At 44.1% G+C, this 61952-nt stretch overlaps 1 protein-coding gene across 2 annotated transcripts; it reads left to right on the top strand.

The window, feature by feature from the left end:
- Nucleotides 1–19375: 19375 nt before the first annotated feature.
- On the top strand, nt 19376–52234 carry LOC131190859 (rho GTPase-activating protein SYDE1-like). 2 transcript variants are annotated; one of them, XM_058168323.1, is made up of 8 exons: nt 19376–19609; nt 37855–38547; nt 39349–40068; nt 40492–40709; nt 41597–41723; nt 44204–44358; nt 46630–46858; nt 50602–52234. In XM_058168323.1, exons 1-8 carry the CDS (start codon nt 19513–19515, stop codon nt 51045–51047), a joined length of 2685 nt encoding a protein of 894 aa, XP_058024306.1. In that variant the 5' UTR covers nt 19376–19512; the 3' UTR covers nt 51048–52234. The 2 variants fall into 2 exon arrangements, with proteins under 2 accessions (XP_058024306.1, XP_058024307.1); XM_058168324.1 differs by lacking the exon at nt 46630–46858 and having other exon boundaries at nt 50602–50882.
- The last annotated feature ends 9718 nt before the right edge of the window (nt 52235–61952 follow it).

Below are 61952 nucleotides of genomic sequence, written 5' to 3'. Positions count from 1 at the left end.
GAGCAGAAGCAACATTCCTCTCCTTTTCCCTGATAAAAACAGGGGCGTGCTGAAGTTGGAAGGAGTGGAATTCGGTGGGGTCATAAATCCAGGAAAATTCGCTCTTAAGAGCAAACCCCCTGTCAGACCTGCCACTCTTCCACAATTCTGATAATCTCTTTCACCCAGAGATTATGCTAAGCTCAGTGAACAGTGATTTATTTTCTGTTTCACTGACTTTTACAATCTTCTAACACGGAGTGCTCTGTTTGAGCACCAAGCATTGGCTGAATTTATTGAAGCGGACCCCCAAGAGGTAGCTTACCAAATTGATAAAATATATAGAGTTAATTCTTGGATTGCAAGACAGAGAAAGCTTCCTCGGGACATTGTGGTTTATTTTGTGAAAAGGACTATGAGAAATCAAATTCTGCAAGTTTCATATCAGACAACTTTAAAAATTGGAGAACAGGAGTTGAAGGTGTTGAAAGAGATTCCTTCAAAGATGTTAAGAGACAGGAAGCAATTTGCTTTTTTTACACAAGAACTTAAAAAACATCAGATTCAATTCAGATGGGAGGTGCCAGTTGGACTGACACTATTCTATCAAGGAAGGAGATATAGAATTGACACGGTTTTAAAGGCAAAGGATTTTCTTTCTACAGTTTTGAAAGTCGAAATAGAAGTGATAGAAAAACTTCAAGAGACTCAAGAAGGCGTGGTGACCCAAGAGCCTTTATTGCTGCCAGTATTAGAGGAACCACAAGAGCAAAGGGTGACAAGAGGAGCCCTTAAGCGTAAAGAAGAGCAACAGTCTCAAAGTAAAAGTCAGGATCCCATTATGGAAGCTGTGGGAGGAGCTAGACGGAAGATACCGGAGGAGGAGCTTCCGTTGTCTGCTTCAAAGCTTCAGGAGGCCAGTAATGGCAAATAGAATCTTGTCATGGAATGTTAATGGCTTGAATTCAGCTCAGAAAAGAAGGAAAATATTTCACTACTTGAAACAATTTAAAAATGATGTGATTTGTTTGCAAGAGACACATATAAAATTATCAGACCAAAAATATTTAATTAATTCAAAATTGGGTAACCATTTTGTTGCATCAGCTTTGGAAAAGAAGCATGGAATTGTTGTATATATCAGGAAGGATATACCAGCTAAGTTAATTGAGGCAGATATTCAAGGAAGATTTATTGCTATTGAACTGGTGATAGATGCAAAAAAGACTTTGTTGATAGGTATTTACGCACCTAATCAGCAACAAGAAAAGTTTTACAAAATGTTACATGAGAGGTTGACCCTCTGGGATTATAGTTCGTTTATTTTATTAGGAGACTGGAATGGAGTAATTGATACAAGAAGGATAAGAGAACTTCCTCCAAGAAGATACCTATACATGCAAAATTACCAAAATCTTTTTTTGAAATGATGGAAGACTTTGAGTTTAGAGATATATGGAGGTTACGGAATCCAGATGAGAGAGATTTTACTTTTTTTTCTGATAGGCATCAATCTTTTCACGCATTGATTTTATTTTAATTTCTAATGACTTGCTTTCTAGGGTGAAGAAAAGCGAAGATATTTTCGAGGTGTTTAACTGACCATAGCCCAGTATGGATGGAATTATTACAAGGGAAAAAAGGTGGTAGAACATGGAGGTTGAATGAAAATCTGTTTAGATATGAGGATAATGTAACTTATTGTAAGAAACAGTTAAAAGAATTTTTTGATTTTAATATGTACAAAGGGACACCTATAGGAACTGTGTGGGAAGCGAGCAAAGCGTTTATTAGAGGGATATTGATTTATTTGGACAATAGGCAAAGGAATAATAAACAAAGGCAGCGTAGATATTTGGAAGAAGAAATTCAAAGGAAGCAACAGTTATTAATTCAAAACCCACAAGATCATAAACTTAAAGAGGCTATAAAAATATTACAGAGTCAATTTAATATGTTAATGGCAGACCAGGTGGCAACGAATATACAATATGCTAAACATAATACCTTTTGTAATGCAAATAAACCTGGGAGATGGTTGGCATATAATTTAAGGAAAAAACAGAAAGCACGTGTCATACAAAAAATAGAATATAAAGGTAAAGAGATATATCAACAGGATAAAATTAAAAAGGCATTCTCAGAATTTTATACTGCACTATATGCAAAAGACAAAATATTGAATAGGGACATTTATGATTATTTGAAAGATTATAAGGTTAATATTCTAACATTAGAACAGAGGAGGAGCTGAACGGCCGATAGCTACTGGAGAAATAGTGGAGGCAATTAAACAATTAAAATGGGAAAACCCTGGTACAGATGGTCTTACAGCAACTTATTATAAAAAACACAGGATGAAATATTAGGCCCACTTAAAGAATTATTTAATCAGATACAATTAGGGTGGGAATACCCCGTCATGGAAAACATCTTTTATTTCACTGATACCAAAGAGGAGCAAGACTGCTCTAAACCTGGTAACTATAGGCCGATTTCACTTTTAAATAATGATTATAAGATTTTGTAAAAATAATAGCAAATAGATTAATGTTAGTTTTACAACAAAGAATTCATACTGATCAATCTGGTTTTATAAAAGGGAGGCAGATGAGGAATAATGTTAGACAGATTATTAATATATTGGAATATTTGGAAAGAAGAATACTTCAGCGGCACTTATTTTTTTGGATGCAGAGAAAGCCTTTGATCGATTGCATTGGGATTTTTTATTTAAATTAATAGAGAAAATGCAATTTGGAGACTGTTTTATTAGAATAATTAAAGCGATTTATGGAGAGCAAACAGCACAGATTATAGTAAATGGTAGTTTGACAGAAGTTATTAAGATTGCGAAAGGAACAAGACAGGGATGTCCCTTATCACCATTATTGTTTGTTTTGACTCTGGAACCATTATTAGATAAAATACGAGAATTAATGAAAATAGAGGAATTAAGATTAGACAATATGAGTACAAAGTTAGAGCTTTTGCAGATGATGTAGTGGTTACGTTAATGAATCCTATAAATTCAAGTAGATTTTTGTTGGAAGTAATTGATAAATATGGAAAGGTATCAGGATTTAAAATAAATCAGAATAAAACAAAAGTGATAATTAAAAATATGTCTATACAACAGAAACAAAAACTAGAGGAAATGACAGGATTTGAGGTAGTAAAAAAGGTAAAATATTTAGGGTCTATATTAGCTCATCGAACAAGAAACTTTATAAGAATAATTATGACTTGCTATGGCAAAAAGTTCAGAATGATATGAGTGGCTGGAAGAAATTGCAGTTATCCCTATTGGGAAGGATTGCGGCTATTAAAATGAATGTGTTACCTAGATTTTTGTTTCTGTTCCAGATGATACCTATAATTAAAAAGCATAAAAATTTGGAAGATTGGCAGATTGGGATTAATAAATTTATATGGCAGGGTAAAAGGCGAGGTTAAAATGAAAATAATACAGGATTCACGGGAAAGAGGTGGTTTAAGAATGCCTAACTTTAAACTATATTATGAAGCAGTAACCCTTTCAGTAATAAGTGACTGGTTTAACTTAACAGAGGAAAGAATTTTGAATATAGAAGGTTATGACTTGTTATATGGATGGCATGCGTACTTATTTTATGGAAAAAAAGTGGATAGGGCTTTTAAGAATCATGTGTTGAGAAGTGCTCTTTTGGTCTGGAATAAATATTCCTATAAATTAGATTATAAGATTCCTATATGGGCGAGCCCTAGACATGCAATAGAGAATATAAATATAGAACAGAAACAGGAAATGATTACATATAAAGAACTTTTGTATGCTGAAGGAGGTAGATTGCAATTAAAATCATTACAGGTATTAAATGAAGAAGGGAGGAATTATACTTGGTTTCAATATGGGCAAATAAGTGCTAGATGGAAAGAAGATCAAAAAATTGGTATAATGCAAAGGGAGGAAAATTTAATAAAGCAAATTAGAAATCAGACCCAGGAGCATATAAAGAGATTGTATAATGTGTTGCTTGAAATAGATTCGGAAAAGGATTTGGTAAAGGATTGTATGATAAAATGGGCACAGAATATTCAGGAACCAATAATGTTGGAAACATGGGAGAAAATTTGGGTTAGAAATGTTAAGTTTACACAAGCACAGAATTTAAGGAAAATTTTTATAAGATGTTTTATAGATGGCATTTAGATCCCAAAAAATTATCATGTATGTATCCTAATATCCAAGCGAAATGTTGGAGGTGTGATTGTGATGATGCTACATATTTTCATATTTGGTGGACTTGCAAGAAAATTAAGGTCTTTTGGATAAGAATTTGGTGGATTATTCAAAATGTACTGAAGAAGAAGATAAAGTTCCTGCCACAATTTTTCCTTTTGGGAATTATAATGGATTGTACAGGATTGAGACAAAACTGATTTTGAACTTAATAACAGCAGCAAGACTGTTGATTGGACAATACTGGAAGAAAGAAGAGATACCTACAATAGAAGAATGGATATTGAAAGTTATTAATTTGGCTGAGATGGCTAAAATCTCAGCGTTTTTAAAAGACAATACGCAGGAAAGATATTTAATTGAATGGAAAAATGGATTGATTATCTACAAAACAGATATCAGATTAAGAAATATCAGATTGCCTTTGAATAATTAGAAAGTTATTTTATGTAATGGGGAGGGGGTTGGGAGACGAAAAGCTTTGGATGTGGTTATTTGGATTGGACTTTACCTTGTGATTGACCCGGGAAGCCGGGGTGGGGAGGAGGGGATGTTTTGTTTTTTTTTTTTTTTGGGAGGGAGGGGGAAAAAAGGGGGAAAATGTTTTTGTTTTTTTTAAAACTCTTTCAATAAAAAAAAAAAAAAAAAAAAAAAGAGAGTCTATTTTATGTAATACAATTGTCTAGAAGAGAAGAAATCCCACCAAAAAAATTGCAAAAGATATTGGATGATATCAGAAAGGAAGAAACTGAATTGCAAAACACATCAATGGATTCTTAAAAAAATTACATCATATTAAACTGTTACATCAACAATTGTCTATGTTAACAGTTGAAGAAATAGAAACTAAATTGAATTATGTGAAACAAAAACAACTTAAGTTAGCAAGACAACTTAGGAAGACAACTGGCATATAAATTAAGAAAGGAAAAGAAATGATTGAGAAAATCCATGAATCTATTATTTAATGATAATGATCTTATTAAAAAGTCCTTTCACAATTTTTAATCTTTACAAGAAACAGGAACTTGATATGTTGATTATCAGATGATTATCTGCAAACGCAATATTTACCTTAACTTTCATAAGTTCAGAGAAAACTTATGAATGATCCAGTAGCTACTTTCAAATATCAGAATCTATTAAAAAATGAAAGCAATTCATGAAAGCTCCAGGTTCAGATGGTCTCACAAGTCAATATTATCAATGTTTTGAGGACCAACTCCTTCAGCTGCTAAAAGATATAATGAATGGATTATTACAGGGAGCAAAGGTGCCTCAAATTAGGAAAGGAGCCAAATATTGTGTTATTACGAAAGAAGGGTGTAGAGATGGCAAGAGTTAGGATGACATGTAGCAGAGAGAAAGCAGAACTGCTTAATTACTTCTTTGTATCTGTCTTTACACAAAAGGAAAAAATAGTCCAACTACCAAAAGCAACACCATAGGCAGAAAATGGTAAATGAACACTATACTTTAGACTAGTTAAAATAATTAGGACCAGATGGATTACATTCTAGAAATCTAAAGGAGCTGGCAACCATGATCTTGGAATCATTGAACATAATCTTTCAAAGATCCTGGAACACTGGGGAACTACCATAGGACTGGAAAAGAGCTGATGTGGTTCCAATCTACAAAAAAAAGGGGGGGGGAATGGATCCAGGAAACTATGGACCAATCAAACTTACATCAATACATGAGAAGATCCTGGAAAAGATAAGTACATTTGGGAGCACCTAAAAACGAACCAAACAACTAATAGAAGCCAGCATGGGTTTGTCAAAAACAGTTCATGTCAGACAACGTACTGCCTTCTTTGACAAAGTGACTAAATTAGTGGATAAGGGAAACATTGTGAACATAGTTTACTTAGTAAGGCATTTGACAAAATAGACCATAGCCTACTTCTTGATAAAGATAGAACAAAGTGGGATAAAAGAAGCACCACTAAATGAATTCATAACTGGCTGACAAATCGCATTTAGCAATTAGTGCTCTATGGAAGTACATCTACATGAAGGGAAGCATGCAGTGGGGTACCTCAAGTTTCTGTCTTAGGCCCAGTGGTCTTCAACAACTTCATAAATGATCTAGACGAGGGGATAGAGTTACAAGAAGTAATGGCTGGAAGATCATTTAAAGCAGAGGCCCCCAATCCGTGGGCTGCAGCGCACTACTAGGCCATGACCTGTTGGCCACCAGGCCACGTGAATGGCTGGCCAGTGTGCACACATGCTCACCCCAAACTTGCACTAGCATCTTGGTGTTGTGCAGGTGCTAGTGATGCCGTGAGTGTCCCTCAGGTGCTAGCATTGCCATGAGCATCGCACGGGTGCTGGCGTTACTGCAAGTGCACCACCCCCCTCGCACAAGCATTGCAGCGTCATGCAGGCAGTAGCAATGCTGCGAGTATCATGCAGGTGCTAGCTTCACCGCAAGCACAACCCCACTTCGCTAATGTTGTGTGGGTGCTAGCATCACATGGACGTTCATGGTCCCGTTTGCATCACACACAGAGACCTGTTTGTGTCTGTGCTTGCCCCTCCCCCCCAGCCACCTACTCAGAAAGGTTGGGAAACTCTGATTTTTAAAGAGAAATCCAACCTAGAATTAATGGTAAATTTTCTTACAGTGAGAACAATTAATGAGTGGACCAACTTGCTTCCAGAAGTTGTGGGTGCTCCATCACTGGAGGTTTTTACGAAGAGACTGGAGAAGGATGAATATAGGATCTCCTAGCATTGGGCAGGAGGTTGGACTAGAAGACCTCCAAGGTCCCTATCATTCTACATTCTATTTTACTATATAGTCTTTACATGTTAATCTTATTTCAAATTTTAGTAACAATTTGTACATTTAAGCTACTACATGATCATCATTTACATGTCACTATTTCTCAGTTCTTCTCAGTTCCAACTGTCCTTTTGTCCATATTCAATCTCTCTTTCAACTGATTGTAAGAAAACCTTTGAAAAGAATGTCCTTCCATTGCTAATTATTCCAGTGGTGAAATCTAAAAATTGTCACTACAGGTTCTGTGGGCGTGGCTTGGTAGGCATGGCCAACTTGACATCACGCATGTCACTCACTGTTAGAGACAGCAGCTGCACATTCTGAAGCACATTCTCTCCTTCTGAAGCCCCCAACGCTTTGAGTTTCCCTCCGCCACCTAGCTTGACTGCCCAAGTGAACCTTGGAGCCTTCTCTTGCCCCACTCTCCATTCTGGAGGGCTGCACATCTCCCCCCTCCACAAATCCTCCGTACAAACTGCCCACCCTGTTTCTGCAATGGCAGAGCCCCCCCCCTTGCAGGGCAATCCAAAGAAGGGAGGGGGATGCTGCAGAAAAGGCTGCCTTCCATGGATGAAATCCAGCAGATTCTGACAGGTTCTGGAGAACCGGTAGCAGAAATTTTAAGCAGTTCAGAGAACTGGCAATGGAAATTTTGAGTAGTTTGAGAACCAGCAAATACCACCTCCGGCTGACCCCAGATTGGGGTGGGAATGGAGATTTTGCAAAATCCTTCCCACAGGGGTGGGGAGGGAATGGAGATTTTGCAGTATCCTTACCCTGGAGTGGGGTGGGAATGGAGATTTTGCAGTATCCTTCCCATGCCATGCCCACCAAGCCACACCCACAGAACTGGCAGTAAAAAAATTTGGATTTCACCACTACCGCCTTCCACCTGTGCCTCCCGTGCTGGCTCCACGGGGCTTGAGGCTTCGAAACAGCCCACTGGATTCCCACCCGGCCACCTGCCTGCTCTCTTTGCAGATCTTTCCCTTCAGACTGGGCAGCGGTGCTTACCCAAGCGAGTCAGTGTGGGTAGCCCTTCATCTTGGTGCTCCCTTGCCCGCCACCTCCGTGCACTGTGCTTGGAAGGGGCCGCCGCACAAGGAAAAGCCTGGCATTACCCTTAGCTGCAAACACTGAGATTTTAGGTCTACACATCATGTTAAAGGGTGAGCTATCAATGGTTGCATAGAAGGGAAACGAACTGAGGATGGAGAGAGCAAGGGGAAAAGTCAGGCGGATTGAGGAGTAATAGGTGGGATGTGGGAAAGTGGACAGAAGCATTTGGGCAGAAGGGCTCATTTTTTAAGTGTGCTCAAGGCTGCCTAAAGAAAGATTGGGAAGTTCAGCCCTGGGCCCTTTCCTCCTCAGTGGCCAGTCCTATGCTAAATTTCCTGTAGTAGAACTCCTGAGGCCGAAGGGCTTTAAACAGGGCCCGGGAACCCAAAAGCTGGCTTTCTCAGTACTTGCACAGGACTCCTTGTCACCTGTCACATTAACTTAGGGAGAGGGTTTGATTCCTAGAGCACCTTTTAGTTCGTCGCCAATGCTTCAAGGTTGGGGTATGCGCTAGCTCCTCACCTGAATCCCCCCAAACCTCCATTGGCGCTGCATACGAGCCAAAGACGTCATAGGCAGGCCCAGGATGATGCAGTTGGCCACAAATCATGATGATGCAGTTGGCCACAAATCATGTTAAAGGGTGAGCTATTGATGGTTGCGTGGAAGGGAAACGAATTGAGCGTAGGACGGAGAGAGCACGGGGAAAAGTCAGGTGGATTGAGGAACAATAGGTGGGATGTGGGAAAGTGGACAGAAGCATCTGGGCAGAAGGGCTCATTTTTTAAATGTGCTCAAGGCTGCGTAAAGAAAGATTGGGAAGCTCAGCCCTGGGCCCTTTCCTCCTCAGCGGCCAGCCCTATGCTAAATTTCCTGTAGTAGAACTCCTGAGGCCGAAGGGCTTTAAACGGGGCCCGGGAACCCAAAAGCTGGCTTTCTCAGAACTTGCACAGGACTCCTTGTCACCTGTTACATTAACTTAGGGGGAGGATTCAATTCCCGGAGCGCCTTTTAGTTCGTTGCCAGCACCTCAAGGTTGGGGAATATGCTAGCTCCTCACCTGAACACCCCCGAAACTCCATCAGTGCGGCATACGAGCCAAAGACGTCATAGGCAGGCCCAGGATGATGCAGTTGGCCACAGCCAGGCCCAGCCCCGCGCTCTCTCCATCCCACGCTCAGTTTGTTTCCCTTCCATGCAACCATCAATAGCTTGCCCTTTAATACAATTTGTAGACTTCAAATCTCAGCATTTACAGCTGAGGGAAATGCCAGGCCCTTCCTGGAACAACCCACTATTCTCCCTCCCCTCCTGGCTGCAGACCTCCACCTGCCCTCTTGAAGCACCACTGCTGTTCGCTTTCATTTCGTGGTGGGAGAAGGAAGAAAGTGAATGGTGGTGTTGCTCTGGGAGGGCAGGTGGAGGTCTGCAGCCAGGATGGGAAGGAGGGCAGCGGGAGAGGTGGCAGTGGGCCCTTCCATGTGCAACACAGAGGAGGCAGGCAAGGTAGCCCCAGCATGCCTGTTGTTGGGGAGGCATGGTGATCCCTTGGCCAGTGCAGCCTCAGCAGAGGCTGCATCGGCCTCTCTGCCCACACCATGTCCCACTCCGGCTGGCCACACAACTAAAAGTGCGGTGCCCTGGTCCTTACACTGGCCTGCCCGAGTGAGGCCAGTGTAAGCCCAGGCTGAAGGGAAAGTGCCATGGGTTCCGCAGTGGCACGGCTGGGTGATGCCCACACAGTGATGCCATCCTTTCGTTCCTCTTCTTTGCTGGCGGGAAGCAACTCCATGCGCTGAGTTCCCAGAGTGGCACTGGCAGTCGGCCGGGCTGATCTGCAAAGAGAGCAGGTAGGTGGCTGGGTGGGAAGCCAGTGGGCTGCTTTAGGGCCCCAAGCCCTGAGGAGCCAGCATGGGAGGCTTGGGTGGAAGGCAGCCTTTTCTGCAGCATCCCCGTCCTCTCTTTGGATTGCCCTGCAGGGGGGCTGCTCTGCCTATGCAGAAACAGAGTGGGCACATATGCAGCAGCCCTGGGACGTCAGCTTGCCTTCCAGAGAACCACTGCAGTGGCGCCATTCACATTCTTCCTTCTCCTGCCACAAAATGAAAGCGAACGGTGGCAGCAGTGCTTTGGGAAGGCATCATATGTGCAGCACCATCAAGGACATCAGCTTGCTCTCCCAGAGCACTGCCGTGGCGTTGCCACCCCTCAACCCCCGAGCAGTGACTGCATCTCCAAGGGCCACCTGCCCACCCACTGGCCAGGGAGGGATACAACAATTGAACAAGTCTCTCTGAACAAAGGGGGAGAAATAGGCCACCACCTATCTCCTGTCTACAACACAGTCCTTTCAGCAATTCCAAGAGTCCACAACCCATTTGCAGTCTGATTCGGGTAACCGGAATCAGACTGGGACAGGAAGTTGGCAAATGGGCCATTTCCAGCCTCTGGAGAGCCTCCAGGGTGGGGGGTGGGGAAGGCTGTTTTTGCCCTCCCCAGACTCCTAGAGAGCCTCTGGAGAGAAAAAAATGGGCATACTGGGCCATCACGTGCCAGGAGCAAGGGGGAGCGGATGGCGAGTCATGCGCACATGTGCAGGGGTGGGGCGCATAGAATTATGGGTGTGGAGGCGTGCACACATGACCACCACCACCCCACTCCTGCCACAACCTAGACACTCCTGTCTAGGTTGAAAGAGATGGGTTTCCCTATGTACTTGCCCAAGCTTCCATCGAAGACATCCGCAAATTCCTTCATTAGGTCCTTAATGCTGTCATCTTGGACTATGTGGATGCCAGTCACTCCTAAACCCAGAGAGTTGAACCACTCCAGTCCCAGCAGGTTTGGCAGGTCATTGTCCACTATGGTCAGCTGCAGCTGTTCAATGAACTTTTTGAATTTGACTTGAAAGGATCCGCTCCCTATGATAGGGACGCAGTTCCCTTGATAGTCTTTTAAAATCATTTTCTGCAGCTTCAGTTGTTTCTTTTCTAGTCCCAGAATTGCCTTCTTTATGATCTTCCAGGACACAATGGTCAGGTATGGTCAGGTATGACCCTGTGTCCACCTCCATATCACATGGAGACCCCTCGATGTGGACCGTGATATGGATTTTTTTTTAGCTGTGCACACTGGAGTGTCCTATGGTTATTTGGTGCATTTTTTTTGTGTCCGCGACTCAGGTTTCCCTATGGTTGTTCTTTGGGATTGTGCTTTTCTGAATCCTGTTTGTCTTTCTGACTGCCTCACAGGCTGCTGTTGCTGGTACATGGCCGACTGGTTGGCTTGACAAGCTTTTGCAATGTGACCTTTTCTTTTGCATCTTTGGCAAATTGCATCCAGGAATTGGCAGCTCGCTCTGGGATGGTTTTCCCCGCAGCTGGCACAAAACGGCAATCTGTCTTACGTCTCTGAATTCCCTGTCTTCCCTTTGGATCGTAGGCAATGGATTTCATTGTCTTCATCTGTGGAGTCTTTGGGCTCCCAGCTCTCCTGCTGTTCTTTATGCCACATTTACCTTTCCTGTTTTTTTGATAGCTGCTGCTGTTTTATTGGTTGCTTTAGTTGCTCTGGCTTCCTGTAAGGCTGCTTTAAATGTGAGATTAGGCTTGGATAGCAGCCTTCTCTGTAATTGGAGGTCTCTCAGTCCAAAAACAAGTCTATCTAGCATTGCTTCTTCTATATTACTGAATTTGCAGCGAGCCGTGGTTTTTTGTAGAGCAGCGACGTACTGATTGATCGTCTCACCTTCCTCTTGCTTCCTGTGGTAAAATTCGTGTTTGTACACCATTGGTGACGGTATGGGTGCATAATGTGCTCTGCGTGATTTCCGGAGTGTCAGCCATGGCACCATCTGTAAATCAGCTGGTTCCGATACTGCTTCAGCCATATCGAAAACTTTGGATCCACAGTAACTCAGGAAAAGCACCCTTTTGCTATTAACCGATAGACCCAATAGATCATTGGCTTCCAGAAAGCAATGGAATTGGAGCATATATTTCTTCCAAGTCTCTTTAGCTGGACTGAATGGAGCGGATGGGGCGTACGTGATCATCTTGGATGTAGATGCCCAGTTGCTGCGATGATGGCCGATGCCATGTGGATGCCCAGTTCAGCTCAGCTCCATTGTCCTTTGTTCTCAGATCCCACCTTCATTGGCAGTGTTGAGTGGGGGTCGAATGAAGAGGCAGGACTTCAATTAGTGATTTCAGCTCTTTATTCTGAGGGTTGGAAAAACTTCTCAGCCAGCTGATCAACAGCACCCTTTTTTTTTTTGGAGAATTTTTTTTTATTTTTTACACACAAACAACATACAATGTATCTTTCCTGAATAAAATATTAGCCAGGTACATTTTTACATCCAGTTCAGTTTTTTCCAACACCTCTTATATGCTTTTATCAATATATTTTCCTCCCCTCCCCTTTTTTTTATTTCCCTATTTGCATTTCTCTTAAAAATTCTAATCTAACCCTCCATCCTCAGTTTTAATCTTTAGCCAAATCTATCCCTTTCCCCCCCTTTTTCTTTTCCCATTTATGTTAAAACCCTATATTCCCATTTACTAATTTCTTTTTTTTCCAATCTCCATAGCATCAGCATCATTCATCTCTTTACATTTCAATGACAATTTTAAACTTGTTATTCATAATCTTATAAAGAAAATAAGAAAAACAAGCAGGCATTTCCATCATTTCAAAGAGTCTAATATTTATATTTATATTTAAATATATTTATATTTAAATATTTATATATTTATATTTAAAATTAAAATTTAATAAATAAATAAAAATATATTCCCTTCTCATTAATATTTCAACCTTTAATTTATTTCAATTCCCTTCTTTTTTTCCCCTTAAAATTCCTTGCTCTCTTTGCTTGTCCTATATTTCTATTAATTCTCCTTTTTTCCTCTTCCCCCATTTTTTGTTTCTCTCTATTAGTCCCTATGTAGACCTTTGACTTTGTATATTCCCTTCCCTTCTTTCTTCCCTTGTTCCTTCCTTCCCACCTTGTTCTTCCCCCCCCCTTCTTATTTTCAGTATTTTTTCATTTACTTTCATCAGCTTCTTTGTGCTATTTCCCTTTTTATTTTCCCCCTTTCTGGTTCTTTCGCCTCTCCCTCTAAACTGTTTCAAAATTACATAATCACTTAATAGTTCATCATCAGTATTTTTTTCCCTCTTCCAACTCCCTTTCTTGCTTCATGGATTCTTTGTTTGCTGTCAGTTCTGGAGCAGGTCTTTTTTCTTCTGGATCCTGTTTTCCATATGGTCTTGTGATTATTTCTTTTATTTCGTGCTTAAAAGTTATATGCATCTTTTTCATCATTTCAATTGTTCCCTGTGCCGTTTTTTTGGAGTTGTAGTTCTTATTATCAAAGTTAAACAGTTTATTGACAAAATCCTCCCTTTTGGTTCTCATCAACCTTATCACTGCTGTATAAAAGTTTTCCACAATAAATGTTAGTCCATGTAATTTTCTCTTCCACCTGAGGGCGTCACTTTCCAGTCCACAGTTCTAATCCACAATTAGCAAAGGTATCCATTCTGTTTCCTTTACTTAGAGCTGTGCCTTGTTTTGCTTTAACTTTTTATTTTTCCAATTCCAATTCCAATTTTTCCAATACGTTTAAAATCTGTATCTCAATTTACTTAGTTCAAATTCATTGAGGAAAAAGAAAATCAGAGATATTCCACCATATTGCGGTTTTAAATCCTCCGTTTTTTCCGTTTTTTCCTTTTTGTAGTCTGTGTCCAATTTTAAAAGTTTCCAAATTTTTCAAATTTTCCGGCTTTGATTAGGGGTTCCCTCATTTTTCTTTTTTGTTTGAGGGGTCTCTACTTCAATTTTAAAAGTCATTTCTCTCCCTTCCATTGGGTACTGCTTCCATTTCTTTTGTTTTAGTATGTTTACCGTCCTTCTTAATTTAGCTGCTTTTCCACCACCAATTTTTTTTTTTTTGCAAATGTCAAGTTTAGAGTGCTTTTTTGTGAGTTGGTATTCACTCACCTGGCTTCGATATTTCATCCAATTCACCGCTCCTGCTCAATAACTTGGTCCGGTTGCCCCAGCTTAGTGATAGCTGTCATAGCCATCTCCCCCGCTGTTGAGTCGAAGAGATTTCCTCCGACCTCTGAGAAACTTGCCGGTTCCTCTTGGTTGTCTGAGGTGCCTCTTCTTCTTCACCATTCCTACAGGACAGTTCCGGTCCGAAGACCCATCAAACGGCGGTTCATCGGCCCGAGATTTTGCAAAGCTCGGCGGAGCTAGTTTTTCCCCATCCATCTTGCCGCGACGCTTCCGGTGTTTTTCCCCCTTTTAAAGGGACCTGTCAGGCAGCCCGACATTGCTTTATTTTCCCGCTGCTCAAATGAAAAAGAAAAAAAATGGATCCAGGAAACTACAGACCAATCAGCCTGACATCAATTCCTGTGAAGATCCTGGAAAAGATAATCAAGCAATGGATCTGCAAACACCTAGAAACAAGCAAAGCTATTATTAGAAGCCAACATGGGTTTGTCAAAAACAGATCATGCCAAATAAACTTATTGCATTATTTGACAAAATGACTAAATTAGTGGATCAGCAAAAGACTGTCCACATAGTTTACTTGGATTTTAGTAAGGAATTTGACAAAGTAGATCATAGCCTACTTCTTGGTAAGATAAAAAAATTAAAGTGTATAGTATCATCACCAGATGGATTTGTAACTGGCTGATCAACCACACTCAACATTTATTTTTATTTATTTTTATTTATTTTATTTTGTCACAACAATATACACAAGCATCAACATAAAATAACTACATATCATATAAGCATATATATAAGCAAAAGTATGCAATAACTATATTAATTTGATATAATGAAAGGAAACAATAGGACAGGAATGGTAGGCACTTTTGTGCTCTTATGCACGCCCCTTATAGTCCTCTTAGGAATGGGGTGAGGTCAATAGTAGACAGTTTTTGGTTCAAGTTTTTTGGATTTTGAGAAGAGACTACAGAATCAGGTGGTGAGTTCCAACTCTGTTATAGAAGTCATATTTTCTGCAATCAAGATTGAAGCAGTTAACATTAAGTTTGAATCTATTGTTTGCTCTTGTATTATTGCGATTGAAGCTGAAGTAGTCTTTTACAGGAAGAGATGATTCTATGTGTTAAACACAGGTCTTGTCGGGGTCGGCGGAGTTCTAAGTTTTCTAATCCCAGGATTTCAAGTCTGGTGGGATAAGGTATTTTGTTGTTTTCAGAGGAGCGGAGAATTCTTCTTGTAAAATATTTCTGGACGCGTTCAATTATACTAATGTCAGAGATGTGGTATGGGTTCCAGACAGGTGAGCTGTATTCAAGATTAGGTCTAGCAAATGTTTTGCATGCTCTGGTTAGTAGTGTAGAGTTTTTGGAAAAGAAGCTGCGTAAAATTAGGTTTACAACTCTTAGAGCCTTTTTTGCTATGTAGTTGCAGTGGGCTTTGGCACTTAGATCATTTGATATGAAAACTCCAAGGTCTTCTACAGGGTGGGGGTCATCTGTAAGGTAATGTCCATCAAGCTTATGCTTATTGTTAGGGTTCTTTTTCCCAATATGTAAGACTGAGCATTTGCTGGTTGAGATTTGGATACAAAGTCAAGGTCTTTTTGAAGGTGTCGTGTCCCACTCCTCCGCTGACGGCCGGGTCAGGAAAATCCGAATCAGGCGTGCCTCTGCAGCTCTGCCAAAGTCCTAGCAAAGTTCTCAAGGCAGGCAGGAAACCAGAAAGTGACTTCAGCAAGATATGTTAGACTTTGCCTGACTCAGAGAATGCCAGAAAGCAGATCCTTTATATAGGCCATGGGGTGTGGCTCCATGACTGAGCACTTATCCAGGCCTGCCCCTCCCTTCCTTCTGTCGCCGCCGCCTATCAATTCTTCTGAAGCGAGGGTCACTCCAGTTTGCAGCTGTTGGCAATTGACCTTCCTCAGGCTCACATGCTGTGGGGGAGGGCGAGGGGTCTAGTTGCTTCGTTTGCCTGGGCATGGAGCCAGAGCTGGGGGCTGGAGGTACTTCTTCCTCCTCAGCCTGTCTGGGCATGGAGCCAGGGCTGGGGCCGGGAGGCATACTAGGACATTCCTCAGCGTTCGGAAGCAGATAAGAAGGCCCCGGCTGCAGTGAAAGCGGGCGAGACACAACAGAAGGATAGAAGTATTGTTAGTAGTGTGTCAGGCTGCCTCTGATTATATTTAGGAAAAAATACACCTTGACTTCATTTGCAAATAAAGAAAATTATTTTTACTAAATACATCCGGACAACAGCAGTGTAAAGTTGGATCTAAGAATATGGCTAACATCCCATATCCCCTCGTTAGTCCCTCCTTCCCACAAAAGGTCAGGCAGGCCTGGTCCAATGCCAGCTCCTTCTCGCCCCCCCATGGTAATCTTCTTCCAAAGGTCTCCAGCAGTTTCTTATCTCTGGAATGCAGGGTACGTTGGAAAGCCTGCGCATCTGCCGTTTATGCTGATTCAAACATTAGCTGCCCCCTCCCCTTCTTTTATGTCAGACGACACTCTTAAAGGGCCCTCTTCTGTTAATCTGAATAGGATAGTATACATCTTAGGTTCATGGCTATTTTACATTAACATACTGACACTGCAATCTAACTACTGAATACAAATTGCACACATATAACACAAATAGAGTGAAGCTTGGAGTGGAGGCTGACATGGTGTTAAATAGTTTGACATCGTCAGCAAAGAGAACACAATAACTTGAGATAAGGTCACAGAGATCATTTATATATAGTACAAAGAGCGTTGGTCCAAGAACGCTGCCTTGGGGAACGCCACTTTTGACAGGAACAGGATTTGATAGAGCGTTGCCAATTTTGACCACTTGTTGTCTGTTTGACAGGAAGGCATTTATCCAATGGTGAAGAGGTCCTGAAATGCCTTAGGATTTTAGTTTTAGGAGAAGTTTATCATGTACTACTGAATCAAAAGCTTTGCAGAAGTCTATGTAGATTGCATATATTGCTTTCCCTTGATCAAGGTTGGTAGTCCATATGTTTTTGCAGTGGAGAAGTTGTAAATTACAGGATAATTTTTTTTTCTGAAACCAAATTGTTTATTAGAGAGTAGGTTGTTTGTTTCTAGGTGGAGGATAATGGATTGGTTGATGATAGATTCCATTACTTTGCAGGTGACACAACATAGAGAGATTGGTCTGTAGTTTTCAACTAGGCTGGGATCTCCTTTTTTTGAAGATAGGGATGACTGTGGCTAGAGACCAAAGTTTGGGAAGGGAACTAGTCATGAAAGCTTTATTAAAGATTATGCTTAGGGGTTCTGCTATATTAATTGAAAGTTTTTTTTAAGAAGTATGCACATAGTCCATCAGGCCCAATAGATAATGATGGTTTCAGGTTGCAAAGAGCTTTTTCAACATTATCTTCTGTGAAGTCTATATGTGTTAACTCGTTGTGCTCATTGTTAGTACGATTGGGGAATGTCGGATATGTGCCATCACTGTTTACAAACACTGAGCCAAAGAATGTGTTAAAGAGGTTTGCTTTAACTGTTTCATCAGTACATTCTTTGCCGTTAGATTCTTTTAGTGGTGGGATGTATCTTGTTTCTTTAAGTTTATTGTTCACAAAATTATAAAAAGCATGATTGGAATGTGTGCGTAGAAGGTCTTCTTCTTGCTTGGTGTGGTAAATGTTACATTCAGTTTTTATTTGGTTGCAAATATTTCTGTAGCGGTTTTTGAAGTTTGCTACATAGCCCTTTTTGTTTCTTCTCCAGAGGGATTTTTTTTTTTGGATTGAAGCTTTTTTATTGATATGGGTAATTTTTTTTATTTTTTTTTATTTTGGTGGTGATTTGTCGTACCTATAGTTTGATGATTTTATTGATTTCAAGTAGGAATACTTTATAGTGGTCTTCTGCAGTGATACAGGTTGAGAATAGATTTTGCCAGTCAATAAATGAGAGATCATTGTTTATAAGGTCATAGTTGGCTTTTTTAAAATTGTAGTTAGGAGTACTATTGTTATGACGATTTATGTGAGGGTGTATATCGAGACAAAAAGTCTATCATGCAGTGGTTACTGTTGGAAAAGGGTTCTTTTATTTGTAGTCCATAAATTGAGTTCGTGTTATTGCAAAAGAAGAGGTCGAGGCAGTTCTTGAGTCTTGTATTGTTAGTTACTAGTTGTTCAAGGCCAAGGTTTGTAACTGCGTTGTATAGTGTAGTATGGATTGGTTCGGTTATACATTCATTTGTTATCCAGTTTATAGAAGGTAGATTTAGGTCACCCAGGAAGATGAGAGGATATGGAAAAGAGGTAGCCCATGTTAGCAGTGAGGTTAACATGTTTGCATGAGTGATGTTGTAGTCAGGGGCTCTGTAGCATAGTATGAATCTTAGCGTGGTTTTAGTGGACAGGTCACATACAATAGTTTCAGGTAGAGAGAGTTTATGTGCAACTTGAATATTTTTTAAGTTCAGTGATTTTTTGTAAAAGATAGCTACTCCACCACCTCTGCAGTGTTCACGATCTGATCGAAAGATTTGATACTCTTTGTTTGAAATAATGGAGTCAGAGACATTAAGGTGGTCCATTAAGGACCACCTTAATGTCCCTTAATGTGGTCCCTTAATGTGGTCCATTAAGGACATGTAGTCCTTAATGGACCACAGCTCCCTGGAGGAATGTAAGCAATAGGATACTTCAAGGTTCTGTTATGGGCCCACTGAACAACTGAAGCTGTTGTGATGACCAGGACCTGAATGCAGTTTAGTCAAAAAGTCCATTAGTTTCTATCCACTAATAAATGTAGGATATGGCAGGTACATTTTTAAGGATTGTCCTAGCCATACCTGCTATGCCACAGAAAGGGGACCTGGATCGGCAACGCTTCAGATTGTCACTTCTTCCGGTGGCAGAGCACCTTCTGTCCAAGATGGTTGACACTTGTGCTGCGGAGTGCTTGTTCTTCTTGGAAATCTAGCAACTGTCTTGCTGAGTTTGAATTGAGGCTTAATAATTTGCTGCTCAGCTTCATGTCTGTCCTGCTCGGCTGGCCAGGTTCTCTGCAATCGACTATAATTTGGGATAGCAAAAGCCAGAACCGTTTCTCCATTTATTCTGCCACCCTGTAGCGCCAGGAGCCCAGGACCGCTTGACGGACACCGTCGCTTTTCCTACAAAGATCGAGCTGCACTCACGCACACACGGCAGAGGAAGGGGGCGTTGCCTCCCTGGCCAGCCTACCTCCGCTCCCGCCCCCCCTCCGTCTCCGCCCCCGCCCCCGCCTTCTCCGACTACAAGCCCCAGTTTAGGCTTGGCACGCAAGCGGAGGAGGCATCCGAGGAATTTGCTTCCCGCGGAGCGCGTCCCACGGTCCTTGGGCTGAACGCCTCTTCACTTCTCTTGCATGGGGCACGGCAGGACGGAGTCGCCCGTGGCTGAGTGATGGCCCAGCCTTTACTCAGGAAAACTTTATCCCGGCTGAGGAGCAAGGAGCGCCTGCGGAGCAAAAAGTCGGCGGCCGCGCCTCAGAACGAATCAGGTACTCGAGGGAGGCACAGGGTCTGGGCTCCCTTCTCTCGTCCCCCCGCCGGGGCACATAGACACCTTGCCGACAGGAGGGGGCTGCTGTAGACATCTTTGGCATTTCCTCCCCAGCTGTTCCTGAAATAGGCAAAAGGAAGCAAAGGGAAGAGGCTACCGAGCTGTAGCTCAATCCTTTTCGCGGTGGGACTGGGGGAGCTGAACCAACGAGGCCAAGCTCCAGAGCGAATTGCTGAGGCCGTTCTCTATAGACGGCCCCCATTTTTCTGCCCGGCCCCGGCCTCCGGATTGAGATGGAAAGTGCTTCTTGTGCCTATCGGCCCGTTGAGTAATAGGGAAGCGGGGTGAACTTGGAACTTCTAGTTCTGCAACTTCGGCAGCCCCTGCCTCCTTTCTGAAAGCATTCCTAGCAGTCGGGTGAAAGCTGTTGTTCGTGGTCGGCGGCGACTTTGATTGCAGGAATAGTAGAAAGAGATCGAGATCGAGACCCTTCTGGTTTTAAGGAGATGTATTCGCCAAATAGCCCTGTGTTCCTGAAATAAGTAGCCCAAAGGGATGACAGTTGCATCCTACAGCCAGAGAGAGTGGGAGGTTCATACAGTCACAGAACATATGATTGCCAGAAATAATAACTTGAATGGATCTTATGTGCTGGATGCCATTCTGCACCATCATGTGATTCCATTGTCACAAAGAGCTAGTGTAGAATAATAGTTCAAGTGTTAGAGGTGGACTGGGAAAATCCATGTTCCAATCCCTGGTTGATTGTTGGATTTGCTGTGTAAACTTGAGGCAATCACTCTCTTTCAGCCAACACAGTCTTGTGGATTGTGTTGTGGATAAAGTAAGAGAAGGGTGTACACCATGGTATGCACTGCATTTACTACTGGGGGAAAGATGAGATAGAAAAGAAGCATTAAACAAAAATGCACATCCTGGCTTCCAGCTGCTGCAAATAAAACTCTCTGACAAGAGATCCACAAATGGCTGGATGAATTAAGTGTTAATTCTGCAATGGAATGCAGAAGATGTCAATTGTCATATCTTCTAATTAGTCTGGTGACACTATAAGAATGGCCTTAGGAAATCTTTATATAGATTCCCTTCTCCATTAAGGTCCTTCACCATGAACATTCACAGACTGAGTGCTGAAAGTCCAGAAAGTTGGGATAAATACTGAAATAATAAAGCAGCATGACTTGTATGAGAGACGCTTACAGTCATATTGAACCAGGTAGCTAGTTTAGATTTGCTTGGGATTAATAAACAAACATACCACTATGAGCTTCTGGAGAAAGTAGCTTGCTCTAAACCTCATGTCTTCTTCTGTAAATAAAAAGTAATGATCATGTAGCTTGTAGAACTGAGAAAGTGAACTTGACATGTAAATTAAATGTATTCTGCCAGTTATGATAGCTGTGAAAAAAATCTTTCCTTGAGAGTATCCTACATTTCTGCAGAGAAATTTTGTTTCTGTTATTATCAAAGTTCTTGTTATATATTCAAGCCCACTAAACCTCTTTTTGATTTTAATGTTAATTCTTCCTCCATATGTAAACTTGTTTTTGGTAATTCTTTTGTAATTTTTTTCTTTTATGACTATAAATCTCTTTGAGATATCAGATTGAACTGAAGTCAGTTTTTACTACTTGTAAAAACAATGACAAAGCTATCTTAAGATCTAAGTGTGACTGTTTTTTACCCCCAGATTTTAACTGAGAACTTTCCGCAATAGTGATGGAAATGGTAATGTACAATTTCCCTAGTCAATGAAGACAAAATATTTTTTAAAAATAGTGAAATAATGTAATCAAATATTTTGATTGATGAAACAGGATGTTCTAAAGTAACTCTGAAAAAGGAGGTAATTCTACTGTTTGTGCTCTTTCTAATCTCTCCTGATTTGTGACCTGCATCTTCATTCTTGAGTTATGCCTGAATCAATGGATTCTTCATGTGGAGTCAGTTGGGGATCTACAAAAAGAGCTCTGTGTCTTGGCCAAGGAGGGACTATGCAGTAAACAACAGGAAATCCAACTTGGCACTTGTTGTGACCCAGGTTCCTGGACCCAGACTCCTGGACTCGGATGATTCAGAAAATGAGGGAGAAGACCTGGCAAGCCCTGTTTCTCTTGAGCCCTCTCCCTCCCTGGCACCCACTCAAAGGGAGGGGCCGGCACGGCCTGATTCTCCCGGGCCTTCTTCTGATTTGGCAACGCCCCAAGAACAGTTTTGGAGGGACGCAAGATTACGAAGGCTTGATCGACGTGCGCAGCAGCGGAAGAGTTGGGACAAAGCCAAGTCATAATTGTCATGCAGTGACATCTGCAGAGACTATAAATAGGAGGCGGGACTTCCTGGTTTTTTGTCTCGGACAAAGCAATGAATTTGGCGCGAGCTAACTATTTCATGGAGGGAAGAATATATTCGTGAGTAATTCTGGCCTTATCTATAATTTCCTCGTTATCTCCAGAAACTTGGCAGGCCCGTGGGTAGACGTGGCCAGGACATGTATCTATGTAAAAAAAAGGAAGGCCTCTGACTGACTCTTTGCTGGGAGTATTAGGGGGAGGGAAACAGAACATTTTGTCCAAGACCTGACTAAAACATCTTCCACCAAAGATGGATCAGCAGCAGGTACAGCAGCAGTTAGAGCAGCTACAAGCGGCTAATCAACAGCTCCAGCAGCAAGTGGCTCACTTGGCAGGCCAACTTGCTGCCAGGAATGTGCCTGCAGCCCCCCCCATCCTCCCACCTCCTCCTCGTCGCAAGTGCCCGATAACCGTGCCGGATAAGTTTTCTGGGCAGCCTGAGATGTTCCCGACCTTCTTGGGACAGTGCCAGCTCTACATGGCTATGAGGCCAGAGGATTTCCCAGACGACCGGGCTAAGGTGGCCTTCGTGATTAACCTTCTTTCCGGCTCGGCTGCTCGATGGGCCACGCCCCTCTTGCTCCAGGACAGCCCCCTGCTGGCGGACCCCGTTCGAATGCTGACGGCAACCAGGCGCCTTAAGGAACTCCGTCAAGGGAAACGCCCCCTGCAGGAGTACATCGCCGAATTTCGTCTTTTGTGCCAGGACTCTGACTGGAATGATGCAGCGCTGGTGGACGCGTTCCAGGAGGGACTCTCAGAGGAATTGCAAGACGAGCTGGCCCGCGTGGGGGCGCCGCGGACCCTCGACAACTTGGTGCCCCTTTGTCTCCGCCTCGATGCCCGTCTGCAACGGCGACCGTCCCGTCGCACCCCCCGGGACCCTCCGTCGACATCTGCACCCCCACTTCCTGCACCACCAGCACCCAGGGTCGCCCCACGTTTTGTAACCGCTGCGGAAGAGCCCATGGAGTTGGGAGCGGCCAGACCTCGCCTAACAGCCCAGGAGCGGAACCGGAGGCGCCAAGGGGGATTGTGCCTGTACTGTGGGGAGCCCGGCCACTTCGCCGCTTCTTGCCCCAGAAAGCGAAGTGGGGCACGCACGCCGGTCCCCGAATCACAGCGTGACCAATCGGGAAACGGAGCAGGCCCGACCTCGGGGAAACCCTAGGTCGGGCACGTACTAAGCCCCCACTGGACGTTGCGGAAGTAGACTCTGGGCCCCCTCGGCATCTGATTCTGGACACACGGATATGGTTGGGGAACCAGTCGGACGGGCTCCAGGCGCATGCGCTGGTGGACTCAGGGGCCACAACAAACTTTATGGACCAGGCCTTTGTGACCCAGTTTGCGGTCCCCGTGGTTCCGGTGGACCCTCCGATGCGGGTAGAGACAATTGATGGACGAGAACTGGTGTCCGGCCCCATTAAATTCGCCACCCAGCCTTTGCGCCTGGCTATTGGGGACCATGAGGAGGCGATCCAGTTTTATGTCACGGCGGACCTTCATTTTCCCTTGGTCCTTGGGTTGGCCTGGCCGGACCCACGATCCTCAGGTGGCCTGGTCGCGAACGCCATCTCTTTCCCGAGTCTGCAGTGCGTCGATCACATCCGCCACACCTGTGCCGGCCAGAACGTCCCACCGCTGCCATCACCTTGCCTCCTGAGCTGACGGACTTCGCCGACGTGTTCAGCGAGAAGGAGGCGGACCGACTACCCCGCATCGGCCCCACGATTGCCCGTGGACCTTCTGCCCAACGCACCACTGCCTGTGGGACGCCTGTATTCCATGTCGGAGCCCGAGTTGGCCGCCTCAGGGACTTCCTGGACAAAAACCTGGCCCGAGGGTTCATCCGCCTTCAAAGTCCCTCTCGGCCCCGGTCCTCTTTGTGAAGAAGAAGACAGGGGACTTGCGCCTATGCTGTGATTACCGCCGGCTAAACGCCATTACGGTGCGGAATCGCTACCCCCTGCCGCTCATCCCGGAGCTACTGGAAAGGTTGCGGGAGGCCACGATCTTCACCAAGCTCGATCTCCGGGGGGCCTACAACCTGGTGCGGATACGAGAAGGAGACGAATGGAAGACGGCATTCGGCACCCGATACGGACACTACGAATACACTGTCATGCCATTTGGGTTGACCAATGCTCCCGCCGTTTTTCAGCACTTCATGAACGACGTGTTCCGAGACATGTTGGATCGGTTCGTGGTTATCTACCTGAACGACATCCTGATTTACTCCCGGTCCAGGGAAAGCCACCTTCGACACGCCAGTCTGGTTCTGCAACGCTTGCGGGAGCAACAACTCAATGCGAAGCTGGAGAAATGCGTCTTCTTCCGGACTTCCATAGAATTCCTCGGGCATATCATCTCGCCCGAGGGCATAGCCATGGACCCATGTAAAGTAGAAGCTTTGTGTAGCTGGGAAGCCCCTCGTCGGGTGAAGGATGTTCAGCGCCTGCTGGGCTTCGCCAACTACTACGGACCTTCATCCCGGCTTCGCCACACTGACAGCTCCACTTACCCAGCTCCTCAGGAAGAAGGTTGCATTCGGTGGGGTCCCCGCAGCAAGAAGCATTCACAGCCCTCAAGAAAGCCTTCGTCACGGAACCCGTCCTGAGGCATCCCGACCGCTCCGGCCTTTTGTGGTGGAAACGGACGCGTCCAATGTGGCTCTGGGAGCGGTGCTGCTACAGGCTCCGGCGAATGGTGGCACACTTTTCCCTGCGCTTACTACTCCGGAAACTCAACCCTTCCGAGCGCAACTACACTATCTGGGAAAAGAGTTGCTGGCTATCAAGGCTGCATTCGAGGCTTGGCGACACCATCTGGAGGGCCCGACATCAGGTGGAGGTCGAGCGGACCATCGGAATCTCGAGCACCTCACCACAGCTCGGAAGTTGAACCAGCGGCAGATCCGGTGGTCGTTGTTTTTGCCCGGTTCAACTTCCGCGTGACCTACATTCCCAGCGGTCACAACCGGAGGCGGATGCCCTGTCCCGCAAGCCAGAGTACCTCTGCGCCAAGGACCCCTTCCTCCACGGACAGTGCTGCCGGCAGAAGCCTTGGCGCAGCACGGAGCCAGTGGACTTGCGGGCCCAGGTGCGAGGCGCAGCGCCAGGACGCCTGGTCGCAGCAAAGGAGAGCGGAGGTGGGCCCCACGTCTCCTTGGACCTTGGAGGAGGACTTACTCAAGTTTGGGCGATTATATGTACCCACAGGACCACTCCGAGCCCTCGTCATGACCCAGTGCCACGACAACCCTGCAGCAGGACATTTTGGGTTCTTCAAGACCCTCCACCTGGTGACACGGACCTTTTGGTGGCCCAGTGCGGCATGATATACATGCCTACGTGACATCCTGCGTACCGTGCCGGCAAGCCAAGACCGCCACGGGGCCCCTCCCGGCTCCTCCAGCCCTTGCCGACACCCGACAGACCCTGGGGCGATCTCTATGGATTTCCTGACAGACCTGCCGCCGTCCTCTGGGTTCACCACGGTGCTGGTGGTGGTGGACATGCTCACCAAGATGGCACACTTCATCCCATGCCGCGGACTGCCCACAGCCGCAAAACGGCCCGTCTCTTTCTGCAGCACATCTTCCGCCTCCATGGTCTACCGGACAGGGTGGTTTCGGACCATGAGTTCAGTTCACAGCCCGCTTCTGGAAGAGCCTGATGGCGCGTTGGAGGTGCAGGTATGTCTGTCGTCATCGCACCATCCGGAGACCGACGGGGTACAGAGAAGGTCATCGGTATACTGGAACAGTATCTCCGTTGCTTCATCAACCAGCAACAGGACAACTGGGCGACTACCTATCTCTGGCGGAGTTTGCTTTTAACAACTCTCAGCACACCTCTACTCAGATGACCCCGTTCTTTGCCAATGTGGGTACCATCCGCGGCTCTTCCTCTGGCACCACCGGACTCTCCTGTTCCCGAACGCAGACCTTCCTGACGGAATTGCATGCGGTCCAACAGTTGGTACGTCAGCAGCTGAATCGGGCAAAGGAGGACTACAACGGTCCGCTGACCGCTCCCGACGGGCAACGCCCCGCTGGCAGTTGGAGACCGGTGTGGCTCTCCACCAAACACCTCCCGTCCGACCGGCCGGTAAAGAAGTTGGACCACCGATTCATCGGCCCGTTCCCTGTCGAGGCAGTCATCAACCCGGTAGCCTACCGACTGACCCTGCCACGATCCATGCGGATCCACCCGTTTTCACGGTCCCTTCTGGTTCCTGAGGCCACACCGAGTCCCCTTCGTGCCCAACAGCACCGTCACTGTCGCCGAGGACGGGTCGGAGGAATCTGAAGTCCACAGCGTCACGAGACTCTCGCTGGCTAAAGGGTCGTTTACAATATTTGATCGCGTGGAAGGGATACGGGACTGATTTCTCCTGGGTAGATGCCTCCGACGTTCATGCCCCTGACCTGGTGCAGGCCTTCCATGAGCAGAACCCAGCCCGACCGCATCCCGATCGTCAGCCCCGGGGGAAGGGCCCTGCGGTGAGGGATAGTGTTGTGACCCAGGTTCCTGGACCCAGACTCCTGGACTCGGATGATTCAGAAAATGAGGGAGAAGACCTGGCAAGCCCTGTTTCTCTTGAGCCCTCTCCCTCCCTGGCACCCACTCAAAGGGAGGGGCCGGCACGGCCTGATTCTCCCGGGCCTTCTTCTGATTTGGCAACGCCCCAAGAACAGTTTTGGAGGGACGCAAGATTACGAAGGCTTGATCGACGTGCGCAGCAGCGGAAGAGTTGGGACAAAGCCAAGTCATAATTGTCATGCAGTGACATCTGCAGAGACTATAAATAGGAGGCGGGACTTCCTGGTTTTTTGTCTCGGACAAAGCAATGAATTTGGCGCGAGCTAACTATTTCATGGAGGGAAGAATATATTCGTGAGTAATTCTGGCCTTATCTATAATTTCCTCGTTATCTCCAGAAACTTGGCAGGCCCGTGGGTAGACGTGGCCAGGACATGTATCTATGTAAATAAAAGGGAAAAAAAAGGAAGGCCTCTGACGGACTCTTTGCTGGGAGTATTGGGGGAAGGGAAACAGAACAGCACTAGGTCTCAGCAGCTGGAAGCTTGGGACAGACATCCTGGCCTTTATTGCAATCCTCAGCTGCATGTCTTCAGGTCAAGCCCGGATGTGGTGGGTTTGTCATCATTCCCGCCCCCCCCCCCACCCCTTTCCCTATACTTCTTAAATACTTTCCCATTCTTCTTTGGCATTATCAGTAGTTCTGAAGGGTTTTTTCACTCAGAGAAAGTTTTATTTCTAAGATTGTTGAGAGCTCAGACTTAATTTTCAGTGTTCCTTTGTGATGTGAATTGAGAGTGTCTGCTCCATTATCTGACAACATAATTGAGGTACTATCAGTCAGTAGGAAACTAAACTCTGGAATTGAAATTCAGCCTTTTGTAGAAAAGTTTAGAGTCCTGAATAAAGACTGAGTGGATGAGTGCACCTTCATCCTCATCACTAAATTTGCAGATGGTGATTTTACACAATTACATATAGTGTGTCAGTGGCGTTCTTTCCTGAACTGGCTGAATGTGTCAGTGATTATACATCCCTTGATTACATCCTGTCTTGACAGTTGCAACATGCTGTGTCCTTGAAAAGTGGAAGCTGCCATAGCTGCTAGATAGCTAAACAGTTCAAAATACAGGAATCATCTATACCAAAATATCTGCACCAGCTGTCAACTGCTTACTTGCCACAATATAAAGTGCTGGTATTGATTTTTAAAGTCATGAAAAGCTTAGGCTCCCCCTTCCTTATGATCCTATATGTTTATTGAATTCTGCAAGAGAGACCTTTGAAGATGATCCCACTGTCAGAGGCCCATCTTTCAGGCACACAAGAGAAGGCCTTGTTCTATGTTGGTCCCAGACTATGAAGCGCATTCCCTTGGGACATGCATTTGCCCAGCTGTCTCAGTGTCTACAAAGTAAATGAAGATGGATCTCTTCTGCCAAGTTTTGTGGTTGATTGATTTTACCATTTGTTTTAGTACTAATCTTAATCTGCATTTTTAGCTTTTTACTTTTCTAGTAAAAAATAATTGCAAGGGGCAATTTATTTGAATAGTGCTATCACATCCCTCTTCTGCTAAACATTCCCAGCTCCTTCAGTCTGTCTTCATGGGGTTTAGTTTATTATCCCCTGGTCATCTTCATTGCCTTTCTTTGAACCTATTCAGTTTCTCTAAATCTTTTAAAGTGTGGTGACTAGAATTGTCACAGTATTAAAGGTGGAGTCTGACTAATGCAGGACAGAATGGAAGGATTGCTTCTTCTGACTGAATATATCTTTGCCTTTTTTGCAGTCATACAATACCTTGTTAGCTCATATTCAGTTTGCAATATACTACTACAACATCATTTTCACAAGTACTGTTACTAAGTCAGGGGTCTCCCATACTATATGTATTCATTTTATTTTTGTTTCTTAACTGAACATAGCACTTGAGTCTGTTAAATGTATTTCTGTTACTTTCATCCCATTTCTCTAGGATTTCAAGTTCAGTTTGAATTTTATTTATTCTGGGATATTAGTTATCCCTCCTAATTTTGTGTTGTCTGCAAAGAAGAAGAATAGAATAAAACTTTATTGTCACTTTAAATGTACACTAATCAGCATACAATAAAATGAAATTTCATTGCATTCAGCTCTCAGAAGATGACCATTGTGCATATACCCAAATACCCACACATATATGACATAGAGAAACATCACAGTCTAGTTTGAATGTATACATATACATGACGGAAAAAAAGAATCCTGCGAATTTACAACAGATGGCATAACAAATATGTTATGACAGCTCTGCGCATGCGCAAGATGGCGCGGCTCTGAGGACTCGGCTCCGGCGACGAGAGGCCCCTCCGATGTTGACGAAGCCTCGGCCGTCCGTTTAGCCGCTTGCTGTCCCCGGCCCGGTAGATCTTACTTCGGGCAGCCATATGAGAGGTCTTTGGACTCCCTCGTACATGTGGCTGCCGAGAACGAGGCCGGGTAGGCAAGCGGTGGTTTCTGGCGGCCATGTTTTTAGGCTCGGAGGTGGGGCGATGAGTCGGCGTTTTTTACGGCCGTTTTTCTGCCGATTCGTCTGGCCGGCTGGCTGCTAGCCCCTGGCCCGTCCCCCGGCCCCCTTCTGACTGCGGACTCCGGACTTTTCGGGGGTAGCCTTTGGGCTCCAGCCTCTGCAATCGTGGACGACCTGGATGATTGCGGAGGTATTCCATCTACCCCTATTGCCATCTGCCTCGCTGCCATGGTTTCTTGGCTTTCCCCCTGCTGCCGGATTATGGACTTGGCAACCTTCATACCCCCCAGCCTCTCGGAGAGGTTTAGCCTTTTATATGGACTTCGCCTCTTGGAGGGAGAGGTCTGGGGAGACCCGGCTTCTGGAGTGGTTAGGATTCTTTTCCTGGCCATGTCTGGAGATGGTTATTGGAGGATTGCGGGGAGACGATGGAGGCACCCCGGAGTTGCCCCCTGCAACCAGTCTATGACTGTGACTATTTTAACATCACCCATGCCCCCCTCGGCCTTTTTTGAGACTACTATGGCCGTTTATGGTCCTATTAGGACTCCTTGGGGGGGGACATGGGATTTAGTTGGGGACAGAGGAGGACGGAGGAGGACGTAGCCAGCGACTGGAATACCATTTCCCCTCACCCCCGGTTCCAGGATGTTTGGACTAGGCACCGGACAGAATACCATCTTGACTGTCATTCGGTGCTAATTGCTGTTCCATTCTTTGTATGCCTTCATTCTGGACTAGTACCATCAGTCATCATCTTGCCATCCGGAGATGGAGCCTCTACTTTGCCGATTCTTAGTCTCAGCTGCTACGCATTATACTGCTTGTGAACTCTTGCGCCTGCGAGGTGCCCCCGCCTCGCAGGAATGGCCCTCCTCATTATCGAGGGCCGGCCTCCATGACGGGTCTTGGGACCCACAGAGGTGGCATGCGAAAAAGAAGAGCTTGTGGGGTTTTTTAGAGAGGGAATTTTTAAGGGGTGGGAGGGTAAGGGCGGGTAATGGGGGTAACCCGTCGGGTAAGGGGCCAGTTCCTGCACATGCTCGCGGCGGTTTTTTATTATCAGGTTCGGAGGTTATGGGGGAGGAGTCTGTTCCTATCTGTGAGGGTGGTCCTATTGACACGGTAAGTGGGAGGGGCAGGTATGGCGGAAGCGAGGGGTCATATCAAATTCCGGGAGCGCGTGCTCGATGTCTTAAAGCGATCACACGCCCCGCCCCCTTGGACTTTTCCCGTTCCCCGGATGGTCAGGATCCTCAGAGCCTGGGCCTTCGGTTGATGTTGTGCAATGCTCGGTCTGTGGTGAACAAAGCCCCCCTTGTTTGTGATCTTATACAGGGGGGTTCCGCGGACCTTATGGGCATTACGGAGACCTGGTTGGGCACTGAAGGGGGCGTGCCCCTTGTAGAGATGTGCCCGCCGGGTTTCCGTGCATTCCATCAGCCGAGGGCCCAGGGTAGGGGTGGGGGGGTGGCGGTTGTGATTAGAGAGAGTCTAGAGCCGAGGGAGACCACTGTACCTCAGATTGCCGGGTGCGAATCCCTCTTTGTGAGATGGGGTCGTAGGTGTCAGATGGGCTTGCTGATCACGTACCTGGCTCCTTGCTGCGTGACAGCTGCCCTGCCCGAGCTCCTGGAGATGCTGGCTGGGGTGGCAGTTGAGACCCCCAGACTTTTAGTCATGGGGGACTTTAACTTGCCACCTTCCGGCCCACCATCGACGGCAGCTCGGGAGTTCACGGCTTCCATGACGGCCTTGGATCTGACCCAAGTAGTTGATGGCCCTACTCACATTGGGGGTGGCACTCTGGACCTGATTTTTCTCTCTGGACAGTGGTTGAGAGATCTGGACTTAAAGGAAATAGTCATCGAACCTTTGTCATGGTCAGATCACTCTCTTCTTCGCTTGGACTTTCTGACCGCCATTCACCACCGCAGGGAGGCGGAGCCGACACGTTGGTTCCGCCCCAGGCGCCTGATGGACCCTGATGGGTTCCGGACGGAGCTTGGGCCGTTTCCTGAGGGTCTGGCCCACGGCTCGGCTGAGGAACTTGCGGCGGCCTGGGAACGGGCCGCGGCGGGGGCCTTAGACCGTGTCGTGCCTTTGCGGCCTCTGACCCGGCGCAGGTCCCAACCGGCTCCTTGGTTTTCCGAGGAGCTGAGAGGGATGAAGCGCCGGAGAAGACGCCTAGAGAGTTCCTGGAGGTCTAGCCGTTCGGAAGCTGATCGGACACTAGTGAAGTCCTATACTAGGACTTACCTAGTGGCATTGAGGAAGCGGTAGCTACGCCTCCTCCTCATTGCATCGGCAGATACCCCCCCAGCCGCCCTGTTCCGGGTGCCCCCCCCCCTCCTACATCAGGGGGAGCGGGATGACCCGCTGCAGGGCCGTGCTGAGGAGTTTAACGGTTATCTATACGATAAAATCGTTCAGCTTCGGGATGGGTTGGACCAAGATTGCGGTGATGCGGGCGAGATGTTCGAGGGTGGTCTTGGCGATATTGTTTGGGATGAGTTTGACCCTGTGGCTCCTGAGGACATGGACAGGTTGCTGGGTAGGCTGAATGCCACCACATGTTTACTGGACCCGTGGCCCTCCTGGCTGGTGCTGGCCACTGGGGAGGTCACACGAGGCTGGCTCCAGGCGATTACGACCGCTTCTTTGGTGGAGGTGTCTTCCGGCCGCCTTGAAAGAGGCGGTGGTGAGGCCCTCCTCAAGAAGCCTTCCCTGGACCCGGCTGTTTTAGGTAACTATCGTCCGGTCTCCAACCTTCGCGGCGAAGGTTGTAGAGAGTATGGTGGCATATCAGTTTCCCTTGCACCTGGATGAAACTGTCTATCTAGACCCGTTCCAGTCCGGTTTCCGGCCCGGTTACAGCACGGAGACGGCTTTGGTCGCGTTGGTGGATGATCTCTGGAGGGCCAGGGATAGGGGTTGCTCCTCTGCCCTGGTCCTATTAGACCTCTCAGCGGCTTTCGATACCATCGACCATGGTATCCTGCTGCGCCGGTTGGAGGGATTGGGAGTGGGAGGCACCGTTTATCGGTGGTTCTCCTCCTATCTCTCCGACCGGTCGCAGTCGGTGTTGACAGGGGGGCAGAGGTCGACTCCGAGGCGCCTCACTTGTGGGGTGCCGCAGGGGTCGATTCTCTCGCCCCTCCTGTTTAACATCTACATGAAGCCGCTGGGTGAGATCATCAGTGGTTTCGGTGTGAAGTATCAGCTGTATGCGGATGACACCCAGCTGTACTTTTCACACCGGACCACCCCAACGGTTATCAAGTGCTGTCCCGTGTCTGGAGGCCGACGGGTCTGGATGGGGAGAAACAGGCTCAAGCTCAATCCCGCCAAGACAGAGTGGTTGTGGATGCCGGCATCCCGGTACAGTCAGCAATGCGCGGCTGACCATCGGTGGCGAGTCATTGGCCCCGATGGAAAGGGTCCGCAACTTAGGCGTCCTCCTGGATGAACGGCTGTCTCTAGAAGACCATTTGACGGCCGTCTCCAGGAGAGCGTTCTACCAGGTTCGCCTGGTACGCCAGTTGCGCCCCTTTCTGGACCGAGATGCCCTATGCACGGTCACTCACGCACTCGTGACGCCTCGCCTGGATTACTGCAATGCTCTCTACATGGGGCTCCCTTGAAGGGCATCCGAGGCTGCAGTTAGTCCAGAATGCGGCTGCGGGTGATAGATGGAGCCCTCGTGGCTCCCGTGATAACACCCATCCTGCGCAGACTGCACTGGCTACCTGTGGCTTTCGGTGCGCTTCAAGGTCTTGGTGACCACCTTTAAAGCGCTCCATGGCATTGGGCCGGGTTACTTACGGGACCGCCTACTGCTACCGAATACCTCTCACCGACCCGTGCGCTCTCACAGAGAGGGTCTCCTCAGGGTGCCGTCAGCAAGGCAATGTCGTCTGGCGACGCCCAGGGCAAGGGCCTTCTCTGTGGGGGCTCCCACCCTTTGGAACGAACTTCCCCCCGGACTCCGCCAGCTTCCGGACCTTCGGACCTTCCGCCGCGGGCTTAAAACATATTTATTTAATTGTGCAGGACTGAGCTAGGTTTTAAATTCATGGGTTTTAATTGGGTTTTATTTGTATATTTTAATTAACGGGCTTTTCTTAATTGTTTTTATTCTGTATTTATATTTATATGTTTTTAAATGCCTGTGAACCGCCCTGAGTCCTTCGGGAGATAGGGCGGTATATAAATACGATTAATAAATAAATAAAAATAAAATGATATATGTAATATGTTAAATAACAAAGCTTTTACAGAATTTAGTAGTTCTACTATAAATATTTCAAAATCTCCTCCCAGAGGGGAGCAATAGAAAGAGACTGTCAGATATGCCTCCTTTCAGTACTCAAGAAAGAAAAACCCCAACTCTATTTCCATTGAGAAAGGTACTTTTACTGAATGTGAATTGAATGCAATCAAAGAAAAGCAAGGTCTGAGACAATAGGCATGAAAATCACATATAGGAAATGTCCCCAAAACCCTCCCCCCAAAGGTCTAGTCAGGATTATCCAATCCACAATCCTCCAGGGGATCTTGTGGGGTGCAGCTTCAGATGGTTCCATCCTTCTGGTATCCCGGGACGGTTGGCCTTGACTGGTTATCAGCATGCCAGCTGCAGAGAAAATGCTGAGGGAAAGTTCATCCAATCTTCCCCCTGTACAAGACATCTCCACCAGCTCGCTTCCCCCCCTTCCTCCATAATCATGACAGCTCCCCCCTCCCCCACTTACAATGATAGCCGTAGCAAGCAAGCAAAGCAAGTAATCAGTATGAAGTGGAGGCTGATACAGACCATGAAGTGGGATCTCTAACAATGCTTCAAACTTTAAGCACATAGTGCTTATAAGCAATATCGTGAATAATGGGAAGCAAGCTTCCTATAATCTTCTCTGCTGTCCTTACCACTCTCTGTATGGACTTTCTATCTGAGGCATTGCTACCACCCAACCAAACAGTGATAGAGATTGTTAAATCATGCCTCTGTAAAGTTGATTAAGCATTCCTTCTATCTATCCCTTACAAATGCATATGAAGCTCCTTGCAATGCTGTTCTTCATATTGTTGAAGAACCATAGAAGAACTCTTTGGATGCAATTTTTATGTCTTATATCTTATTTTAATTGTTGTGCCATCCAGCCCACATTTAACTACTGTATTTTGCTAATCAATATATTTTGGAATGCTCTGGCATGGCTGAAATCAAGAAATTTTACAATAGCAATATATACCGCTTTCACAGTGCTTTACAGCTGTCTCTAACTGGTTTACAGAATCAGCAAATTGCCCTCAACAATTTGGGTCCTCATTTTATCGACCTCAGAAGGATGGAAAGCTGAGTCAACCGTGAGCCAGTGAGACCCAAACTGCCAAACTGCAGAAGTAGCCTGCAGTACTGCATTCTAGCTACTGTGCCACTGTGCACAATGATAACATTTCCAGTTTGCTAAGGTAGTTAATGAATCAAAAATAGATAACAAGACTTGTTCATGACAAATCAATGCTAACGATTTAATTACTGTACTGGAATTACTGCACTTTTGCAAGCATTGAAAATTGATCTCTTTATTGTGTTCCAAAATGTTTCAATGTCAATGTTAGATTGACTGGTCATTGTGCACTCAATCTTCCCTTTCCTTCTTTTCAGACATAGGAACATCTTGTCATCTGGCACATGCCCAGTTTGCAGTATTTTTCAGGGAGAATATATATTGGGATTTGTCTAGACTATGAACTGATTCCTTCAATATCCTAGGATGCAATTAATTTGGTATTAGAGATATAATTTGGTATAGAGATATAAACTAATTCAGAATAAAGAGACAGCTATGTTTCCATCAATCTCAAGATTTAATATTGCCCCTACATCTTGTTTTTTTGTTTTGATTTGATCAATTTTTGTTGGCTGCCGTGAACATTCTCCAGATTAGAAAGTAAATCACATAAAATTAAAAAAATGTGATCAAAGGATGCAACATTTCAGATAGTTGCAAGAATGAATCCTAGTCTGCAATAAGCAGTATTTGGGCTCCATTTTCTGTTTAGCAGGAGTCACATTTAGGCTTTGGCCCTTTTCTGTCCTCATTCTGTTTCCTTATTTGGTAGGATTAATTCATAATTATATATGTCTTTTCTAAAAACACTATACTACTAACCAGAGCATATAAAACATTTGCTAGACCAATTCTAGAATACAGCTCGCCTGTCTAGAACCCTTACCACATCTCTGACATCAATACAATTGAACGTGTCCAGAAATATTTTACAAGAAGAGTTCTTCACTCCTCTGAAAACAACAAAATACCTTATAGAATAGAATAGAATAGAATTTTATTGGCCAAGTGTGATTGGACACACAAGGAATTTGTCTTCCTTGTACACTGGCTCTCAGTGTACATAAAAGAAAAGATACGTTCATCAAGGTACAACATTTACAACACAATTGATGGTCAATATATCAATATAAATCATAAGGATTGCCAGCAACAAGTTATAGTCATACAATCATAAGTGGAAAGAGATTGGTGATGGGAACTATGAAACGATTAATAGTAGTGCAGATTCAGTAAATAGTCTGACAGTGTTGATGGAATTATTTGTTTAGCAGAGTGATGGCCTTCGGGAAAAAACTGTTCTTGTGTCTAGTTGTTCTGGTGTGCAGTGCTCTATAGCGTTGTTTTGAGGGTAGGAGTTGAAACAGTTTATAGAATAGAATAGAATAGAATTTTATTGGCCAAGTGTGATTGGACAAACAAGGACCAGGATGCGAGTGATCTGCAAATATTTTCACGGCCCTCTTCTTGATTCGTGCAGTATACAGGTCCTCAAAGGAAGGCAGGTTGGTAGCAATTATTTTTTCTGCAGTTCTAATTATCCTCTGAAGTCTGTGTTTTTCTTGTTGGGTTGCAGAACCGAACCAGACAGTTATAGAGGTGCCAATGACAGACTCAATAATTCCTCTGTAGAATTGGATCAGCAGCTCCTTGGGCAGTTTGAGCTTACTGAGTTGGCGCAGAAAGAACATTCTTTGTTGTCCTTTTTTAATGATGTTTTTGATGTTAGCTGTCCATTTGAGATCTTGCGATATGATAGAACCTAGAAATTTGAAGGTTTCTATTGTTGATACTGTGTTGTCAAGTATTGTGAGAGGTGGAAGTATGGAAGGGTTTCTCCTAAAGTCTACCACCATTTCTACGGTTTTGAGTGTGTTCAGTTCCAGATTGTTTTGGTTGCATCACAAGGCTAGTCGTTCGACTTCTCGTCTATATGCGGATTCGTCATTGTCTCAAATGAGACCAATCACTATTGTGTCATCTGCGAACTTCAGTAGCTTAACAGATGGGTCATTGGAGATGCAGTCATTGGTATACAGAGAGAAGAGAAGTGGGGAGAGCACACAGCCTTGGGGGGCCCCTGTGCTAATTGTACAGGTATTTGATGTGATCTTGCTTAGCTTCACCTGCTGCTTCCTGTTTGTTAGGAAGCTTGTGATCCACTTACAAGTCTGTTCCGGTACCTGTAGCTGGTTTAGCTTAGTTAGAAGAATGTCTGGAATGATGGTATTGAATGCTGAACTAAAGTCTACAAAAAGGACCCTTGCATAGGTCTTTGGAGACTCAAGATGTTGTAGGATGTAGTGCAGAGCCATATTAACAGCATCATCTGTTGATCTATTTGCTCGGTATGCAAATTGCAAGGGGTCTAACAGCGGATCCATGATGGTTTTCAAGTAGGAAAGCACTAGCCTTTCAAAGGTTTTCATGACTACAGATGTTAGAGCAACTGGTCTGTGGTCATTCAGTTCCTTGATGGTGGGCTTCTTTGGCACTGGGATGATGGTAGAGCATTTGAAGCAAGAAGGAACATAACACATCTCTAGTGATTTATTGAAAATATGGGTGAAGATGGGGGCCAATTGGTCAGCACAGACTTTTAAGCAAGAAGGAGCTATCTTGTCTGGGCCTGGAGCTTTTCCTGGCTTTTGTCTGTGAAATAGGTCCTGCACTTCCTTTTCTGTGATCACTAGGGGTTGTGAACCCAATGAAATGGGGTCAGTTGTAGGAGGCTTGGCTGTTGTTGGTGTGTCTGAGATGGGGGTTGTGGAGATAGGTGGCTGTAGTTTCCTTTCAAACCTGCAGTAAAACTCATTCAGGTCATCTGCCAGTTGTTGATTACCTTCAGCCTGGGAAGGTAATCCCACCAGACTTGAAATCCTAGGCTTAGAAAACTTGGAACTCCGTCGCCTTCGACAAGACCTAAGTTTAACTCATAGAATCATCTATTGTAATGCCCTTACTGTTAAAGGCTACTTCAGCTTTAATTGCAATAATACAAGAGCAACCAATAGATTTAAACTTAATGTTAACCGCTTTAATCTAGATTGCAGAAAATATGACTTCTGTAACAGAATCATCAGTGCTTGGAACACTTTACCTGACTCTGTGGTCTCTTCCCATAATCCTAAAAGCTTTAACCAAAAACTTTCTACTATTGACCTCACCCCATTCCTAAGAGGACCATAAGGGGCGTGCATAAGAGCACAAACATGCCTACCATTCCTGTCCTATTGTTTTTCTTTTCTTCTTCATATACATATACATATACATATATATGCTTATACCTCCTAATATTTACTCATATATATGTTTATATACTATATAATCTTTTTGTATGATACTTATATATATTGTTGTGACAAAATAAATAAATAAATAAAAATAAATAATGTCTCTGATAAAACAATTAAGGGGCCATATTGGACAGATTAATAAATCAACTTCTGTTCCAATAGATCCTTCATTGGAGCTACCAGATGATTTACATCTACCTTCTGAGCCTAAGTCAGTGGATACTGTTCTGTTGGTTGATGGATGCCAGAAAAATGCTGCCATCACTGTATCACGGAAACAAAATTGGGCCAAGTTCACCTGGAGCTGTCAAGAGGACTCTCAAAACAGAAGGCCATGCCGGAGCTTTCCCCCTGTGTCACAGGCCCATGCAGACATTGACTCTGTGGCAACTGGACATAATAAAGATACTGACTTGCTAGCCAGCTATCCGGAAATATGTAACCCCAGCCTCAATACCAAATATAGCAACCAAGGTGCTTATCTACAGACCCTGGAAAAAAGTAGCCGCCAATGGGTGCTTTCTGCAGGGAAGACTCAAGGGGTAGAAGAGGCAGCTTCCACTTCTGCCATTGAGATGGAAGAATTCCACAAGCATGGCAACTCCCAAGGAGAAATCTGGTACAACCCAATTCCAGAGGATGAGGACCTGCAGCTCCCCTCCCTTGAAAGGAAGTGTGGTAGTGATTGTGAGAATAAGGACAACAAGAAGAAGCCAATAGAAGTTAAAGTCCCACATGAATGTATAGATATTGGCAGCTCACTGAAGGCAGTCAATAATGTGCAGATTTCACCAATCCAACTGAAGCGTGTTAAGCAAGTGGAGATGCTTGGCAGTCACCAGTCTGAGACTTACGGTGAGTTGGTTCTAACCAGAGACTCACATTTTTTCAGGAGCATGAGAACTGCCTTGTGGCTTGGAGAATTGAAGTTTGAGGACTGTGGGGAATGGTTGAATGTCATGGATTTAGTCAAGAGCAAGATTGTTCTTCTCTTATTCTGAAGCATGAACTCCTGGGAGTATCTCTTTTTTTTAACAGATTGGGAATAGAGAAGACAATCCCAATCTTTTAAGTAGCTATTATGCTGAGTTAGTTTAGCTGACTGTGCTCTAGAGTGCTTAAAAAAAGATCCATTCTAAATGCACAGCAGTGCACCACTAAACCCTGTGAGTTGCTTGTGGATGGCTTGAAATGTCATTTATCTTAAATGTATATTGAATTTAAGGCCATCACTAAGGGAAAAGCATCTTCAGTGAAACCAGTACATATCATTGATTGGGTTGCTGGTTACAGAAGTTTCCACTTGTTTAATCATTCATAATACCACCTACATTTTTAGCTGAAAATGTTGAGTTTAGCAGTATGCACATTAATGTTCTTTTTAATAATTAAACTAGTATTTCAATTTTGGGAGTATCTGCAATAAACAAAGGGGGAATGTCTGCTACTTCATTAACCATTTATATTGTATCAGATTGTTTTGCAGCTTTTTTCGGAAGAGGATTGTCTTCTCTAGTTATCCCTTTTTCTGAAAAGCCATGAGAAAGAAAACCAGTTTTTTCTCTCCCAGCCTGTTACCCTTGCAGCTTTGGTGCAATGCCTGTTACCTGCTGGATAAGTGGCATTTGGCCTGCCTTACACAGTTTCTCTCCTCAGGAAAGGTACCTGTTGCAACTGTGGATCCTGAAGAAAGTTCAGCCAGTGCCACACTGATGGCCCAGAACACCAATGGCAATAAAAAGAGCCATTCTTTCAGCAAGACCAAGTCCCCAGGCCCAGTACAAAGTCTCTCCATGAAGATGAAGAAATTGCCAGAGCTGAGACGGAAACTAAGTCTGCGCAGCTCTCGTCCTCGAGGGCCAGATGGGAGTTCTTCTGCTAAGGAGTCAGGGAATGTCATCAGCCGCTACCATCTTGACAGTAGTGTGGTATCTCAGCGACCTGTGACCCAGGAGAAGACTGCCAGCAATGGGGGATATTTGAGTGACAGTGATTCCCCAGAACTTCTGGCTAAGGCAGAGGCATGCCTTGACCTTGAAATGTCATCATTCTGGCTGTACAGTTTTGCTGAACAGCCTAGCTGTCTACAGCATTTCTCTGGTCTTGTCAGCATCCATCTGCTGGGGATTCAGGGCTTCAAGCCTCCCAAAGCTGAAACCAAAGAGCTCTTCTGCATTCTTCAAGTAGACTCTGTTAACAAGGCTCGCACAGCCCTCCTACCTTGCCAGGCTGCTGTCCTCACTCTCAACCATTCTTTCCAGCTGGAGCTGGAGGATGCCCAACTTCTCAAAACGGTGGTCTTCTCCTGTGATCCTACTGTGGGCAAGAATCGAGTTTGCTGCCATGGTACCATCATTCTTCCCCAGGTTTTTCAAGGTGAGGAAGACTGTTCAGGCACATGCCAATAGATAGTTTTCTAGGGAGTTACAGATAGAAATAATGTCCTTTGAAGTCTACCTGCTCAGGAACATATAATAGGAAGCTACCTTCTGCTGGATCAGAACTTTTTTTTTACTAGTTCAGTACAGGCTAGATTGAAGGGTCTCAATCCAACATCATTCCCATTAAAGGCTACTTTAAAATTTGTGGTGGGATGGAAGTCAAAATTGTGAGCCCACTCATCCAAAGACTATGCTCTTATTGTCTCTCTCCTTTCTGCCAGCATAGCACAGGACCTGCTAATTGGGTACATCTCAAGAGCTTCTAATACTGGATTGACCCAATGGGATTTTCTGGTCTGGGGATGGGGAAGTGGGGATCCATTGTGATCATCACATTCTCTAATATTTCTGGTTTTAGGTTGTAGGACCCAGCAGTTAGCCCTACAACTGGAGCCTCAGGGGCTTCTTTACATCAAACTCACTCTGGTGGATCGGTGGGATCTAGCTAACTCTGAACAGGAACCACAAGTCTTTGGAGTGAAGCTGAATCAGCTGGTGAAAAAAGAAGGTGCTGCCATCAAGGTGCCACTCCTAATCCAGAAATGTGTAACCCAGATTGAGAAACGAGGATTGAAGGTGAATTTTCTCCACCCCAAAGCAACCAATTTCCTAAGTTTCATGTAGTGTCTTCCACAAAACATAAAGTAGCTCAACTGATCAACTCCTTTCTCCCAACCCAGATGTCTGTTTTTTGCAGTTTGCTATCCATGTGAGATTTGTTTATTTCTAGGACTTACATGGCCACTTACCTCATACAAGGATTGTAGGCAGCTCACAACATCCCTAAAACATAGTTAAAGACAAAGGTACCTTCCCTCCAAGTGCCAGACCAAACATTCTTACAGTTCAGCCCAATGCTTGGGGGAAGAGCCAGATTGTCACAGCTTTTCAGAATGCTAAAAGGTTAGAGATTCCTCTGATCTCCAGTGGGAGGATGTTCCTCACTCAGAAGACACTCCTCCAAGTCCCATCTAATGGCAACCTTTAAGGGAAGGGAACTTGAGTGCCCCCACCCTATCTAATCTAGTAGGACAGGCAGATACCCTCAGGGAGAAGCATTTATTTAAGTAACCTACTGTAGCCTTGGGCCATTAGGGCTATAAAGATGATAATCAGCACCTTGAATTGGAGCTGGAAAGCAGCTGTATGCCAGTACAAGTTACACAGCAGTGGTATTACTTGAATGAACCATGGGATATACAAAACTACAAGTGCTGCTGCATTCTGGACAGTTACAGCTTTTGAATGATTTTCAAGGCCAGTTCCATGCGAAGGCATTATAATAATTTAAATGGGAGGTGACTAAGGCATGGGTGACTTCTTCCCTGTACTATTGCTTGCAGCTTGTATATTATTGTCTGCTTATCCAGGTGATCAGCTGGTGACTTCTTCCCTATACTATTGCTTGCAGCTTGTATATTATTGTCTGCTTATCCAGGTGATCAGCTCTGTTCTCTTTGTAGGCAGTAGGCCTGTATCGCTTGTGTGGCTCAGCAGCAGTGAAGAAGGAATTACGTGATGCCTTTGAGAGAGATAGTGCTGCTGTTGTTCTTTCTGAAGATCTTTATCCAGACATCAATGTGATTACAGGTTGGTGCCTACAACTGGACTCTTGTTAGACTTTCTGACTGACAAAATTCCCAGTGGATTCTGGAAAGACTTCTGGAATTAATAACATGTAGGCAAGTCACATTGCCAGTACCAATGTGGAGTGTGGAAAAAACCAATTTAGAAACACCCTGGAATTCATTGACTGCTGGGCCAATTAAAACAAGTTTACTGTTCTTATTGAAACATCTGCTCACCATAACCATTATTATGAGATCAAAGCTCTCTAGCTATGATCCTTCTTCCCTGTGTGAAGTCCAACAGAAATAGAGGTTTTTGAGGTTCTCCTTGTACACCTACCCTTTTGAACCCACTCTGCGTTTCTCCGTTGCTATGCAGTTCTTTCCCTCCTCTTCACAGTTCAGATCACAATTAAAAGAAGCTCAAGATGCTGACTTTTCTACAGATAGCTTGAAGGTGCTGGAGAAGAACCCATGTAGGCTGCTGGAAATTAAGTTTTCCTCTGCAATCTTTTCCTGAATTCAGGCCTTCCCCAAGTTTACACAGACTTATCAGTCAGGCAATGTACATCTTGGTCCACCTCTTGGAAACAGAGCATTCAAAAGCTCAAGACAGGATTTCTGGAACCATGAGAGAACTTAGTTTCCCTTTGCTTGGACTAACCTTTAGTGGAAATGAAGTCTGAAAGGACTTCAATTTTGCATTTCTGAAAGGTCAGGAGATAAACAGTAGGTATGAAATTCATTCAATGCTAAACAGATTGGCACATTCAGAACCACTAAGAATGATTTCCTTAGTTTTATTTGGGTGTTTTACACAAATTAATTTATCATTTTCAAAGGGTATGGCACCACATTATTTGAGAACTGCTGGTTTAAGGAATTGCAGACCAGTGCTTTTGTCTCCAAATCTCAAGAGCTACTCTATAAAGCAAAAACAAACAAAATTGTAAGGAGACAAAACTTGAAGCATTTGTATTCAATATTTCTGTGCAAAAAAGTTTATATAGATTAAAGAGACAAACTTTCGGGGATTATATTGCTGATACAGCTAAAGATATGGAGACTAAATATGAATAATGTAATCTTTAATTAAGGTTTAATTGGGGAAACAAGGCATTTTGGTGCTATTTCCCACCCTTTTGAATACCATGGATCCAAATACATATTTTATAAAGTAGATTTGGGCTACTGGAGATTTTCCCACTATGGGGAAAAAGGCAGATCTCCAATAATAAGAATATGCCTAATCCTGTATTGAAGAGAGCTCTGCCAATGACCAAGAGGTCTAGCACCAGGGTAGCTCAAATTTCCCGTGACTACCAGCCCTCATATTTCCTCTGTGTCTTGGTCCACTTTTATGATAAAAGGCAGGTCAGAGTTAGCATTTGATGGCTAGCAGTGCGTCCTGCAGCTCAGGACTTAGCCAATTGCCATTATTTCAGCAGTGAAACTGGAAATGGAGCTGATAGCTCCTCTTATACTTCCAGGTTGATTGTCAAATGTGTCTCAGTGGATGTGCCCCAGCTCTTTTGTTCCTTTCTATATATTGTTTGATAAATGATGTGAAAGTATGGTTTTGAAAAGCAAAAGATTCAAATGTGTTGAATCACTTTGCAGTACATCAGAATGAATAGAACAGGACAAAACAGGACAGGACAATACAGTTGGAAGGGACCTTGGAGGTCTGCCCTGCTCAGGCAGGAGACAATATACCATTTCAGAGAAATGGTTGTCCAATCTGTTTTTAAAAATTTCCAGTGTTGGAGCATTCACAACTTCTGCAGGCAAGTTGTTCTACTGATTAATTGTCCTAACTGTCAGGAAATTTCTTCTTAGTTCTAGGTTTCTTTTTTTTAAATTTGCATTTATATCCCGCCCTTCTCCAAAGACTCAGGGCGGCTTACACTATGTTAGCAATAGTCTTCATCCATTTGTATATTATATACAAAGTCAACTTATTGCCCCCAACAATCTGGGTCCTCATTTTACCTACCTTATAAAGGATGGAAGGCTGAGTCAACCTTGGGCCTGGTGGGACTAGAACTTGCAGTAATTGCAAGCAGCTGTGTTAATAACAGACTGTCTTACCAGTCTGAGCCACAGAGGCTTCTCTCCTTGATTAGTTTCCGTCCATTGCTTCTTGTCCTGCCCTCAGGTGGTTTGGAGAATAGCTTGTGTCCTTCTTTGGGATAATGCCTGAGATATTGGAACACTGCTATCATGTCACCCCTAGTCCTTCTTTTCATTAAACTAGACATTCCAATCTTTCTGCTTCCTTCCTCTGCTATCATTTTGCTCCCTTCTCCAACCATTGAGGAAAAAACCCACTCAGTGTATCAGAATTTTCATGTCAGGGAACTTAAATGTGACACAGATCTTGAAGTACCACTATGATACCAGCCTTCTCTAATAAAGATGAAAGTTGAATCTAGAACAAAGGTATGTTCTAGATTCAAAATTCAAAGGTTGAATTTTATTTTCTGTTTTCTTCCTTTCCAGGGATCTTGAAGGACTATTTGCGTGAGTTACCCACTCCTCTTATCACTGACCCCCTTTATCAGGTGGTACTGGAAGCTATGTCTAATAGGACAGTGGGACTGGAAGTGAAAGAGACAACAACAGCTCTTCTGAATTGCCTACCAGAGGCTGAGAAGGTGAGGAAGTCTCAGGTTGAAAAAGAGAATAGGTCTATCAATCTTAGACTCAATCGGCCTTTAAAAATCTTGTTTTCTCTGTTAGACCCAAGGGTAACCTCTCACCTTAGTTCAGTCTTTCTAAACAGCAATGGATCACGCCCCACATTTCCCCATTGTACCACAACTAATCACAACAATCTACTACATGTCGATTTCACAGTAGATGCCATTGAAAGGCATTATGCAACCTAAAACCATCTCTATCTATTGGCCCTGATGGATTAAGTGCCTACTTCTCAAAAAAGCTCTCAATCACCATAGCAGAACCTCTTAGCATAATCTATGAAATATCTTTCAGAACCAGCTCCTTTTCTAGTTTACAGTCACAGTCATTCCTATCTTCAAAAAGGATAACCCCAGTCTAGTTGAAAATTACAGACCAATCTCATTATGTTGTGTCACATGCAAAGTCATGGAATCAATCATAAACCAATCCATTATCCTCTACTTAGAGACAAACAACTTACTCTCTAACAAGCAATTTGGCTTCAGAAAAAAATTGTCCTGCAATCTGCAACTCTTACACTGCAAAAATATATGGACTTCACAACTCAACCAGGATAAAGCAATAGATGCAATTTATATAGACTTCTGTAAAGCCTTTGATTCAGTAGTACATGACAAACTACTACTAATACTAAAATTTTATGACATTCCCAGATCCCTGCACAAGTGGATAGCTGCATTCCTATCAAACAGGCAACAAGTAGTCAAAATAGGGACCACCCTATCAAACCCTGCAACAGTTAACAGTGATGTCCCCCAAGGAAGTGTTTTAGAATCAGCACTCTTTATACTTTACATAAACAACCTTTGCAATCATATTATAAGCAACTATGTTCTCTTCACTGATAATGTAAAACTATTCAACACTATCGACAATGCTGCTACCCTACAAAAAGACCTTGACTATTTGTCAGAATGGTCAAACAATTGGCAACTCCAAATCTCAATCAACAAAACAAACAAACAAACAAACAAAAAAGTCTTACACTGGTAAAAAATCCCAAAACACAAAATAGAAGCTGGGCGGAGGACCTTGAAGTACTCATCTCAAATGTTCTAAGTACCACAGTTCACTGTAACAGCATTGCCAAAAAAGCATTAAAAGTTGTTAATCTAATCTTGCGCAGCTTCTTCTCTGGTAATATTGTACTAATAACTACAGCATGCAAAACCTTTGCTAGACCAATCCTCGAATACAGCTCATTTGTCTGGAACCCGCTCTGTATATTGGACATTAATACAATTGAGCGAGTCCAGAGATATTTCACGAGAAGAGTCCTCCACTCCTCTGCTCGCAACAGAATACCTTATGCCACTAGACTTGAAATTTTGGGGTTAGACAACTTAGAACTATGCCGTTTTCGGTCTGACCTAAGCGTAGTACAAAATTATCGGTTACAATGACTACTTCAGCTTCAACCACAACAATACATGAGCACACAACCGATACAAACTTAAGGTTTTTGTTGTTGTTAGTTGCAAAGTCGTGTCCGACCCATCATGATCCCATGGATAATGTTTCTCCAGGCCTTCCTGTCCTCTACCATCCTCTGGAGTCCATTTAAGCTCACGCCTACTGCTCCATCCAGTAACTCCATCCAGCCACATCATTCTCTGTTGTCCCATTCTTCTTTTGCCCTCAATCTTTCCCAGCATTAGGCTCTTCTCCATTGAGTCCTTCCTTCTCATTATGTGGCCAAAATATTTGAGTTTCATAAACATGATACAATACACGAGCACATAATACAAACCTATGGTAAACCACGCCAAACTTGAAAATACGACTTCCATAAAAGAGTTGTCAATGCCTGGAATACACTACCTGACTCTGTGGTTCCTTCCCCAAACCCCAAAAACTTTACCCTTAGACTGTCTACCTCACTCCATTCCTAAGAGGTCTTTAAGGGTGTGCATAAGCGCATCAGCGTGCCTACCGTCCCTGTCCTAATGTTCCCTTTTTTAAAATATCTATTTTGTGTATTCATAATTATGTTTATACTTATATTTGTTATCTAATACATGCTTGATGAAAATAAATAAATAAAAATATATATCATTAGTGGACCTCCCTATGGATGGATATCCTGAATACTTTTCTATTTTCTTGCTGACATGAAAGCCTGCACACCTCTTTCTAGCAGTTCATTATTGTACTTGATTAAGATCTTTCCTTCCTTGTTATTGACAAAATGGGCTGAAATTACTTCTTATTTCCATTTTTAGGCCACTTTGACAATGCTGCTTGATCACCTTAGTTTGGTTGCTGCTTTCCATACCTTCAATCGCATGAATGCCCAGAACCTTGCTGTGTGCTTTGGGCCTGTGCTCCTGAGCCAATGGGCAGGTGGGACCGTAGTCTCCAGATCTGGCCAACAGCATTGCACCCTTGCCAGCACCAGAGATTTTAAACATCATCTTGAAGTATTACACTACCTGTTACAGACCTGGCCAGGTGAATGTGCAAGAGGTTCAAGGCATCTCTTCCATTCTTGGGGGCAAATTTCCTTTAGCTTTAGTTGCTGGGTACTTGCCAATCATTTAATGAGTCCTAATACTTTTTGTTGAATTATAATGTGGTATGAAGAATTCTTCTTAGCATTTTGAGCTTTATAGTACTTTATTTATTTATTTATTTATTTAGTCGAGTACATATTAAATAATATATATACCGTATATACTCGAATATAAGCCGATCCGAGTATAAGCCGAGGTCCCCAATTTTACCCCAAAAACTGGGGTAAACTGGGGACTCGAGTATAAGCCGAGGGTGGGAAATGAGGCACCTACCGGTTGGGGAAACCCTCCCTCCCTCAGCTGAGAAGGCTGGCGGCTCCCCCGCCCCGCCCTCTCACTGCACCGGCAGGGCTTCAGTCCGGTAAAATGTGAAAAAAAAAAAAAAACTCGAGTATAAGCCGTATATACTCGAGTATAAGCCGAGGGGCTTAAAAAAAAAAAAACTTGAGTATAAGCCGTATAGACCCGAGTATAAGCCGAGGGGACGTTTTTCAGCACAAAAAATGTGCTGAAAAACTCGGCTTATACTCGAGTATATACGGTAAGTATAAGCTTGAATTGAATATATAAAATGAATACAATTAAAGGAAACATTAGGACAGGGACACTAGACACGCTGGTGCTCTTATGCACGCCCCTTATGCAAGATTAGGTTTACAACTCTTAAAGCCTTTTTGGCGATGTTGTTACAGTGGCCTTTGGCACTTAGATTATTTGATATGAGTACTCCAAGGTCCTTGACAGAGTGAGGGTCATCTACAAGGCCATGTCCACTTAGCTTGTATTTTGTATTCTGATTCTTTTTGCCAATGTGTAGGACAGAGCATTTGTTGGTTGAGATTTGGAGTTGCCAATTTTTTGACCATTCTGACACAAAGTCAAGGTCTTTTTGAAGGGTAGCAGCATTGTTGGTAGTGTTAAATAGTGTAACATCATCGGCGAAGAGAACGCAGTTATTTATAATATGATCACAAAGGTCTTTTATGTATAGTATGAAGAGTGTTGGTCCTAGAACGCTGCCTTGGGGGAAACCGCTATTAACAGGTGCAGAATTTGATAGGGCACTGCCTATTTTGACCACTTGTTGCCTGTTTGACAGGAACGCAGTTATCCAATTATGGAGGGGTCTGGAGATGCCGTAGGATTTTAGTTTTAGAAGTAGTTTGTTGTGTACCACTGAATCAAAGGCTTTAGAGAAGTCTATGTAAATTGCATCTATTGCTTTGCCCTGATCAAGATTTGTAGTTAGTTGGTTGATAGTCTTAAATCTGTAGTGAAGGCTATTTCTAGAGAATAAAGTAAGAAGCATATGTAAGCTGGAGAATTAGTTTGACCAAACAACATATTAAACAAAATATTTCTAAATCTTGGGTATAGTTTTAGAGTAAAATTGTGGTTAACTTAAGGTGGTATAACTGCAGTTATTGCTGTAAGATTCTCTGTATCATCTGAACCTGGAAGGGAGGGCTACGTAAATAACCTTCCCCTCTGGCCTTTGCTCATAAAGATGAGAAGCTGGAGCAATTGTAAAATAGAGATGTTATGGTCACAGCATATATTTCCCCATTTTGTTTTCACTCCATAAGTATAGAGTAATGTGTAAAATGGCAATGCAAAAGAAATAAGACATTCTCATCTGTGTGTGGTGGCACTGATCTTGTTGCGGCTGCCATTTAAAAATTATAATTAAAGTAATAATCCACTTCCCCAAAAACCTCAAACTAGAAAATGATCACTGGTTGAATCAGTCCCTGTAAAAGGGATTAAAATAGTAGCCAAAGTAATAGTCTTCCAACAAATTGGTTGCCTTGGTGATATGGGTGACTATATAATGCAAATAAGTAATTAAATAAATACTTTGAACAAGCATATGATAAGAAGCAAAAGCTTCATATGCATTTTTCCAAATGTTGTATACTTTGGTCCAGAGGTGAAATCCAGCAGGTTCTGACAGGTTCTGGAGAACTGGTAGCAGAAATTTTGAGCAGTTCAGAGAACCAGTAGCGGAAATTTTGAGTAGTTCGGAGAACCGGCAAATACCACCTCTGGCTTGTCCCAGAGTGGAGTGGGAACGGAGATTTTGCAGTATCCTTCCCCTGCCATGCCCACCAAGCCACACCAAGCCCAGAAGCCACGCCCACAGAACTGGTAGTGAAAAAAAATGGATTTCACCACTGCTTTGGTCTTAATACCAGTATGTTTAATAAATACATATGGAACAGGATGTGATGTTGAGGTTGTCCCAGACCTCAACCATGGAATGATATTTCTTAGGCAGAACAAGATGCCACTAAACCATATGTAACACCAATGAATCCAGAAGAATGCATATGAAGCAGGGTGAAATGCTCCCGGATCGTACGGGATCGCGCAATCTGGTAGCGATGGCAGCTGCTGGTTCGGAGGACCAGTAGCAAAAATCCCTGGCCCCGCCCTCCCTGCCTCTGCTGAGCCGCACCATCGGCAGAGGTTTTTTTTTTTAACTTTTAAAAGCCGGTTTTGCTTCAGCCGAAACAGGCCTTTAAAAGTAAAAAAAAAGCCTTTGAGGATCCCGCCCCTCAGCTGAGATCGGCAGCCTTTAAACTTAAAAATTAAAATTAAAATTAAAGGCTACTCTGGGGATCTCACCTGAGTTCCTCATCAGCAGAACCTTAAAAAACATGTTTTCTGTAGAAAACATATAGAAAAACTCCTTTTAAAAGAGTCTAAGCCACTTACCTGATTACTGATCGACCTCATGGCTCTGCTCACAGCCCAAAAGCCCCAGTTTCGCTTTTAGCACAAGACAGAACTAATCTAAACTTAGCTAATCTATTTCACTACTGAGTGATTAATGCTGTCTGGCTGAGGAACTCTGGGAATTGAAGTCCACAATAAAATAAAATAAAATAATAAAATTAAATATTTGTGCAGCTTTCTGAGATTTGGTGTGTTTCTGTAGTGTTTCACTCTAACTACACAAACACACAAAACCTCAGAAAGCTGTATGTGGTATTGTGTGTGTGTGTGTGAGTTGTGTGTGTGTAAAGTGTGAAAGTTGGTTTTTGAGCTTTTTGTAGCTGTGTGAAGTGTGAAGTGCAGCTGCTTTTACATTGTGTGTGAGTCAGTTGTGTTGTGTTGTTTTGTGTGTGTGTAAAGTGTGAAAGTTGGTTTTTGAGCTTTTTGTGGCTGTGTGAAATGTGAAATGCAGCTGCTTTTACATTGTGTGTGAGTCAGTTGTGTTGTGTTGTGTTGTGTTGTGTTGTGTTGTGTGTGTGTAAAGTGTGAAAGTTGGTTTTTGGTACCTCTTATTGTTTTTTATACTTTGTTTATTATTTTTATTATTTATTGTTATTGGCCACGCCCACCCAGTCATCTGACCACCAAGCCATGCCCACCAATTAAGCCACGCCCACAGAACCGGTAGGGACAATTTTTAGATTTCACCCCTGATATGAAGCCTTTGCTTCAAATAATAGATGTATTCATATTCAAATTGATTGACTCACAATATCTCAGGTGATTTGTGTATCAGTGAGGTAAGACTTTTTAGAAATGATGCTATGTTCTGAACTCAGAAGGCAGATTTGACGCTTTGTATATCTTAATCTAGAAATTAACTGTGTGTTCTTGTGCACTTTGGGTGACTGTCAGCTTCCATTCCTTCTTGCCCTGCTTACTTCATTTTCCCTTCCTTCTTAGTGCCACATAGGAAGATGGAAGATGGGGAACGTACCTTTCCAAGCAAGCAGGTCTGTCATCAGTGCCACCCTCCCCTGGATCTGCAACTGTCATGCACTACTGTCACTACTCGAAGTCACCCAAGAGGATTGGAAAGTCCTCCAATAAATCGTTATGCTGGAGACTGGAGCGTGTGTGGACAGCAGTTCCTGGGAGCCTCAAAGCCAGGCAGTGAGGCTGACTATGATGAGGTGGCAGGGAGTGAGAGTGACAGGGAAGAGGAAAATGAGGAGGGAGCTTTGAGGAAAGGACTGGCACTCCACAGCCAAGCAGTCTACATGGGTGATTTTGCCCTGGTGGAGGATCCAGAGATTCCCTTTAGCCCAAGGCTCAATTTGAAAGACTTTGATGCTCTCATCTTAGACCTTGAGCGAGAACTCTCCAAGCAAATCAATGTCTGTCTATGAAGCATTCTCTCAGGACGTTACAGTATATCATTGCAAGCTGAAGTTGCCTTACCAAGTTCTTTTTTCTGACTTGCAACCTATGCCAGTATTATGTCTGGTCACAGATTGTAACCTGTGGGCTTTTGCTAATATTGAAAAGCCAACATGAGTTCTCAGCGATTGGTTGAAAGGTCACCATTGCTGGGATTCTCCTCTCAATTTATATGTGAACTGGGAATAGAAGAGAGGCAGGAGCTCTCATATATTTCAGTGAAATCTTCCTCAACTTGGAATCTTCCAGATGTGTTGGAACTTAGTTCCTATATTTCCCAGCCATCATGGCCAGCACACCTGTAAGGCACATGCTGGGAAAGGCAGCTTTAAATGCTTCCAAGGAAGAGAGCATTTATCCATGGTTTTCTTTTCTTGAAAAGATAAAATTGCAAATGTAATGTTCTTGTGCATGCTTTCCTTATCATTCAGAGCACTTTACTCATTCTTGAAGGTAGATCAGTATTATTCTGAATCTGTACCTAGAGTCCAGATTGAAACACAATAGCTTGCCAAAGACTGAGCTGTGATTGGGGCTCCTTTTTGCTCCTTATTTAACCATTGTGCTCTGGGCTGGCTATACTAGGTTTAGAAGCTCTTGGAATCACTGAAGAAGCGCCTTTAGTGGATAATCTGATTGGCACAGAGCAGCTAGGAGCCATATCTTAAATTCCACACAATTTTCCCCATTTCAACTTTGCTTCAAGGTATTCTGGGAAATTAAAAGGGCAGTTTCAAATTAAGGGACACACTGTTTTCAAAGCAGTGGAAAGATTTGTAATGGCAAATGACAGTTTGTAATTTTTAGCTTCTTTGGTAATAGTAGCTTATCAAAAAATCATATAATCATAACCATGGAAGTACCTTTTATGGTATTGAGTCCAATCTACTGTACTGCTGTAGTGCAGGAATTCAGGTTAAAGCATCCTTGTTTTAACCTATATTTGAACATATCTAGTGAGAAAGATTCCATCACCACACTGGGGAATTGATCCCATTTCAGAACATTCTATTGGATTCTGCCTTCCTGTAACTTAAATCCATTATTGCATAATGAATTATTCCTGTTCTCTGGATTAATAGTCTTCTGTTTCTTCTGTGTGACAAACTTTCATTCAAGGAATGGTGTTATAACCCCCGCCCCCACACATTTTCTCACAATTAAATATTAATAAATTTTTCAATTTCTCGTGGTCTTGTTCCTTGCAAATTCTTTACCCTTTTCTGAACCTGTCTCAATCTTTCTTATTTATTTATTTATTTATTTATTTATTTATTTATTTATTTATTTATTTATTTATTTATTTATTTATTTATTTATTTATTTATTTATTCGTATTTGTATACCGCCCTATCTCCCGGAGGACTCAGGGCGGTTCACAGGCAAGTAAAAACATATATGTACAAATTAAGAAAACCATTAAAAAACTTATTCTAAAAGCCAAATTATTAAAAATAGTATAAATATTAAAACCAATTAAAACCCCTATAAATTTAAAAACTAGTCCAGTCCTGCGCAGATGAATAAGTGTGTTTTAAGCTCGCGACGGAAGGTTCGGAGGTCCGGAAGTTGACGGAGTCCTGGGGGGAGTTCGTTCCAGAGGGTGGGAGCCCCCACAGAGAAGGTCCTTCCCCTGGGCGTCGCCAGACGACACTGCCTAGCTGACGGCACCCTGAGGAGTCCCTCTCTGTGAGAGCGCACGGGCCGGTGAGAGGTATTCGGTAGCAGTAGACGGTCCCGTAAGTAACCCGGCCCTATGCCATGGAGCGCTTTAAAGGTGGTTACCAAAACCTTGAAGCGCACCCGGAAGGCCACAGGTAGCCAGTGCAGTCTGCGCAGGATAGGTGTCATACGGGAGCCACGAGGGGCTCCCTCTATAACCCGCGCAGCCGCATTCTGAACTAACTGCAGTCTCCGGATGCCCTTTAAGGGAAGCCCCATGTAGAGAGCATTGCAGTAATCCAGGCGAGACGTCACGAGGGCGTGAGTAACCGTGCATAGGGCATCCCGGTCTAGAAAGGGGCGCAACTGGCGCACCAGGCGAACCTGGTAAAAAGCTCTCCTGGAGACGGCCGTCAAATGATCTTCAAAAGACAGCCGTTCATCCAGGAGGACGCCCAAGTTGCGCACCCTCTCCATCGGGGCCAGTGACTCGCCCCCAACAGTCAGCCGTGGACTCAGCTGACTGTACCGGGATGCCGGCATCCACAGCCACTCTGTCTTGGAGGGATTGAGCTTGAGCCTGTTTCTCCCCATCCAGACCCGTACGGCCTCCAAACACCGGGACAGCACTTGATAGCTTCGTTGGGGTGGCCCGGTGTGAAAAGTACAGCTGGGTGTCATCAGCGTACAGCTGGTACCTCACACGAAGCCACTGATGATCTCACCCAGCGGCTTCATATAGATGTTGAACAGAAGGGCGAGAGGATCGACCCTGCGGCACCCACAAGTGAGGCGCCTCGGAGCCGACCTCTGCCCCCCTGTCAACACCGTCTGCGACCGATCGGAGAGATAGGAGGAGAACCACCGATAAACGGTGCCTCCCACTCCCAATCCCCCCAACCGGCGCAGCAGGATACCATGGTCGATGGTATCGAAAGCCGCTGAGAGGTCTAATAGGACCAGGGCAGAGGAACAACCCCTATCCCTGGCCCTCCAGAGATCATCCACCAACGCGACCAAAGCCGTCTCAGTGCTGTAACCGGGCTGGAAACCGGACTGGAACGGGTCTAGATAGACAGTTTCCTCCAGGTGTGAGGGAAACTGATATGCCACCATACTCTCTACAACCTTCGCCGCGAAGCGAAGGTTGGAGACCGGACGATAATTACCTAAAACAGCCGGGTCAGGGAAGGCTTCTTGAGGAGGGGTCTCACCACCGCCTCTTTTATTATTTTATTAAATAATAAAGGCCAGAACTGGTCAGAATACTTGTGGCTGGATCAGCCAGGTATTACATCTATTACAAATATGTGTAATTTTCTGTTTTCAACTTAAGAAATTTTACAATTGTCTCTATTAAATTGAATTCTGTTACTTTCAGCTCATGTCTTTAATCTATCATGATTATTACTGAATGTTATTTTTTTTCAAGGCAATTTACTACCTTAACTAATGTTATATCATTTACAAATTAGAGAAGTATTTATCCCACCTCTTCATCTAAATCAGGGGTGTCAAACTCGCGTCATCATGGCATCATCACATGACATATTGTGACTTTTCTCCTCCTTTGCTAAACCAGATGTGGGTGAGGCCAGCACATGATGCATCTGGCCCGCAGCCCGCGAGTTTGACAATCCTGATCTAAATCATTAATAAGGCAAATGAAGAGTACAGTGCCAAAGTACAGCATAAGCAGTGGTGGGATTCAGCCAGTTCGCACCAGTTCGGGAGAACCGGTTGTTAACTTTCTGAGCAGTTTAGCAAATTGGTTGTTGGAAGAAATCATTAGGGCAGAGAACCTACTTGAATCTCACCACTGAGCATAAGGTCTCTGTCCCCATGTGATACCTTTGGCTCATCAAACTAGATTGTTATTGAACAACCATAATGAGTATTTTGGGGATATGATTTTAAGCTGACTGTCATGCTATCCATATTACTAATTATAATATTTGGGGGAATTTGGGCAAGTATAGCATTTTTATAATTTACTAAAGAAGATAATTTTTTTTAGTAAATAAATAAACCAATCAAAAATAGATGGTTAGGTTTGTTCTTGATAGATCCAGGCTGACATCTTTTTTATCTTGTTATCTTGACATCTTGTTATCGGCTGCCTACAGAGCAACCTCTTCAAGAACCACTCTCAAATCTTTCCAGGCATTAATGTCAGACTGGTTTGTAAGTGATTCCTCAGATCCTCCATTCTCCTCCACCTTTTGAAGATAAGGATTCTTCTCCTCTTCCAGTAATCTAGCATTTTATCGGTTCTTAAGGACTTCTCAGAAATAATGCCTAAAAGTTCAATTAATTTGTCAGCAAACTCTTTCAGTACTCTTGGGTTAGCATATTCATCTGAACATGGCAATTTAAACTCATTCAGAGTAAATTTCTCTAGACTTGCTATGATCAGTCTTGAACTTTACATATTTTCCCTTAATCTGATTTGCCAGTGTCTCCTTGTACGCATATCATCTTTTGGAGAGGACTGAGTCTCAAATAAGTGCAAGCATTGCCTTCTATTGAGCAACTTGCTGATCAGATTATTTTTTAATATGTTTAACATTTTATTTATTTAATTAATATATAAAATACAAAGGAAAGTAGAAATAAGAAATATGGGGAAGGAAAAAAAGAGGGGGAAAAGAAAATGTGAAGTACGGGGCGGGGGGAGGCATTGACTTCCAATGCACAGGTAAAAATATTCCTGCCTCAACTTTTTGCTTTAACAATTAGTATATAACAAGCTATTTCTATAATGACAACTTTATTTAATCAACAAAACCAAACTCAAAATTTCATTTTTTTCCATCACAAGCACAAACTCCAGAAGTGATATCCAAGTAAAAAATGTACTTAAATATATTTTTCTCTTTGAATAAAATGATCAGTTTAACCATTCCTGCTTTATCTCCTTGCTATGGAAATAGTATGTATTTCTATTTACACATAATAATCTTGGTGAATTATCACCATTTTTATTAACAAGGTTCACTGTATTCTTTCAGATTCTTTGAGCTTGCGGGGAAAAATATTCTTTTTTCCATCCTTTTTAAAATGGTAAACTTTTCTTTAAACACCTTTCTAAAATCAAAATTTTCTAATACCTCTTTTTCTTTAACTTGTTAACATACAGGTGAACTACTGTATTAAATTTAAATCCATCCCTCCAAATTATCCTTATAAAATACTTTTTCTTTTATAAATATCCTTTTATAAAAAAATTATTAAACTATTAAAACATAGAGCAACTTGCTGACCAGATTATTTTATTTTGAGTGTATCTGTATCTGAAGATACCCACTGAGCACATTTCTCAACACATTCCTCAGATTTACTAACACCATCTCTGAAAATCGGGATACTTTTAAAAAATATTCTTCTTTTGTTACTCTTCCCTCCTTTGTTCTACTTGTATTTCTAAATGTTCTCATATTTTCATTTACATGATAGTGCAGTTACATGGGCTTCTTCAACTAACCTCCATCTTTTCCCTTCATTTAAATGGTTTGCAGTTGTGCTTTTAGTATCTCGGGCTCCTTTTCCTAATGTCCCCAGCAATCTCTTAGGACTTAGCATTCCTACCTGTCCTTCCTTCCTCAAGTCTGTTGCAATCTAGTTCATACTCAGTTCAATGTTTCAGATCTATCCTGCCATTCAAAGCAGGTTCATTGCACTCACTACTAGGATCAGAGACCCACACCCTGATTCTTTAACATGGCAGCCTCGGGAGGATTTCTTATCTTGCCCCATTCTTGCACATTTTTAGCAGAGTGAATGTTATATTTTTTTTAAAAAGCTGGTATTTGTCCCAGTAGGCTTATTTAGCTTTACTAAACAAGCTTCTCGGAATTCCAGCTCTTTTCTCCACCCCATCCAGTGATATCACTATCATATCTCCATGCTGTTTAAACAGGAAAGTAACATGGAAGAAGTATATTTATTTAAAAATCCCCACTAAAAAATAGATGTGTCCCCAAGAATAGGAGGAAAAAGAAAATCCTGACCTTAAAAAAGAGAAAGAAAATACCTATGCCTAATATTGCGCAATGTGCAAAATGATTCAAATGTATGAATATTTGGAGAATGTGGAGATGGATTGTTGCACATTCAGTCTTAAGGGTGAGTGCCTGCTATGAAGATATTACAGATCCATCTCTGTTTATCCTAACATTCTGCTTTTGTCTACATTAAAGACATGAAAAGGGGAGCAATGCTACATCTTTTCTGTTCTAAGGAAATAACCCTGCTTTAGAGTTGGAGCTCTGAAATAAGCCTATATGGAAATGAACAGGAAAAAAAATTAAGCTTTCTGTAACTCCAAATTTTGAGGGGATGTTGGGGATGCCCAGAGATTTTTGTTATAGACAATGAATTGTAGACAATTAGGACATCTGTTGGAACCTTCACACTCTGAGCTCCATTTTCATGTGCAGTGTTGTAATATGATTTTACCTTCATCTAATCCAGCCATTGCTCTTTGGTAGCAGCTCAGCTCTTGAAAAATTGAGATCTGGGGCACAGCTTTAAAAAAGGAGGATGTTCACCAATGGAATCACAGTTTCTGCTGCATTTTAATCCATTGTTATTGAACTAGGCCAGCAGCTTCTCCATAGGTATTTATAAAGCCTTATTTATTCAAGAGGAACATAAGTACTGGGAAGAGAATTTGAATCCTCCCACAACCTCCACCTCACTATCCAGACAAACAATATTTGAAGTAGTGATTCTCAATCTCATCAAATTGAAGTCCACATACATCTGGGACTTGTTGAGGTTGAGAAATACTGGTCTGAAGCTTTGGAGCAAAAATCTGTTGAATGTGATGCTGTTCCCCCTGTGTCTTGTTCAAAATATTAACATGAAATAGGTTGTGGCAGCAACTGTACACTCCTAGCAACTTGGAGTGAAACTTCAGTCTGTTATAAGATGAGTTTGCAGGAAAAGCATAAAGCCCACCGTCGCAGACGGCGTTGACAGGGGGGCAGAGGTCGACCGCGAGGGACCTCACTTGTGGGGTGCCGCAGGGGTCGATTCTCTCGCCCCTTCTGTTCAACATCTATATGAAGCCATTGGGGGAGATCATCAGTGGCTTTGGGGTGAGATACCAGCTGTACGCTGATGACACCCAGCTGTACTTCTCCACCCCAGGCCACCCCGATGAAGCTGTTGAAGTGCTGTCCCAGTGTGTGGAAGCCGTACGGGTCTGGATGGGGAGAAACAGGCTCAAGCTTAATCCCTCCAAGACGGAGTGGCTGTGGATGCCGGCACCCTGATTCAGTCAGTTGCAGCCGCGGCTGACTGTTGGAGGCGAGTTATTGGCCCCAAAGGATAGGGTGCGCAACTTAGGTGTCCTCCTGGATGAACGGCTGTCGTTTGAAGATCATTTGACGGCCGTCTCCAGGGGGGCCTTCCACCAGGTTCGCCTGGTTCGGCAGTTGCGCCCCTTCCTTGATCGGGATGCCTTGTGCACGGTCACTCATGCGCTCGTTACCTCTCGCTTGGATTATTGTAATGCTCTCTACATGGGGCTCCCCTTGAAGTGCACTCGGAGGCTTCAGTTAGTCCAGAATGCAGCTGTGCGGGTGATAGAAGGAGCTCCGCGTAGCTCCCATATAACACCGCTCCTGCGCAGACTGCACTGGCTACCTGTGGCCTTTCGAGTGCACTTTAAGGTGTTGGTTACTACCTTTAAAGCGCTCCATGGCTTAGGGCCTGGGTACTTACGGGACCGCCTGCTGTTACCACATGCCTCCCACCGACCCGTACGCTCTCACAGAGAGGGACTTCTCAGGGTGCCGTCCGCCAAGCAATGTCGGCTGGCGGCCCCCAGGGGAAGGTCCTTCTCTGTGGGGGCTCCCACACTCTGGAACAAACTTCCCCCGGGTTTACGCCAAATTCCTGACCTTCGGACATTCCGTCGCGAACTGAAGACACATCTTTTTATTCGCGCGGGGCTGGCTTAAATTGATTTTAACAAATTTTAAATTCTTATTAACTAATTTTAAATGGGGTTTTTTAGCTTATTACATATTTTACTTTTCAGGCCAATTTTAAAATAAGTTTTTTAACTGCATTTTAAATTTGTATATTGTACCGTCTGTTTTATTTTTGCCTGAGTCCTTCGGGAGAAGGGCGGTATAGAAATCGAATAAATAAATAAATAAATAAATAAAATTTTAAGCAGTATTCCATTCTCCACTAAAAGCTAATGTGTGGGCCTGGGGGAACCTGTTTTAAATTAGAGAGGCATTGGGCACTCATCACCCTGATGGAGAAATACAGTATGGAGGATGTAGGCTTTTTAAAGATATGTATATTCTTATGGACAATTAAAATACTTGTATTATATGTCTTACCACTTGTTTATGTTTGTATGCATTTCTTTACATGAGTGCATGTGTATATCCAAGAGATACAGTATATCTAACACCATACCTGTATGTACATATTTATTAAGTTTGCTACTCTGTATATAAAGCCATGTCAGATTCCTGTGGTGCCATGAATTGTAGACTGAAGGGAATCAATAATCCCTTATTTGTACAGTGGGAATATATTAATCACATGAGACCTACCACAGCAAGCAAAGAGACACTGCCATCTAGCTGTTTAAAGGTATATAGTACAGATATAGTAGTCATAAATGTTAATTCTACATCAGGCAAACACTCAAGGATTTAATGTTTTATAGCCATTTTCTATCCAATCTGCTTGCTGTTTCTTAACTTTAAATAGAGTGATAGATGAGAGAGAGAGAGAGAGATTTGGTAGGATGAATGGATGGTTGGATGGATGGACGGACGGATAGTGTAATGTATCTTTAAGAGTTTTGGAGGGAAATTAGAGCGGGAAATAGCACGTTGCTGATTGGCCGCTGCCTCCGACTGAACTGTATATAAAGAGGGGTTTTTCTGTTGTTCGCTGCTGGGTTCACTATAAACTAAAGAGCTGTTGTCACTCATCTGGTATCCTGCCTCGTTATTGCCCGAATCTAACACTGGCGACGAAGGTGGGATCTCGAGGCAAAAGAGCGCCAGGAAAGAGCTGAGCTAACCAGGAATACGCGAACCCAGCAAAATAAGGGCGGATAGCAGCGATGTCCAGCTACACACTGCCAGCGCCATTCGACCCAGCCAAAGAAAAATGGGGGTCATACATGGCTCGTTTCGAGTGTTTCCTCGAAGCAAACGAACTCCAGGGGGTCTCCGACAACAGGAAGAGAGCGTACTTCCTAAGCCACTGCGGTCGGTACCGTGGCAAACCCTGCAGACCGCCCTTCGGGCTCACTACGCACCGACGCCCTCAAAATTTGTTCAAAGGTTCGAATTGCGGCAACGGATGCAACGAGAGGGCGAATCGATTCGCGTGTACATGGCAGCGCTGAGAAAAGCCGCCAACCATTGCGAATATCGAGACTTGGAAGACGCATTACTCGACCAACTCATTTGCGGGGTCAGAGACATCCGATTGCGATGGCGGCTGCTGTCCAGAAGCAACCTTACACTGGCAGTCGCCTTGGACGAAGCCAGAGCTCATGAGATGTCCACTCAAGCGGCAGAAACCCTGCAAACGCCGATCGCGCCGGGGACTGGGGCGAAAACAACCCCGGTCCACAATGAGGAAGTCCAGGCCGAGGAGGAAGGCGAGGAAGAGGAAGAAGTCTTCCACACCGGGAGGCCAGAGAAAGAAGACCGGGGCGAATGCGCGAGTTGCGGGGGACAACACAAACGACAAGACTGCAAGTTTAAGGATGCGACTTGTCGGCGGTGCGAAAGGAAGGGCACATAAGCGCAGGCCTGTCGGCGCCCAACCTTCCCGCCAAAAATTCAAACCGACCAATCAGAGCGCGGGAACGACGAAGAGGCCCGTGATTGGTCGATTCAAAAAAGGCGCGAAACTTAATCAGACTGCCGTAAGAGTAGGCCAAGCAGCCACGCGCCTTGAAAAAAAGATTTTTACTAAAACGCACATTGAAGGGGTGCCGTGCCGAATGGAAGTGGACACCGGTTCATCGATCACGATCATGTCCTGGGACACTCTCGTGAAACGTTTGCCAGCTATCGCGAAGCGCAAGCTGCAACCACAGAAACTAAGGGTACAAGATTACCAAGGAAATCGCATCCCCATCCGAGGGGTAACGTCCGTCCAAGTCAAGTATGGACTGCACAACAAGACCCTGCCCATCACCGTGGTCGACGGAACCTTGCCGAGCTTGTTGGGACTGGACTGGTTCCGGGCATTGGGCATGGGAGTGACCGGAGTCTTCCGAAACGACGTCGACCTAAAAGACGAACTAATGAAGGAGTTCGGGGACGTCTTCAAAGACTGTTTGGGCAAGTACGAGGGGACCCCAATCTCCTTTAACCTTGACCCACAGGTTGCCCCTATCCGGTTAAAGGCTAGGAGGGTTCCGTTCGCCCTAAAGCCCAAAATTGACCGGGAGCTGGACAAACTAGTAAGCCAGGGAATACTAGTGCCAGTTGACCATGCAAAGTGGGAGACACCCATAGTCACCCCAATCAAACCGGACGGGTCGGTCCGGATTTGTGCTGACTACAAGGCAACGCTTAATAAAGCGTTGCAGAAGAGTGCCTACCCCGTCCCAGTAGTACAACACTTACTGCACTCTTTGGGGCAAGGCCAGGTCTTCGCCAAGCTAGATTTGGCCCAAGCCTATCAGCAGTTATCTGTAGATAGCAACACGGCCAAAGCACAAACGATCAGACGCACAGGGGTGCTTTTAAATGCACCCGGTTACAGTTTGGGGTTAGTGTGGCTCAGGGTTATTCAGAACCTAATGGGCGGCTATTGCAGGGACTCCCGGGTGGTACCGTACTTTGATGACGTACTGGTATCCGCCGACAATCTAGAAGACTTAGGGTACGGCTGAGAAAAGTTTTGGGCATTTTCCGGTCCGCGGTCTCAAAGTCAAACTGAATAAATGCCAGATCGGGTAGGATCCGTGGAATTCCTGGGCTATCGGATAGACAAGGAAGGAATCCACCCACTGAGAGCAAGGTTAGGGCAATCAGGAAGGCCCCAGCTCCCCAAAACAAAACGGAGTTACAGGCGTTCTTAGGTCTGGTCAACTTTACGCGGTATTTTTAAAAATAAGGCGACCATAGCCGAACCGCTACACAAATTACTAACGAAGACAGCTGTGTGGTCTTGGGGAAGGCGGAAGCTAGGGCATTGAAGCAGTAAAA

The sequence above is a fragment of the Ahaetulla prasina genome, chromosome 2 (assembly GCF_028640845.1).
Source record: "Ahaetulla prasina isolate Xishuangbanna chromosome 2, ASM2864084v1, whole genome shotgun sequence".
NCBI classification, from domain to species: Eukaryota; Metazoa; Chordata; class Lepidosauria; order Squamata; family Colubridae; genus Ahaetulla; species Ahaetulla prasina.
The sequence above is the reverse complement of the archived record's forward strand: the minus strand, read 5'-3'. Positions and strand labels throughout refer to the sequence as shown.

What these genes read in the sequence shown, in the direction of transcription:
- LOC131190859 (XM_058168323.1), top strand. Translation starts at nt 19,513, where the DNA reads ATGGCCCAGCCTTTACTCAGGAAAACTTTATCCCGGCTGAGGAGCAAG. An exon ending in GCCTACCAGAGGCTGAGAAG is followed by an intron (nt 44,359 to 46,629) that starts GTGAGGAAGTCT and finishes TTCCATTTTTAG; the next exon opens with GCCACTTTGACAATGCTGCT. An exon ending in CCTGTTACAGACCTGGCCAG is followed by an intron (nt 46,859 to 50,601) that starts GTGAATGTGCAA and finishes CTTCCTTCTTAG; the next exon opens with TGCCACATAGGAAGATGGAA.